Source organism: Aricia agestis, chromosome 5 (genome assembly GCF_905147365.1).
Source record: "Aricia agestis chromosome 5, ilAriAges1.1, whole genome shotgun sequence".
NCBI classification, from domain to species: domain Eukaryota; kingdom Metazoa; phylum Arthropoda; class Insecta; order Lepidoptera; family Lycaenidae; genus Aricia; species Aricia agestis.
The window spans coordinates 4,881,530-4,937,449 of NC_056410.1; the positions used below are offsets into that span (position 1 = coordinate 4,881,530).

Genomic DNA, 55,920 nt, shown 5'->3' on the forward strand with positions numbered 1-55,920 from the left:
CTATGCCAGAGAAATAACACGTGTAACTCATCTATAACTGTTGTGAGATGCGTTTCTAGTCCTTATAATCTCTGTTGCTCCTGTTACCTCACTCGCTCGATTAAACACACCATAAGAGCGAAGCCAAACGAGCGTAATTTGTGAGTTGTGAGTCGCAGAATTTAATTTCGGTTCGGCAGAATTCTGCTGCATTCAGTTTCATACGAAAGTCCTGTTTGATTCACACGAGCGTAATTTTGTGAGTCATGATTTGTATGAAAAGATATTTATGAGGCAGAAATTCTGCGACTCACAAATTACGCTCGTTTGGCTTCACCCTAAGTGTTGCTTCAAGTCGGTATTGTGTGTGGCCGTGGTACTGATGCCGTTGAGCCAGTTGATTAGTTCCGCAGCATGGCTCTCCCTTATTTGACGAAATTATGCTTCAGAGCAATGGATATACCATTCATCATCATCTATAATAATATCATCATCATCATATTTTACTTTAGTTAAGCCAAAACCTTGGCGAGTAGGTAGAGTTCGTCAAAAATAAAGACTATAATATATGCTATGATCGCATTATGCTATGGAGTCATGATTTTTTTACGAACTCTACTTGTATATTAGGACATTTGCTGGTATAGTAAATAATATAAACTCCTTATTTGCACCACGGCTGTAGTAGCTACGAGTACTAGTTAGAGGTGGACATTGTGGGGCAACCTTAAAAATACCAAAAACGAAAATATTTTTTATTACAAAATTGGTTATTCACAGTTTGAGATAAAAACAATTGTAGCAAGCAAAAATTTGTAATAGGTTGGGGAAAATGTCTTTTCGCATTATAGTATGTATGAACTTGTCATAACCAATTTCATATTATGTAAGGATCTAATATAATAATAAAAAATTCTGATATTTATCTATACATCTATACTCTATATACATATACATAGGTACATATACCTACATATAAATAAAATTGGAGTGTCTGTTTAAAATATTGAAAGAACCGTTTTTAACTAGATGCATATGAATGTATATAGGGTATATACACCAAAACAACATTTTTTACAATTTTTGTCTGTATGTCTGTCTGTCTGTTTGTTCCGGCTAATCTCTTAAATGGCTGGAGCGATTTTGACGGGACTTGTTTTGGCACATAGCTGATGTAGTAAGGCATAACTTAGGCTACTTTTTAACCGACTTCCGAAAAGGAGGGGGATATATTTCACTTTTTTTATATTGGTTCGCGGACAACTCCGTCGTTTGTACACCGATTTCCAAATTTTTTTTGTTGTTGTATGAGATGTAGCCCGAATTTGGTAGCATAATCACAAAAGTGGTGATCTGATGATGCAATCCATGAGAAATCGACAGGACTTATAATTTATATGGAAACATATAGTGATTTTACGTTTTTCCATGACAAAATATAACTGCAATTTGTATGACTGGTAGCGACTTCAAATTATCAAGATTGAGAACAGAAATACTAAGTACCTACAGAAAATGAATTATTAATACTTTTTAGTTCATTTAAGAAAATTACTATTGTCTTTACCTTGAAAGCCGGTTTCAATTTTTGTTTAAAAATAATAATTTTACTCTTATTCGTTATCCTTAAGATTTTCTATACAGTATTGGCGTTACTATTTGGGTAAGGAAAAGGAAAATTACTCTCTTTTTATTTTCTTTTTTTATCACATTTTGCCGACGCGGACGAAGTCGTGGGCAACAGCTAGTAGTGAATAAGACATTCAGAATCATAAGTTATAACAATACATCAGGTCGTCGTTTTTTATGCCACGTCAGGACGTAGCCAAAGAAAATCCACCCCTCTACCTCCCACTCTCTTATCTTCATTACGCACCTTTCTTTCTCAGCACGCTGCACGTACGTTCTGGCTTTCCCCGAAAAGCGGGACTGAGCCTGTCCCGCGCGGGACATATTTTAATTTTGATGAAAAAATCGGGACGTTTGGTAACGTGTCACCGTTTCTCGTATTTATCTTAAGTTTTCGAAGTTTTCCTTTCCAATCGTCCGGTTGAGAGGGATCTATTATTATTTTCAAGAATAATTCTTAAAATCCGCAGTCCAATACAAATAATCAAAATCCATACTCAATCTTATAAATGTGAAACTGTGTCTGTAAGTCTGTCTGTTTCCTCTACACGCCCAAAACTGCTGAACCGATTTTGCTGAAATTTGATATGGAGATACTTTGAGTTCCGGGAAAGGACAGAGGATACTTTTTACGCCGAAAAAATTACGTTTACTGCATATTCGTCTTTACCAATGATCATAATCGTTTGTACAGTGCATAGGCCTACTATTTCTAAGTAAATGTAAAATAAAAATGCTTAGCAATTTAGCTCAAAAAGGGTTATTACAGGCTATTCATCATGGCTCAACGTAAAGAGAAGATTTTTAAGTGTTAAAGAAAACAGAAATGTAAATAATATGGATTAAACTAAACTCTATCATTTCACCATCCAATTCAGTCAAGAGCATATCTTTAAAACTTTTACTCCGATGTAACGTATCATTACTTAATAGTTAAAAAAACAACCGAACTACACTTTTAACATGCGCATACAATTAATTGTTATTCTTCGCATATGAAACAATGAAAGGTCGAGCCAAAGATCAGGGCACACGTAGCCACTTTATATACCTACATAAATAGAGCGAGCGTGAGTGTTTGCGAACACTTTTATTTACTTATTATACATTTTATTTACTTAATAATTCAATTTAAATGTATTGCGCTCGAAAAAAATGGTTGTTAAGCAACAAATTTGCTTGCGTTTGAAATTAAAAACGTTGCGTCATTTGTGAGACGTCTCCGATCGACTTTGAGATCGTAGATTCGATTCCCGTGTTGGACCGAAACAAATATTGCTGAGGACATGAGCGTACCCAGGATTTTAGCTAGGGAGGGGGGGGGGGGGACAGCATACCTGTTTCGAGAAGATGGTCTGTCTGGTATTGAAACAACCTGCCCCTACCTGGATACGTACGCCCATGGCTGTGGACAATGCAGGCTGTTCGTCTGATTGACAAGATGATGCATGCGTCGGATGGAGATGTATGTGTCAAGTCGGTTTATTTGTCCCATTTTATGAAATTACAGGAAATAAAATAAATATCTTGTAAAAGTCTCACTTTTATTAAGTTTTAACGTTGTTAGTGGCGGCCGAAAAGGAAGATCTTCCGACCGAGCGAGATAGCACGCTCGGTCAGGCCGAAGCCCACTGACGTCATTTCAGACGTTGTATATATCTTGCCGTTCTCCGAAACTTCGATAGCGCGATGCAGGAATGTTAGGCGAATTGTGGGTACCGCCACAAAGTTATTTTACTTCTATACTAAAAAAACTGCCAACATGCCTGTTTAGTAACAGTAAATTTAAAACAGATAGAGATACATTTATTTTCCATTGCTAGACGTATATCATCAGTGACTTTTAGCAGCGCTGTAACGGTACTGTGCAGGACGGAAATCGGATTGGAAGGGAGATAATAAATTATTTAAGGTGAGGAATTGGGAAATCTGCTTATGAACAACGTGTTCAAGAACCTTGGATAGATAGGGTAATATGGAAATTGGCCGAAATTGCGATAAGGAAGTAGGATTAGAGGTTTTAGGGAGTGGAATAACATTGGCACGTTTCCATGCCGAGGGAAAAGAACTCGTTGTCAATGAGCGATTAATAACATGTGTGATAATTGGCAAGAGTTCTGAAAGGATAAGGGATATCATGCGGGGACTCAAGTTATCGCTTCCCTCTGCAGTAGAAGACAGAAGTGATAGCTTTGACATGATTTAAAACTTCGTCCTCAGTGACGGTCTTGAACAGCTGAAGAGGAGAAATTATATTACTTAATACTTATGTATTTCAGGTCAGTGCTCAATAATTATGTAAGTAGATAAGGTAGACTTTTTAAAATTTATTTACATTTTACTTATGTCAAATGTAGATTTAAGCATTACTGTGTCCACTAATTGCGCTAGTCTGTTATTGCAAAACTTTCGTCAAAAGATCATGCATTATCTTTAATTAAAATGTACGGTGTAACAAAACAAAGTGATTTGAAGAATTGAAGAATACTAATTTAGGGTCTGTATGAGTCTCCCTAAATAGTTTACTGTGAAAGTTGCAGCTATTTTTTTACTTTTGTATGGGAAAATCCATGACGCTGGGGTGTTAGCCCATATAAATCACAAAAAAATAGCTCTTTCAATGCAGCTACTTTCACAGTAAACTCTATGTAGGGGACACATACACACCCTAAAGAATTATTACTTTTGGGACGAAGTTCCTCATCGCGCGTTGCGAAAGGGGGCTTGACGGAAAAAGTTGTAACGACACTTTTTAACCGAGACTTTTTGCCACAGTACATGTACATGTGGTATCTATCTTGATCTATGTCTGTGCTTTTTGCTATAGTTGTAAGCCGTGTGGCGTCCGCGTGTTTCTCTCTCTCTCTCTCTCTCTCATAGAATTAGAAAGTAAGCCAGTTATGATTTTTTTAATAACTTCGTTCCATCCGGGTGTCCCTTGACACCTCTCAAGTTTTTTTTACAGCCTGTGCACAACTGCACAATAACTGGGATAACAAAGTGGGAATTAGAGCCAGTCAACATTTATTGACGCACGCCGGCCACACCCGGGCGTCATCGCAGCGTTATTACGAAGCAGTCTTAACGTCAACACCCCCTCCCGCTTCGTCTCGGGAGCTTCTGTCCGTCATGTGTATATGTAACGTCATGTGTATATTATGCATAAACCTATAATGCTAGTATATATTAAGTCTATGATATTATGTAATATTCACCTTTGTCTGCACATTGAAAACGTTATAATATGACAGACAAGAATAGTGACCTTGTTAATTCCGACTTTTTTATTAATTACGGAATACAATTTACTTGATGGAATATTTATTGCAATTTATAGTGGTACTGGTACTGTCTCTCCAAGATGGATCAATACCCAACGTTATTAAGGTCCACCGAATCGGAATTGGAGCAGTACGCAGCAGACGGATTTGTTGCTTTGTATTGATTTCTATGGTACTGCGTGAACGTCGACGACGAGTGACGACGCTCCATCCGCACCGTACGATTCCGATCTGGTAGACGAGCAGCTTTAGAGAGGGCTTAAGAAATTTGAGAATTTTTAAAGAAAATACACAAAGAAATTCCACTTATTTTATTTGAAATGGCCACTGCTGTAAAAATATAAACAAAAATGTTGTATCTATTAACAATTTCCCTTAAACTAAGTGTCGCCGCACACGGGCCACACGCGACAGTCACAAACGCCGTTTTAAGCTAGTCTATTGGTCGTAAAGTGAATCGTTGTAGCGTCAAAAAGTGTATGAAAACTACAGGAAATATAATAGTAGCGGCGTTTTGTGGTTGTGGCCAGTGGCCCGTGTGCGGGAGCCCTAAATAGACTTTTCCCGAAAATTTCAAAATTATTGAATAAACAATAACTAGCTATTAGGTATTTAAACTGTTAAAATAATAAAAATAAATATAAGTAGCAACTTTGTAAGGAAAAAGTAATAATATACAGTATAAGTGCACCATTACATATTTTCGAGTATTGAGATTACTGATAATAATAGAAAGGGGTGTTAAAATAAACTTTAGTAGTAGTGCTTAATTAAACATCTTAGTCAAGAATTTTAATTTAGAAAAAACATAATATATTTTGACACACTATTATAGTGTATGGCAACACTAAACGACTAACCAAAAATAACATCGTATCAATAAAAGATAAATTAAAAATATAAATAAGTAACAGAATGTCCTCAGGTCGAATTAGTGTACGTTTTGAAATTTTCAAGAAAATATCTACTTCACTAGTGGTATTTTTACTCTATGGACATATCGACGCCCCCACCGAATAATCAGACAATGTGCTATTGTGGGGTTTTTGCTGATAAGCGATTTTTGGCATCTAGAAGTACAAGATGTGAATTTTTTTCAGAATTTTTCTGTGGATATTTACAAAGATATAAAAAATTATGTGTTTATTCCATAACAATACTTAAAATTGTATTTTACACCAAAAACTGGGCAATAGGCTATTGCGAAAAAATATGTCAAAACGAATTGACGATAAACGACTATTGCATGACTATTCGGGTAAATAAATTGCTGCCTACTGCACACTTCCACTCCTGCGCATCTCACTTTCACACTCCTTCCACTCAGGTAGGCGCTGATCTCCCGCCTCAGGTTCCCCAGACACCTAACTTCAGCTAACCGAACCTTTACAGCTGGCCACCAAGCATTGTCGAAGGCCCCCTCTGTGTCCAGCGATACAACAGAAATTTTCTCCTTCTCTATCTTCTCTCTGATGTGGTTCAATAGCCAATGGTTCAATAGAGAGTGGTAGGTTGGGTTTTATTGTGGACAACTTGTAGAATCTGAGTCGGACGACCATCATATCGCGGTGATCATCTCAGTCCACTCACCTCCAGCCTCCAGTCTCAGACCAGCATCAGATCAGTCATCGCAGAGGACAGGACCCAAGAGTCAGGAATTGTCAGACTTTCTTCATTAAAAAAAATAAGAATGTCTGACTGTCCCTGGCTAGCTTTTTTGGATGTCTTAAGTCGTCATAGACGTAAGAACGACCAGCGGTCGTTTTGGAAGACATCAAGTGGTAAAGTCCTTCCTAATATTCGTTAAATTATGTACATTGCTCATATTTTTATTTTATACTTTACGGCTATTTTAGGAATCCGTCTTCTTAAATTTTCAGGATATATAATCATAATATTATGTTTTGATTTTTGTAATCCACATGCGGGTTTTCTTACAAACAAGGATGTATGGGCAATACTTGCTACAAAATAAACTAGTCGTGACTGAAAAGCAGCAAAATCTGTTACAAATTAACGAGAACGTGTTTAGATATCTTCTTCTTTCGCAAAGACTCCTAAGAAGTGCTTAAAACTGTCACGACAGCACTTATTACAGGTTCACGCCTGCAAGCAGCTGTCAGATAGTCAAACATTATTCGTGGAAGTTGTCCTGCAGGTCTTAATGGGACCCAATTCAGTATTTAATTAGGAATGCGATTGCTAGCTACTATAAGATGTGCTGTTATAGTGTGTTGTGTGAATATTGTATTGTATTGTAACTTGACAAGTTTTTAACATAGTTTTGATCCTGATTAAATTGAACTGTATTACGATCACGGAATATATAACACTAAAGGAAGGGGCATAGCAAGTAAGTTTCATTGAAACTGCTGTCGCCAAACTCACACAGTAACATTTTACGCACACAAAAGAAATAACCAATCACAAAGAGATTTCTTTTTTAAATACAATGTCGTAAAAACAACCCTAACCTTTTTGAAATAAAGAAGAATTTAAATTTAGCAATACCGGCTCTGACTACCGAGTTCAGTTATTCAACGCTAGATGGCGCTTGACAGCTAAATATGATAAGACTTGAAGTTGTACGCAATTTTACACCTTACGTCAAGTAACGTAAGCATTAAATCCGTACTCACGAATTTCCTTTTGCGTGCGAGTCAAGTTATGTCCAGCTGGACATAACTATGGCACGCGGGCCACGCCCATATGCCCTTTCCTGTAGTGTTATATATTCCGTGATTACGATGTAGGCAGAAATCGACGATTAAAGCACCGTCATATAAGAAAGGCCTATGATGCTCTCGGTAGACTGTCTAAAAGCAATTTCCTGCCATTATCATTCATATTTTTATTAAAACATAATATGATATTGATTATTGTGACACCAACTTTGGTACTCCGGTGGCGATGAGGGTTATGATTAACATTTTAATTAACTGTAGTGATTATAAGTACTATTAAAATGATAGAGCCAGTCTCCAGAGTGTATTTTTTGAACTAACAGCTATTTCAATTGCAAGAATGTCATTTATGTCTTCAGATAATGAATGTATTAAAACAAAAATACATATTATTTTTAATTTACCTATAGTGGAAAATCATTGGAAAAAACGACAATGACTATAATTATAAAGTGTACAACATTTTTTAATCATCGAATAGTAAAGTAATAGGTGTTTACCAATATTCTTATCCCAAACAATTTCCCCGAATAATATTGCAATGAGATATTATATGTGCATTTTATTGAAGTCGAAACGCAATTACCCGAACAATCATGCAATAGACAATAATGATCAGAGCTTGACCTACTCCAGAACGATAAGTGGCGTTTTGCTTTATTGAAAAAAAACCTTCGGTGGTAATTAAATATTGTTAAGATAGCAAAAAAATTAGCTTTCATTTGAGATATAAAAAGTCTTTGATGCTTTTTTTTTTTGTCGGAGTTATTAACAAATTCAGTTTTTCGGCTCTCCTGAACATTTTCATTTTTACGATTGTCCGATTATTCGGTGGGGGCGTCGATATGTAGAAATTATTTCTTAGAACCCGCCTAAAAGTTGCCACAGAGTAAATCACACATGATTTTTCTTAATTCACAGCTTTGGTCTATAAAGAATGTACAATATTATGTACAATTTTTTTTCAATATATAAATACATACATCCAATCACAATTTCGAAAAAAATAAGAAAACAAAAATAGGTTTCTAAAATATAAAATCTATATAAAATAATGACTTTCTCCTGTAAATATAATCTTATTGTATATAAAGAAAATATAAGTTGCACATTATGACAAAATAAACGAGTTTATAGGTCAGCGTTATTCATAACATAAATATAGAAACTGTCAGATAGAAGTGATAAAATTAACAATATTATGTCATAGATATAGGTATTACTTTGCTCTTTCGTCACAAAACAAAGAAATAAAATAAGAGACCACACCAGACAATGTCAGAAGGAAACAGTACTTCAATTGCGATAAATATAATGCTTATTAAATTAATTTATATTAATCTTAACACATCAAATAGCTTTTGTCAAAAAATATAAGTGTAGACAGCCCAAAACTTTAAGATTGCTCGACAAAAAGGAAGGAGAATGCACAGTGTACGATTTTCATATCTCTTCAGAAGAGTTAGCGATTTCGTGAAAAGTTCATTACTGCGGTAGCTATTGCGCCGATTATCCCCTCCATAATCGCCGAGCGATCTTAAACTCGTACGCGGCCTATATGTTATTATTGAAACATTTAAAGTGAAGTACACAGCACTCACTTCTTCTAAATAACCAAACCCGTCAAAAATGTTTCAAAATCGCTCTCCGAAAATTCTATACCATCCCACTATTCTAATAAATCTTATCGTAACAATATTATTATTATACGTCCTAAATCTATGGTAAATATTTTACATTTAAAAAAATAAACGCTAGCGTATTCCTACAGCCTGTGCGTAAATTTTCCCAATATTGTACTCGAGACACCACAGTGCACCCAAAAAAAATGTAAGCAAAAATAATGTCAAGATTATATTTTGTACAAACCGAATGTAAATAACTATCGATTGAATATGGAATGACCAAATCGCCATGCTATGGGAAAGTAAAATTATAATCTGTCGGTGTTAAATAATTTCTTATAAATTGCACTTCTTCTAAAACAGGTACACAACCATCTCATTTTCTCTTAAAACTAAACTACAATTACATTTTTAAGAGATATTAAACTTTCGCATGAAAAATCAAATCATAGTAGACAACAAAATAAAAATTTCTACATCGCATGTAGATCGTAAACACGTAAATAATAATATACAGTACACCTGCAAAACTAATTAGCAATATACTCTTGCAATCCCAAAAAATACCACATCGTGGGTACATCTATAAAATATATTAGTATCTTCCATAAACTAAGTACGCCTTTAAACGGTCGTAGATATCGAACACCCTAAATATTATTTACATTCAATTTGTATTATATCGAAAATCTATTGAATAGATAAACTTTGGCAAGATTGTTTTAAACAGAAGCTGTTGTGACGAAATCAAACTTACACTAATTTATATGTTATTGCCACATAAATTCGATAATATCACTCCTCCGCTTCCATCGTTAAATATAGCAACGTATAAAGATTATGTGCGAGTTAGTCGTTAGACATGTTTAGCACGGCTAGAACTTAGAAGATTGTCATTCCAAGTGTGACGTATACGCTGTATATACGTACACACAAGTACTTACATAATATACTATACATGCGTACGTGCGTATACGTCGTATACATTGCAGCGTATACGTATACAGTATGCAAGAACGCCCACAAATCGCGTACGTATAAGGCTTCTTACAGACGAACGGCACTTGTAGACGGCACGCGTCGACGGCAGCCGACGACGCGTGCTGTCGACAATTGCCGTTCGTCTGTACGAAGCCTAAGCTACAACCTATACCTACACTGTAAGTTGTAACATTCGAAGATATACGAATTTCTTGTCGTACTAAACAGTTAAACACAATCTAAAATCATCACACATTCTCACCCTATGGACCCTTGAATTTACGTTGCGGTTGCAAAATAAATGATCTCCGAATTTAAGTTAACGAAATACACAAAATATGAATATGGCAATACAATATAATAATATAAGAAAATTGATTTATCAAATCTGAGTCACTATAGATAATATGGTAACTATATTTTATGTAAGCACTTAAGTTCAAAATATATACATTTGTTATAAAATAAAAAATAACACCCTTATGATCTTATTCCCACGGTAATATAATATTGTTGGCTGCAACTTGAAACCCACTATTTATTAATTCAAGATTCTTAATAATAGAATGGGATGCATACTCTCATACTTTATTATTATTTCAAAAATGAAATACTTATTGTAAAAATTTTTAGATATACATATTCTGATAGTATTATTAAATTGCCAAAAATATCCATGCGCTTATTCTGAAATATCATTATGTTAAGTATATTTACATTAATTATAACTTTAAGTTTGGCTATTATTTTTGTTACCCTATTTTATATTGAAAACAAGATGTATAATTAATTATTAATATAGCTGTTACAGGTTAACCAGCTGAGGTTTATTTAACAAAATGGAGGTCAAAATCAAATTTATCAAAAACCTGAAAAATATAGCAAAAAAATAGGGCATAAAATTTGTGCTAGCATTAACCAGCATCTGATAGTTTTATAAAACTGTACTATTGGTCAAACATCTTGAAGTAAATATTTAGCGCATATTAACAAAAATAATGTATAGTACAAAAATTCATTACAATATAGAGATTGTCGAGATGCCGAGCCAAAACTCAACATACCTATACTTTGGAATGTCACTCAGTTACTGGAGAATTCTGGATAGGTCCTGAAACAAATGATACTTATGTCATGGGGGTGTGAAAAATACATATTATATAACTTGATTTTGTACAATAAATTAAAGTATAATTTCCGAAGAAAGCTGCTAAGAACCCTAATAAATTCACCATTTTCTGTTATTATACAGGATGTAATTAAACCTTCATGCCAAATTTTCATATATTGATCCTTGTTAAAAATAAAAATACACGTATTTTTCTTTTATAATCACTCAGTACTAAAATGTTGAGAAATAGCTTCCGAAAGTTAACCCAAAAAATACTACAATAAATGGACACGACGCGTCGCCCGCGTCACCCCCGCTAATTCCCCGCGCCGCAAGTGACCGTTCTGCAACGATTTTAAATGGGATAAAATATGTCAATAAAAAAATATAACACCCATTTTTTTTTTTGTTAAATGGACTTTATTAATGATACCTAAGCCCTGGAAAAAAATTGGCAGGAAGGTTTAATTGCACCCTGTATATTATATCATTTAGGTAAGGTTTAACTGTATACCAAAAATCTTAATTTCATTTATTACTTGAAAGTCAATTGCGTTAAAACCGGATATTTTTCTAGGCTAAAATCTACCTCATATTCCTTCCTAAAATACAAACTACCTCCTACAGTAGTATTCGTTATTTCTTCAAGCTCAAAACACTAAAACATTTTGTTGGTTTAATGTTTTAGGTTCAAATAAATGACGTTTACAGACAGATAAATGGATACACATTTGCATTTATAATATTAGTGTGGAGTACTAATACTTGATCTTACCTCATATCTATGTATAATAGGGGGCGTATTGTACCTTGGGTTCTCGCTGTAGAAAAATGGCCGCTTCATAGTGTTTTGCCCTGAAAAAAAATATTATTTCATCATTTAGAAAACTTGTTACGTAAAAGGAATATCCAATAACAATCTGTCTTTGTTTTACCATTACAAAAATGCGCAAGTAAAAGAGACAAGCAAGATGGGTATGGATATGAAATAAGGGGGCAAACAAGCAAACGGGTCACCTGATGGAAAACAACTTCCGTCGCCCATGGACACCCGCAGCATCAGAAGAGCTGCAGGTGCGTTGCCGGTCTTTTGGCCGGGAGGGTAGGGATGGGAAGGGAAGGGTAGGGAAGGGAAGGGAAGGGTAGGGATGGGAAGGGAAGGGAATAGGGAGGGTAGGGAAGGGAATAGGGTAGGGGTTTGGGTCTCCGGTAAAATCACTCACTCGGCGAAACACAGTGCAAGCGCTGTTTCACGCCGGTTTTCTGTGAGAACGTGGTATTTCTCCGGTCGAGCCGGCCCATTCGTGCCGAAGCATGGCTCTCCCACGTTATATGGAATAATAAATAATAGAAAGTGCAGGGACTATACTGCCACCTAGGCAGGCATTTTGTATTAGAAAACATGCAAGAACAAGAGGCAGCACACATCGTGTAAAAAAAACTTAGAGGTGTCAAGGGGCACCCGGATGGAACGAAGTTATAAAAAAAAAAGGAAAAAAAAAAGAGAAACACAGGGAGAGAGAAACACGCGCTACCGCACGGCTTACAAATATCTAGCATTTTTGCTCTAGTTGTAATATACCGACACTTTTGTGTCATGTCGTTACAACTTTTTCCGTCTAGCCCCCTTTCGCAACGCGCGATAAGGAACTTCGTTCCAATAGAATACAGTTTCAGATTGACGACACCAGTTTACAGCGCCTTAGTTGCACACGTTCCCTATAATATTTTGCACACAAGGATACGAAATATTATGTACTCACATAGTTGCGTATGCGCAGCGAGGGCGTTTTGCTTAGCTATCAGTAGCTCGGGGCCGGGCCGAGACACTTGCGAGTAGCAGCCTGAGACTGAAACATCACCAATTTGTATAAATACGTAATTCTGTCGAGTTATATCAAACCTAGCTAGGCCGGTCACTACCAACATCGAATAGACATAATCCAACCATATTATGAAAAAATAATGTTAATTACCATCCATATTGTGTTCACTCGTATTGTAATACGGACTTTCTTGTGGCGTGGGTACAGTGTCGCATGCTGAAAAAATATAAAAATAAAATTATCAATAACTAAAAGCTTTTTTGTGCTCTCATAATAATTAATGTTCAAGACATAAAAATTATTAGCAATGCCTAGTTTTTGAGGTACCTTTATTGAAGTTTATTCAGTAGCGTGTCTTATTGGCTGACTACAAAGTACTCAACTAAAATCTTTATTAAAAACAAACCTCATAATTTCGTATCTAAAATTATAAACATCTGGCAAAACATACCACTGTTAGCTTCTGGCTCCTGTTTGACTTGATGCTCCACCTGCTGCATTCTCTGCGACGCGTCGAATACAGGGTTAGAGTCTGTAACTTAAAATATAATATATTTAAGGTGTGCATGAAACAATGCAAAGTTTAACTAATGCCTTTTTTCTTTATTAAATACTAATTAAATATTCTCCAGTGTTTGCCAATCTTTTTCCGCCTCAAACCCCTAGGAAGTTAAGTACAGTTTTCACAGACCCCCTTAATAAAAAAAACAGCAAAAAAATCGGATTATGCATGGTCCATTGGTCCATAGATGGCATAGCGGATATGTATGGGGGATACATATATGTACTCGCGGAGGGGTCCACGGACCACAGGTTGGGAAACGCTGATCTATTCAATAGTGCCATTGATTGGTAAGCTCTTTGAAGTTAGAATGATATGATAGTTGTTTATAAGGTTGCACCAAAATTTGGTTTATCGCAAGCTATACATCTTCCAGAAATAATAAATTACTAGCTATTTGACCAAGCTTTGCTCGGTATTCGATAAAACACGAATTAAATGACATTTTCTAAAAATGACTCCTAGCTAATGGCGAATGTTACCTAATTTTGATTATTAGCAGTCCACATTATCTGTCAAAAATAAAGAATATTAGTGAAAGAATTACTTGGATACGTTAATTAGTTTCCGATTTATAAGGCTTTAAGCCTCGTTTCCACTAAGCAACAATTCACGCGCAAAATGCTGGACAACAAGTTGCCCAACATGTTGAAAGTCAGCGCGGGACTTTTGATGAACAACGTTGTCTGTCTACGCATCTACTTTACGTCAGTCGTCGCCAACATGTCGCCAGAGGAACTTGTGTTGATTTTAGTGGCAGTGGTTATAATTTTTTTTTATAGTATCTGTGAGCAGTATCCCATAGACGTTCATAGTTTTGGTACAGTTCGCTTAATTTGAGCACTTGTTCGTTAGACCACACTACGGACATTGTTGCGCGCGTCTCCACTTGACGACAATTGATGCAATTCTCTTTAAACAAACAACAAGCCGCGCGTCATGTTGCGCGTCAGCTGGAACATCGCGCGCTGTTGTGCAGCGTTGCCGTACATGTTGAGCGTCACGTGTCGCGCGCTAAATGTTGCCTAGTGGAGACGCGGCTTAAGCAAAACAAGTTGTAACTATACGACGCGGGCGCCCGGTAACGGTGTGACGTCATAGCACAATTCCGCCGCGCGGGCCCCATACAATAAACGTGATTTTTTGCTCTATCTCAATAACGGCAACAGGTAGGCACTTGAAATTTTCACCAAGGCCTTAATTATATGTGTACTTTAATAATTAATAATAATATTATAATAAAATAAAAAATAAAGGGTGGCTCCCATACAAAAATCACAATTTTTGGCCTATTTGGCAGCTCTTCTGATGCTGCGAGTGTCCGTGGGCGACGGAAGTTGCTTTCCATCAGGTGACCCGTTTGCTCGTTTGCCCCCTTATTTCATTAAAAAAAATAACGGTATGTGTATTCATGAGCGAGTCCGATTAGTAAAAAAATACAAATAAATAATCGGCCAAGTGCGAGTCGGACTGGCGCACGAAGAGTTCCGTACCGCGTAAAAAATTAAGGGGGCCTCCCATACAAAAATCACTGTAGCGGCAAACGAGCAAACGGGTCACCTGCTGGAAAGCAACTTCCGTCGCCCACGGACACTCGCAGCATCAGAAGAGCTGCAGGTGCGTTGATGGCCTTTTAAGAGGGAACAGGGTAATATGGGAGGGTAAGGATGGGATGGGAAGGGAATAGGGGAGGGTAGGGAAGGGAACAGGGTAGGGGATTGGGCCTCCAGTAAACTCACTCACTCGGCGAAACACAGCGCAAGCGCTGTTTCACGCCGGTTTTCTGTGAGAACGTGGTATTTCTCCGGTCGAGCCGGCCCATTCGTGCCGAAGTATAGCGCTCCCACGTCTAAAATAGACGACGTCTAAAATAGAGAATATAGTTTATAGAGCAAAATAGGCCAAAAATTGTGATTTTTGTATTGGAGGCCCCCTTAATTTTTTATTTTATTATAAATTATTAAAGTACACATTTAATTAAGACCTTGGTGAAAATTTCAAGTGCCTACCTGTTGCCGTTGTTGAGATAAAGCAAAAAATGACGTCACAAGCGGTCGCGGGACTGTTAGCGGGAATCGATATTTTTCGAAACTTTGAATCCCTATAAAATCAAAACTACTAGGTATTTTTGACTGCAACAAAAACTAGTGTATTTGTATACATACAGGCTTTACTGTGACAAAATTAAGCTAGAAAAGTTAACAGGCAGCCAGAAATACTTTCGCATTTATAGTATCAGTATAGATATTAAAGGTCGCACATTTATCAGCACCGTACGCGCCGTATTTTAAAATTCGTTGTATGCGATGGGTGTTTTGTATATCAATGATGCGATGATATGATATCACATTCACCCGCACCATACGAGCCGCATTTCGTGTACTAAAGTCTAAATGCGGCGTGTACGGAGCTGGCAAATGCGCGACCAGCTTAAAAGATACTTACCATGCTGACTTTTGTGTTCATACAAAAACTTATCTTCTTCATTGTTGAACTCAATCTCCTGCTTTATGTGATTCTCGTTGAAGAAATTCTGGTTGTCACTGAGCCTGTGGTGCTGTTGGAGCAGCTGAATGTTCTGTTGCTGATTACGAAGTGTATCGACACTGTTAGGATACGGATTCTCGTACACATACTCCTGTCTGGACTCAAACGTCTTCTCGCTGTAATTCGTATACACTTCCGGCATCTTTTCAAAGTTCATACTCTTCTGATAATCCATTTTATCGAACGTGTTATGCGATTTACGTTCTAATGCATACTTCTCGGCCTCTTTATTGTACTCGTCATTCGTTTGTGGTATATAATCACTGTCCTTTTTATAATCTTTTGGTAGATCATACCTCTTCTCCTGAAATCCTTGTGTCTTATATTGATAGTCTAAATCTGACGAATAAGACTTTTCAGTTTCGTAACTCGTATTCATTTGACTGTCCTCCTCGTCCTTAATGGGATCGGTCTGCATAATGGCATCTTGTTTTTTGGGTTTAACCGGTTGTGGAGATAATTGATCATGGGTTTGCGGAGAAACATTATTAGCTAATGCATTTATTGCTTGGAGACGATATGAAAACTGAAAGAAAAATTTGTACAGACTTGTATTAGAATATTTAAGTATGACTTTCGCCTTAAGAAATTGTTTTAGGAAAAATGTTGTAACCATAAATTCTACAAAATGTACAAATTACGCAATACTCACCGATATATTTTCTTGTGGTTCTGTGGAATGCAGTGACCCATGGGAATTCAAAGACACTGACTTTTGAACACCAGGTGACCATCTTTCTACACTGTCACTGTAAAGAAATAGTTCATTACGCACCTAGGGCAAGAAAATAAGAAATGTTTCAGATCCTACGAATAATAAAAACTAACACGAAACAAGAGTAACTATGTCAAAAAATTCAATTCACAAGTCTACAAAATATGACCTGAATACATGCATACTTTATATTATGCATGTATTCGGTACATAATTTTGCGTAAATATAGAAATTACAATTAGTGTCAACAGCTTCATTTCGTGTGTTTCGTTGCCATTGCCATATTTTAGTGTGCGAAAAGGAACCAAATTCAAAATGGTTGGAGTATGGGAGTTATGTTTCCTTAGTTTTTATTATTCGTAGCTCAGAATTCAGATCACATTTAATTGTTGGCCGAAGCGAAGCCGAGCTAAGCGCAGAGGGACAAACCAAAAAGGACAAAAGGGAACCTTGTCCTACAAAAAAAAACAGTCCACAGGACCATCAATTCAAATTATGAAATCCTTTCTATCTCTGTTAGCTACCACTTTCGAGGTTTTTTGCAAATAAAAATGTTGTTCGGCGTATCAAAATGAAGATAATCACAAAAAATTAGCTTGATAGTTAAAAAAATTGTTCTAGGGCTCCCATACTATATGGTTATAGGCCATGAATGAAGTTTTTCTTTGTTTATTTATTAACCCATTGATCATGGAAAAATGAGACACAATATAATTTCTATTGACGACCTCTGTGACTCAATTGGTTAAGTGTGTGGCAGCTCAAGCCGGGGGTCGCGGGATCGAATGCCGCCGACGGAACAAAAAGTTTTCAATGTTCCCGGGTCTGGATGTGTATTAAATATGTGTATGATATAATAAAAATCTTAAATATATGTATAGTATAAAAGTATTAAATATATTTCCGTTGTCTCGTATCTGTAACACAAGTCCTTCAGGTACTTAGCACGGGGCCAGACTTACGTGTGAAGCGTCCATAGATATTATTATTATTATTATGTCACGGTCACCGGTGACCGTATGGGGCTTGATAAATTAACCATATTCTTGGCTGTGCTTGGCTTACCGGATATATGTTAAAACTTTATTCTGTATAAATTAATAATTTGAATACTATGAACAACAAAAACGAAGTAAACGTAACTCCCATACTATTACCGTTTTAAATTTTGGTTCCTTTCGAACTGTCATGTAACGTCAGTCTGATACTGCTCAAGGCCACCTAAATATTGCAAATGTATTGAAATCTGTACCTTAGGTACACAAAAATGTGTATTTTTGACAAGTATTTGTAGAAGATGTTTTTTGACGGAGTTACTTTTCCTTACTTTTATATATTTAGTGTGAATAGAAATAATTATTTAATGGGTATAACTTACCTTGCGGCCTCCTTTTTAATTTCCTTGTATTTATTTATTATTCTACTTTTCCTAATTACCATAACAGTACCATCAGGGTTCAGTTTGGGGAGATTTTGTGAGGGTACAGCATCTTTTGATAATGTTTTCCATTGTCCTGAAATTAAAAAAAAGGTTTAAAAGGTCTAAAATAAAATTATAAAATATAGTTCTTCTAAATCCTTTTTCATGCTTTATATGATTATAATATATTATAATTTTATAGTTGTGCCATATCATACAAAGATTAAATGAACCTTTAAATTATGACACCCTGGTGTCATAATTTAAAGGGTGTAATAATAAAAATTAAGAAATGGTAATAGCGATAAGCTGCTGTCTAAATTTGCTTATTCAATCAAATAAAATTATACTCTTTATTAATGGTAATACTTTTGTAAAACATTTGTTTCTACTTTAATATAGTTATTGCCATTATATGGGTGATTCTATGATAAGTGGTAAAAACTACTATGAAATAAATGCGGCTGAATTAAAATTATTTACTTTATTTTTATTACAAATAACTTATTTTTTCAGAATTGTGTATGTTGTTTATATCAATTAAACTTAGGTAAACTTTAAACTTAGGTAAACTTTAAGTTTATGTAAACTTTCAGATTTATTGTAAAAACTTGCTAAGGACAAGCCAGCACAGAGACTTTTATAAAAGTTTGAGGTAAAATTGTGATAAGCAAGTAAACCTAATGAATGGTAATTGACTGCCCATATAGTCTAGCACATAAAATATATATTTTGCTTTTAATTTACACAAAAAGTATATTTTTTGCAATGGAGGCCGTTTTAACCTCTATTTGTAGAACCACCCTTATGTTACTCTTTACAGTATAAACTATATTATCTTAAATATAAAATTCTCGTGTCACAATGTTAGTTACCATACTCCTCCAAAACGGCTTTACTGAGTTTTACCAACTTTCATATGCATATTCAGTAGGTCTGAGAATCAGCTACTGGCAAATTTTTTATATTGATAAGTGCATTTGTTGAATAAATTATAGTAAATTATTACAACTTGAGACTGAGGGCGACCATTGTTTGTGTGACGGAATAGCGATGGACGTTGCACGTTATTGAAGTGACTAAATAAGTATGGCATTTATTTAGTCACTTCAATAAAATAATATGAGTGAAACCAAAGGTGAAATACTTTATAGTTATGGCAAAACAATGTTTGCCGGGACAGCTATACTCCACTCGGGCTAGCTTGTTGCTAGCGGTTGTTGACTCCCTGTCAACAAATTGTCATATTCCATATAAAACCACAATAAACAATATCTGACACTTCATTGTCAATCACGGTTTATATGGAAAATGACAAGTTTTTGACTCTCAGCATCAGAAGAGCTGCAAGTGCGTTGCCAGCCTTTTAAGAGGGAATAGGGTAATAGGGGAGGGTAGGGAAGGGAAGGGAATAGTTGAGGGTAGGGAAGGGAATAGGGTAGGGGTTAGGGGATTGGGCCTCCGGTAAACTCACTCACTCGGCGAAACACAGCGCAAGCGCTGTTTCACGCCGGTTTTCTGTGAGAATGTGGTATTTATCCGGTCGAGCCGGCCCATTCGTGCCGAAGCACGGCTCTCCCACGTCAAAAGATATATAAAAACTAAAGAAAGGTAACTCCCATACTTCATCCGTTTAGAATTTGGTTCCTTTTCGCAAACTAAAATATAACAATAGCTACGAAACACTACACTCAAATTTACGAAATAAAGCCATTGACATTAATTATTGTCACTTCTATATTTACACAAAATTGTGTACCGAATACATGCATAAAGTATGCATGTATTCTGGTGACATTTTATAGACTTGTGGATAAATTTTTTGACACAGTTACTCTTCCTTAGTTTTTATTATTCGTAGATGTAAGATGATGAGTTTTCAGTTCTTTTGGTTTGTATTTATGTTATGAAATTTGAGGAAGCATAGACAAAGCAAATGATACATTTTGAGAAATTTTAATGTCAAATTACCAATCTTGCAATTCATTTAATGTTAAAGGGCAATAAATATATTTTAATTATACTAAATCCGGTTCCAAAATGCTACTCGCGAATAAATGGATTTCCATTTTTATTAAAATGATACAAATGAGAAATGACTCATCATTACACATTGAAACCTGAGATAAACATAAAATAATGTAAGCAGACACGGAAAAACCCAAATACCTTTATTCTTACCCATTGTTGTGACGTTGTAGTCGGCTTGAGTAAAGTGAAGACTGCAAACTTTTGAGTATTTTGTTATGGGTTTTCCACGTTTTAAAATTGTGTTCCATTTGTCAGCCATAACCTCGTCACGAGGAAACCGATGGAATTTAACATTTTTTGTTTTACCGGCAAGCGAAGTACACTGAGGGACTGTACAATAATAACCCATGTTCGTTTCGTCTCATCCAATGTTTATATTTTCAACTCACAGTTATTTTGCCACACATTTATAACTTGACGAAGAAGTAGTACAATAAAGAATTTTCCAAGAGTTTATATTTTATCTTATTTGCAGTTTTTGTTAAAACACGTTCATAAAAACTAAAATCATCACACTTCAGCCTTGAAAATATTTGACATGTATCGCCTTTTTTTCCCTTCCCCTCTGCCGAATTTTTTTTAAAGTCTACTGTCTATGACTTGTTACTATGGACCAACCATAGACATTTTTTTTTTTTTGTTAATTCGTCCCGGTCGGGACAGGCAAAGGGAGCGTTGCCCATACAGCCATTTCTATGTTTTCTCTATTTAATGAATGATAGTGAAGGCCGAAGCCAATTCTTTGATATAAATAATATGAATAATAAGTTTTTTCATCAGGCCGAAGCCATTTCTCATGTTTTGATAGTATTGTTTTGTTTAATTAATACTGTCCCTTCTTCAATTTGACATATTGTCGTCATTGGTTTGTCTTGACGTGGTCTTGACTCTTGACAGATGCCTAAAAAGGCTAAAAAGTCTGCTAATAAACAGTTCAAAGTTATGTACATTAAAATATAATATTTTATTACTAAAACTAAGAAAAACGAGATGAAAAGCAAATATAAAAGAGAATTATTTACAACCACAAAGTACTTATATATAATTAGGAAATTTACAACACATAACCGTTACAGAGAACTATCTCTGTGTTACTATATACAATCTCAAGGTATATAGGTAATGACTGGTGAGTACCTATTTAATTATATATCACCAATGGTAGAAAGGACGTACTCATATATTGGCTTATAACAATCGGGTGTTTTCAGAAGCTGCTGAAGGGAGTGCGGGATGGCTTCAGCAGATTTAAAGATATCCATCAAGTGATTAATAAAAATAAATCTTTGAAGAGTAAAACTGTTACAAGTAAAGAAAATGTGATCCAAGGTTTGTTCAGAATGATTACAGTAATTACAAACGGGTGAAGACAATATATTCAATCTATGAAGATGAGCATTAAATCGACAGTGACCAAGTCTAAGACGGCAAATAGTAGAATAAAATTTCCTGTCATGAAATGAAACACCTTTAGTAAACCATGGGACTGACAACTCCTGTTTAATCTTAGAATACCATTTTCCTTTGGTTTCCATGGTCTGTTTCCAAAAATTTGTAAATTCGATTTTAAAGGTTTCTTTTATTTTGACTAAAACGTCAGATTCTGGAAGACATATGTTTTTAATACAATGCTCCTGAGAACAAGTAGTTATAGCTCTTGCTAAAAAATCGGCTTGTTCATTTCCCTTAACACCAATATGTGACGGTGACCAGACTAAAACTATATTTTTTTTGTTTAATGTTGTTAATTTTGTATATATTTTTCTCTAATATCATGGATAATATAGTTAGTTGTAGCACAAAATTTGGGGTTATTTAAGTTTTGAAGAACGCTAAGACTATCGGACACTATAATCCATTTATCATAAACTTGAGTTTCAATATACTCTAATGCAGACAGAACTGCTAAACACTCAGCAGTAAAAATACTTGTTAAATTTGGAAGCCTAATACCATATCCTTTCTTATCCTGTTTAATATATATGGCTGCTGATACCGCCTCAGAAGTCTTTGAACCATCAGTATAGACTTGTTGATAACCAACTAGGTTACTTAGTAAAAGGTAGACATCTTCTTTGCACTTCAAAGAATTATCAATTACAATTTTTAGTGGAAAATATTTAGAGCTAAATGTGCTCATATAGCAAGGCCATAAGTCACTTTCATATAAGTTATAGTCTTGCTTTATTTTTACAATTTCAGGTAGGTAATGTAATAAAATAGAGGAAGAAGAACCACTCTGCAATTTTACAAGAAGAGGATGATTTTTAATGGATGAAATTCTCAACAAAAACCTGTATATTAAATATTTAAAGCGAATTTTCAAAGGAGGGATGTTACATTCAACCTGCATTGATATTATGGGTGTGGAATAATATATACTGTAGCAGTATATTATGTCTATGGGACCAACTATGGACATGCATCAGTGACATGCTGCATGCATGGATTGCATGGACTGCGGCCACACTATATTGTATGCGTCTATCGTCACGAAGCTTCATGCTATGACTTATGCCGCGGCTGCACATGCGTAGTGCTTCGTGCTTAAAACGATACCGATCGACGATCTGTGTGTACCTATCGTCCAATGGTATCGTGAATCGACTCACTGCCTAGCATACGCCAACGAGATATCTCACTCTACATGTTTTCTCGATGTTTGATGGTTTGTCTCTTCATCTCTATTGACCCTAACATGACAAACATTTTTTCTCGCGTAGATCTATCATCGAAATAACTAGAGATGTGCCGACTAGTCGGTAAAGCTGACTATCCGGCCACTTTTGTAGTCGGCGACTAGTCGGTGAATAGTCGGCAAAAAGCGCCGACTAATCGGCTTTTAACTCTTTTGCTATTATTGAAATTATATTAAAGAAAACCTTGATTATTATTTATAATGTGTTCAGACAGTCAATCAGTGTTACACATTTTAAAATTAAATGAAGTGTTTCTGAAATTACTTGTTAGCAAAGAAATTATTTTTGTAAATATAATTCTCGATTTCATAATATTGAGTATGTAATTATTAAATCAAGAATTCATATACATGAAATATTTAATCAATACCATCAACTGTACTTATCATAGCTAAACAGAAAAAAAAGTAACGTACCTACGCGAAGTAAACATACTTGAAACGATTCGACACGTTTGCAGGCGGCATGTGCGACTCGAAACAGCAGTAAAAAAGCGTTACGGAAACTTCCGAAACCATGATCGGCTTAGCCGACTAGTTGGCCGATTAGTCGGTTTCTTTGCAGCCGACTAATCGGCTAGTCGGCTAGTCGGCCAAAGTCATGATCGGCACATCTCTAGAAATAACACATTTTTATAGAGTTTTGTCGAGATAATGTCGAGATTTTGACATTATGAGACGAGTAGTTTTTAAATTATCTCGAGAGTGAGATACCTCGTTGGCGTATGCTAGGCAGGCTGATCAGTCATTGCACGAAGCTTCGTACGATAGACGCCATATATAAGTAGATCAGTATTATTTCATCCTCAGATCTCATTTAATAACTTGCTTTTTAGTACTTTTACATACCAGTTATTGGACAGGCTAAGAAAACTTATAAATGAGATAAAATATACAAAACATACGTAATAGATTGTAATTTATACAATAACACGTATATAGTAGGTAACACATATACAATATGCATCATAAAAACATTACTTTAGCATGTTCTTATTTTTTTCCTTTCATTTGGAAAACGACGGCGCACGTGATGACCATGAAGACAAAAAGATCTGATAAAATAGGTAGGTACTTAATTTTTATTGTAACGTGAAACTTTTATTTTTACCAAATCAAAGTATAAAGTGTCGCACTGGCCACTACTGAAAAATTCTAATGACTGTAAAAGGGCCCATTCACGGTAGGCCGCCTTGCAGTCCGCCGTCTTATGCTGGATTTACACGGGCGACTAAAGCCGCACGTAAATCGTGCGGCCGCAAGGCGAAAATCGACCGTCTAAATGGCAATTCGACTACGCCGCATGCGGCTAAACCCGCAAGCCCCAAAGTCGTGCGGCCAACGGCTGCATGCGGCTGGTGCCTAAAATCGACCGTACAAACGCTCAGTCGCAACTCGCAACTCGCAAGCGATCGCTGGCTGCAAATACATAGTGTGCACAATGTGCAAATGGGATGGCGATTCGGCTTGGACAGGCATTCGACTGGTGACTTACCGCGCGACTAAAATCTGCCCGTTAGTCACCCATGTAAATCGAGCATTACATAGGATAGTGAATGGTGCAGTTGCAGGCCTGAATGGCGGCCGGCCTGCGAGTCCCGCGACACCTTTCACAAATCACAATCCTTTATCCTGCATAAGCCGGCGGACGGCACGGCGGCGGCGGACTGCAATGCAGGATTAAAAGGCCGTATACACGATCGGTTCCAACCACCAACAGAGGTCACCTTGGTATTGTTGGAACAAAAATCAACCGTGTAGACGCTTGTTTTTGGTTGACCAACCAAATAACCTTCAATAGCCTTTGTAGTGAGCGCATCCCTCACGACCAATGTAAAATAGAGAACATTGAGTTGAAACGCAACCGTGTAGACGCTTGTTGGCGCTCAGTCGCACATTGATCGTCGGATGCGTTGCATGTGGTGTGTAGCACCAGTAGCCAAAACTCTTAACGTTGCTATTAAACGTTCTTCCACAGTCAAAGAATTTTCGTCCATTCTAAAATAATTGAGAAAATCATCAGAGTCCAATATTTTTTAAATTATTAAGTGGCTCTACGTTTTTTTTTCTCTTAAACACTGTTTCATCTACAACCGTCTTTTTTACGTTTTTTTTTCATCACTTGTAGGCTCTATAATACAAGCCAGCGCTATTGCGGTCTTTTGAAGTTTACATAGTGGTCCCATTGTTCACTTTTCCACAGCCTAGCCAAGGCCCAAGACAGACGAGTTGATTTACGTGTAGATAGAAATTCAACTTTGTTGACCCAACCAAGGTGACCTCTGTTGGTGGTTGGAACCGATCGTGTATACGGCCTTTAAGGAGCGAAAAAATGTTTAATATCTATGGTAGCCCCTTTGCCTGTCCCGACCGGGACGAATTAAAAAAATATATATATCTATGGTAGCGTCTTTTCAAGATGGCCGTTTGACATTACCTAAATGTCAATAAATAACAACAAATAGACAAACAATACAAAACAATAATTTTAAGTAATTTTCAGGCTTGTTTTATACAGTTATTTAGTAAAATATCACATCCATACTTTGTTTATTTTAATTTGTAATCAAGGTTTTCATTTTTTAAAGATAAACAGCTAATATTTAGGATGCCATATTACTGCACGGTACCACAGTGCACTTCTATGTCGGGAAAAATAAAAAACGTATCATTCCACCAATTTCCACGCGATAAAGAACTAGCAAACTTATGGAACACGATATTGAAAAGAGGCAAACCGTATACTAAATATTCGAAAGTTTGTAGTTTGCATTTTAAACCAGAAGATTTTAAAGGTAAGCTCTAGAATATTCAGTGATTAAGTAGGTTTTAGTGTATGGTACTGCTGACTACTGCTAAGTAAATTAAGGCTGAAAATGTATTTCCTTATTATATTTCAATATGCACTTGAGATAATAAGTATACTGCTTTAGCATTAACTACATAACAACAGTAGGATAGTAGTATTAGAATTTCACATTTAAATTATATTTTTATACCTTGAACATTAAATACAGTATTTAAATAGTGATTGTAACTACTTCAGGTGTGTGGAAGACTTTGAAGAGAGATGCAATACCATCAAAGAACCTACCTACAGTGACCCCTAGACAGAGCTTTAATATAGAAGAAAATGGTGAAATGGTTGATACAAAGGTAAGTTAAAATACTAACTTGCTGGACTAATATTTGCACAAGTTTTAAACCTAGATTTTGTTATTCCTCCTTCCTATGTTGATTGGATAATTTGATAAATTTGCATGAATCTGCATGTAATAATACTTGCAGATTTACAAAAATAATAATAATCAGTTATGATAAATGACAACTTATTTCATAAAATCTGTAGCACCTCCATTGTGGGTATAGCAATTACAATAGATTTTCAACAGTGTTAATTTTCTCACTGGTTTAATGTCCAGTTTCTGATTTTTAAACTTTTATGCTATGTTGTAACTGTATTTTTTTAATGTTATGTTGTTCTTAGTATCTTTCCATTTGCAGATGCAGCAACAGTTGGCAGCAGCTATTTACTCCCAGAGTATGTTGGCCATGCAAGCCGCTGCTTTAATGATGAATGCATCTAAATGTGGTAAGTTAACTGCAGGCAAGCATTATAAAATTATGTAGTTTAGTTACTTAGCATCTCACTTTGTATGTTAATGGTCTAAGATTCAGTGAGGGATAGTTTTTTTATTCTTTTAAGCATTATATTTTTTCAGACTTTTTCTCACTTTTTCTCACTTTAATGTATGTTTTAAATTCCTTATTCCTTATTTTAATGTAATTATAATGTTTTACATGAGTAGTATATTGTAAAGATTTAACACGTCATTATGTTTGCAACTGCAGATGAATCATCTTCTAGTGCTGAGGATGCAAAGTCTTCCAATAGTTTTACATCTGACAGCCCACATCTTCTTCCAAATCCACTGCAAATAACTGAAGAAAATATTGAATTCATCAAAAACTTGCTAAGCAATGGGCACGGCATAATTGAAAATATGAGACAGTCCAGACAATTGAGAACATTCACTTGCAGTAGATGCCTCAAACATTATAAAGACTATGATGTGTATTTATTGCATAAGAGAACCCACAAGGATGAGAGTGATACGGAAAAGGAAAATGTTATTGCTAACCAGGAGGTACTGAGAGCTAACCCTATTCTGGCTAACTTGCTCACTTCTACTGAAGACAACAATACAGATAGTGAGGAAGAAAATTCTTTAGTTGCAAACATGAAAATTTATTTGAACAACCTTGCAGCAGCGATGGTTAAAGAGTCTCATGTTTTTAATGTAAAAACAGAAGAGACAATGAAGAAAGAATGTGATGATGCAGCTGGAGAGGATTGTGAAAGAACAAACATAGATCAATGATCTTCTAGATAAACTCACCTTATAGAGTCAGTTTTGGAATATTGAGCCGAGTGTAGCAAAACAAAAGATCTCAAATTGGTTAAGACGAGTGTAGTAAACTTTTAATTATACTAACCACTCTTAATTTTAAGAATATCTCCTTTATTTTTTATAATTAAACTTTAAGACTTCATAAGACTGAATTTCATCGCATCTATTATTTTCGTTGAACTGATCAAGCATTTAAACATCATATTATTATTTAATCAATTTTACGTATTTGAATCACCAGATCATAAAAAGGCAGTTTACAATTTTTATCTTCATAATATTGTATTAATTTTAGGTACTATAATAATGTAAAGAAACTTCTTTTATGTACATATTCTATGTATTCATATCTCATAAATAATTTTAAATTAACCTTCTTGTTATTGATGTGTCTGTATTCATAAAACTTTGTATATAATATAATCTTGAAGAAGTTTGTATTGTTAACAATTTGATTTGCACCATTTTACAACAACCTAATTCTTGGTTAATCATGAAGATATTATTTTTTATAATCTTTGCATCATAACTGCATGTAATTTTTGTAACATTTTTAGTACAGTTCTTGTAATCCACGGGCGCGCATAGCCATTTATTTGTAGTTGTAATTGTAAACATACATTTTCATTAGTGTGCGTACCTGATGGAGCGGTCAGTAGCGAGTGAGCCATGTATGCGTGTATAGATATGTGTGTATACTCACACACACAACTAAGGCATTGCGTGCTCGTAGATTGCAAGAACTATAGTAGAATAACGCAGGGGTAAATGCTTCTGCTCGAATAGGCTGACTAAACAGTCTCAATCTATACTATATTTCAATTCATCTTAATATTTTGTGAATAGTGACCTGTTCAAAACTTTGTTTACATTCAAATCAAAATTTATTGAAACAGAGTGAACAATGTGCGTTGGTGGTAATTTTTTAAAATCAGTAAAATTGTTATTTGCTCTGATTTCTAACATAAACACAATGATCCTTTTCTAGCGGTAAATATTTAAAAGACTTATTTTAATAATAGGTAATCTATAAATCTAATAAATTATATTGGTTGTTTTATGATAATATTTTCCAGAATGTAAAATGAAGATGTTTTATAATTTATGGCATGGTGTGATGATGTATTTAGGGTTGCCATCACCCAAATTGCCTTCGCCGGTCAGGCACGACAAAATTCCCGGACATTTGGCCGAAATGTGGTTATTTCCCCGGACACCTCATAAACAGTATTTACGATAACGTCTTGCCAATTTTTGGTTTTCCAACAAGAATTTGTAAAAATCTGACTAACTCAAGCCCGTGCAAGAAACCGTGTGTAGGTATGCTTAGCAAGTTTTTATCTTTCGTTGATTGCTGCATGACTTAAAAGTTAAATTTCCCTCATCAAAAGTGTTTGGATTTCACCCGGACGCTTTTCAAAAAACCCGGCTGGACGCACCCCGGACGCCTTTCAAACTAGGACAAATCCAGGGAAATCCGGACGGATGGCAACCCTAGATGTATTGTATAATTAGATCTCAAAAGGATTGGTCCAAAATTCATTAAGAAATCACAGAAATGAAGACACAGAGATAAATCAAGATAGAACGGCGTCGCGCGTGCGTTGCTTAGGAATCGATCGCGTCAATTTTTGCTTTGCATTTAGTTAGAACAAATAACTTACCCGTGGAAAGAAATACCTCCTTTTGACCGATTCACTTTCGTACTTCTGTTTTTACAATTAGACACTGCACAATGAGGCATTTTTGAACAACCGCTCCGGTGTAATCAAGTCGAGACATGCGCGCTGACTAAATGAATGTTCAACAAATCTTGCTCACTTGTGCAAGATTGAAACACGCGTACTCCACCCGCTTAGCCGTTCTATCTAATATCTTGATTTATTTCTGTGATTGAAGATATGAAAAAAAATATACATAAACAGAATTTATTTTCTGTACTCGGCGTTTTTTATGCTGTCCTTTTGATGTCGTGATACACAATATTATAAACGATAATTTGCTTCCTGTAGATTGTGAGTGAATTTCGGACCATCGCCTTTCGTATTTATAGATGTTGTCATGTTATGTAGCAAAAGTAACATTTGTGTGATTAGATCCCCTGCTATGTTGTTAAAGATTAAAACTAAGAATAAAGTTATTAAGTATATAGCTCCCAAATTGGGGCAGATCAAAAATACTTATTACTTATAAATTTATTATTATGTAGCTAATCCAATGTACAGTAGCTATGAACTGAGTATGTATTAGTAGTTAGGATTATGTTGATAGTATAATAAATAACTGAGGCTTCAAATTGAAAACTATATTGAAAATAGTAATTATGTCTAAACTTCATTTACTGACTATACTTACTTATTATTTTTATCTGTAAAATATTTTATAAAAAAATTGTTTCCCACCGTTTGTGAATAAATAAACATGTGCCTTAGTCCTAGATTAATATCAATAAAACTATTGTATGCTAAAATGCTTACTATTTCATTATACACATATTATTAAATAATTAATATTCGAACTTATAAAGCAACGGTCTAGACCAGTGGTCCCCAACCTTTTTTTCATGCGAGCCACAAACATGTTTTGATTTTAGTGTCGCGGACCGCAACAAAAATTTTTTAGGGTTAAAAAGTAACATTCCTCAAAATTAACAATTTAAAAGTGGAAAGAATTTATCGACTATCACATAGACTACGTTATTTCCGCGCCGCGGGTTGGGGAATTGGGGATAGCGGGCCTAGACTCTAGAATTTCTTTTTTGGATATCTTTATAATCTCTATTAGGCACTAGCACTACTAAATACCTACTAGCACAGACTAATGTCCAACAAAATTGTGTCAAGGTACTAGGATTTCCAAGGTATAATATTTACTAGCTGTTGCCCGCGACTTCGTCCGCGTGGACTTCAGTTTATAGCGCGCGATGTCATGTCTCATGTGTCAATAAAATTAGTGTCAAAAGCTTTTATAAAAAAACCCTGGTACATCAAAACAGCTGTGCAGTGTGTACATAAAGGCCCGTCCGCACGTTTGCCAAACCTCAACAAATCGTCACAAACGGTCACAAAAACAAACGTGTGGATAGGGTGTTTGGCTTGGTTTGTTTAGGTTTGCAAAGATTTGTCAATCCGACCCAGTGTCGGTTTTTCGACACAAATCAAAGGGAATTTGCCGCAAGCGTTTGCCACTCGTCCACACGCATAGCTGGGCATTAACTCGTTAATCCGTTAATCGTTAATTAACGAAGTTAACATTTTGATTTAACGGATTAACTTTTAAGTTAACTTTCAAAAATATTAACGGATTCGTTAACTTCCGTTAATATGCAGAAGTGCGTTAATCCAGACCTGTTAGTATGAAACGACAAGTGCCGGGCGGGCGGGCAGCGCGGCGCCGCGGCACGGCAGCAGCGAAACAAAAACAATACTAGATACATTTTCAGGCGCATGCGAGTGAGAAGAGATTTGTTTCGTTTTATCATTTTATTACTCTGCGCCGCGCCGCGCCGGTGCTTATAGAGAGAGTGATTTGTTTATTGTTATTCTATAAATCATTTGCATGTTGATAAAGAAGAGTGCAGTATAATTTAGTTAGGTAGAATACAATAATTATAGAAGTATTTTATTTTGTCCCTTAATACATGTTAACTTCCAAAACCTTAAACCAACAGGTTTTGTATGTACACTAACCGAATGATATAAGTTACAACAAGGCCATATTACACATATTAACGATTAACGTTAACTTGCGTTAATTCGTCCGAAATGTAACGCTTTAACGTTTAACGAAGCTAACATTTTTTTTAACGGAGTAACGATTAACGAAGTTAACTATTTGGTTAACGGTGCCCAGCTATGTCCACACGTTTGTGCGCGTTCAATCTTGTCGATGCTCTGTAAGCGAACAGACGTGCTATACGTACTATGGTTATAACTGATTATTTTTGTGCTTACTTCAAAATTTCTTGCCAGAAAATAATGAATCATAAAAGTGGGGCCAGATAATAAAATGCTAAAAATTAATATCTGGTCATTGGGCCCACTGGGCCTAAAAACCTTGGGACGAAACACCAGAGTACTCATCCGATCGACGTCATCGGACACATAATGTCAGATGTCTGCCGGAACGCACTCTGTTCATATATTTTGTGTCTGACGTTCGGTCCGGATGAGCTGTCAGATGCCGTCTATCGGATGGCAGAAATTTTTAATTGCGTTCCGGCGGGCGTCTGACATTATGTGTCAGATGACGTCGATCGAATGGCAGTTCAAATGTTTCTGACGGATCGCGCTCTCTCTTACATTTTGTACTGAGCCGAGTGAGCTCGAACTCGCCGGAAGGAAATTTCGGATAGTGTGTGGTGTGGCGGTCCGGCCGACGTTCAAATGTTTCGTATCAGAAATTTCGGACGATGTGCGGGCTTAATGTTACGTCACTGCATAGATAAAGTACTGAGTTATTTAATAACGTAAAAAAGTAATAACAAACGAAACAAAAATCGAAACTCGAATGTAAGATGATACCACCTCTTATTAGAAAGAAGTCTGGGCAAGCGTTACCGCGATGTAGGAGACGCACGGCGCCATCTATATTTCCTTGTGAAATGAGCTGATTATATGTGGTCGAACTTTTTTAAGCCAAAAAAGTTCGATTTTTTTATATGTCAACGAGACGATTTTTACTGATAGGGCCCCAATAACCCCATCAATTATTTGTCACGGGCCCCGGATGTTATAGTTATATACGCCACTACATACAAATCACAGTTTGTCTAATGAATCGCCATACAAAAAAAAAATCCTTTCCGTCAGCTGGTGTCAGTGTCATTTTGAAAGTTCTGACTTCCGAAGTGCCAAATGGTTGTCAATTGTCAAAATTGATAAAAGTTACAAAAAATCGAGTTTGCAGGACCTACACGTTTGGTACACGTATAAAAGAAAACAACATTATTTCTGGTTTTTATTAACTGAATCATGTTTTGTTTTTGATACTTTGTTACAGTAAATTTACTTAAAATTTCAAGTGATATCTAATAACACTTTTAAATCGCCGAATAAGTACATAAAAATGGATGGAACTGTGGTGCTTATATTGTTGGCTTTGGTGATGTTAATAGGATCTTATGTGGCTGGGAGCATTCCTCTTAACGTTAGCATGTCTGAGGTAAGGTTACGACGAACAAATCTTTTAAATTCATTCAACCTTACAGTGTGAAAGTCAACAGCTGTTACTAAATCCTGTTACTGTTTCGAAATCTGTCATGTTCTCTTTTTAATGCAACCTAAGTAGATAGAAATAAATAGTACGGTACCGTACTTTACTTCTGATAATATAATTATTTGTAAACAAACAACAAGGCTGGCAAGGCACCTGCAACTCTTCTGATGTTTAGAGTGTTTAGGGCGACGGTAGTTGCTTTCCATAAAGTGACCCGATTGCTTGTTTGCCCCCTAACTTTATTTATATATTAATCTTTCGATCACGGATTCTTGGAAATTCTATTGTGTTCTATTGTTGTCGCGATCACTGGTGCTCTTAAGGGACTTGAAAGGAAAATGATAGAGTGTAATTTAACTTATAATAAAAATATTATTGTTGACTTGACATTTCAGGACAAACTCCTCAAAGTGACTGTATTTGGCGCAGGTCTGCTGGTTGGGACAGCCTTGGCGGTAATCATACCGGAAGGAGTGAGAGCCCTCTTCTCCGAGAGACCCAACCTCCCCACAAAGGAGTATACACCTGAACCAGTGGACAAGGATGATTTGCACTCAGTTATTGGCATTACACTCGTTTTGGGTAAGTTACTAAAGGTGGGGAATAGTTTTGCTTGTGTGTACAACTGTATATTCCATTTTCCTCTATCCTTTATGCCAACATCATAAAGATCGCGTCTTATAAACTCTAATCCAGAATGGATAATATAAAAACAATTTTTTTTTGTCTTTTTTTTGTCTCATTTGAATGCAATTAGTGATGCATTCTTAAATCTTACAGCATCTTGTTAAAAATAATTCTTGAGTCTATACTCCATGAATTTCTTGTACACTTCCTTAAATACAGAATTGAATCCTTTGTATGGAACAGTAATATTATAATTTGAATTTTTTAAATGTTTTGTCATTCAAGTATTTCATATTGTTGTAACTTACAATAAGGTTTAATTATTATTTTCAGGATTTGTGTTCATGTTACTTGTGGATCAGATGTCCTCAAGGTTCAATGATTCAAGTAATCCAACAGAAAGAAATGTAACAGCTACCGTGGGACTAGTGGTGCATGCTGCAGGTTAGTTGTAAATAGTGTAGATTTGTGTACTAGCTGTTGCCCGCGACTTTGTCCGTGTGGACTTCATTTTATAGTGCGCGATGTCAACAAAATTGGTGTCAAAAGCTTGTATAAAAAAACCCTGGTGCGCCTTAAATCAAAACAGCTGTGCAGTGTGCACATAATATTTCATTTTTTTAAAATTAAACTTTATATTTTATGCCAAATTTTAAAGCTTATTTAGTCCCCAATTACACAACTTTACCCATAAATTATTTATCATTGATAGGTTTAAGGCTACGTCACTGCATAGATAGAGTACTGCGTGACTGTATTGAGTTATTTAATAATGTAAAAAAGAAATAACAATCAAAAAAAATCGAAACTCAAATGTAAGATAATACCACCTCTTATAGAAAGACGTTTGAGAAGGGTTAGCGCGATGTAGGAGACGCACGGCGCCATCTATTATGAATTTTTGGAACTAACTTAATTTGAACAAATTTACGCATTTTCACCCCCTTACAACGCTTTTTTCCAATAAATAAGTAGCCTATGTCCTTTCTTCTGAGAAAGGACATAGGCTACTTTAAACTATCTGTATACATAATTTCATAACAATCGGTTCGGTAGTTTTGGCGTGAAAACGAGACAGACAGACAGAGATAGTTTCGCATTTATAATATTAGTATAGATTTTTAGTTCTTGTCTGATACTATGAAATATGTACAGACAAACATATAACCTCCTTTTTATTTTTATTTCCTAGTAACAAAATGTGTTCCTATAATGCCTCTGTATACTGTGGGAATATTTTTGTATTATTGGGGATTTAATTTAAACAAGGGATATTATTAAGTTGCATAGCCATTTTTAATTTTTAATTTCTTACAAGCTCAAGTGAATTCATTATTTTAATACTATGGTCTACCGTCTATGTAGCTATTGTTTAAAATGCGCATTCAATAAAAACTTTTATTCAAACATTATCAGTTCATGCTTATTCAAAATTATGCAATCATACATTTTATCAAATTGAAAGTTTTGAAAACAATAGATTTTATTATCAGCATATTAAATGCTGATAATAAAATCTATTAACATAAATGATTTTGATTAATATGATGTGTAAATTTTGTGATCACACAAATTTCAGACTAAGCACCATACAAATATTTGGGTCACTCGGAAACAAATATTTGCCATGCTAGCAAAATAATGTTTGTGAAACAATTTAATGAGAAATCTCCATGATAGAATGATCACATTTAGGGCCTGTTTCACCACTTTCTGATAAAGTGCCGAATAGGCTATTCACAACTTTTTTGACAGATTCTCCATACTTCATCTGTCAAGTTAAGGGGCGGATAGCCTATTCGGCACTTATCAGGAAGTGGTGAAACAGGTCCTTAGTAGTCTAAACTTGTGTCGTGTATTTATGAAGTAATTGCTACTGTTGCCTTTTAATATACTCATAGGGTATCTTAGTAAAACGCAAATATCAATTTTAAAGTTTATCATCCCTACTTTTTCATCACATAGGTACTTTTTCGTAAGACTAAGTGCCTCGCAAAACTTGCCGCCTGGGACCTCGCCATGAGTAAGGCTGCCACTGTACCAGCACCAATAATGCTTTTAGGCTAAAAGTATTACTCATCAAATTACGCGACATTTACTGGTATTTGTAATGTTTCATCCTTAAAATATATTCCTGTCTTACCTAACCTATGTAATTTATTGTATTAGATATCCGATCTCGTAAAAATCGATATCGTAATGTGAAAACGCTTTGAAAGCGTTTTAAATTGTGTTGTTGCAGCCGACGGTATCGCTCTCGGAGCCGCGGCGACGACGTCGCACGCGGACGTCGAACTCATTGTCTTCCTAGCCATAATGTTACATAAGGCGCCGGCTGCCTTTGGCCTGGTAACCTTCTTAATGCACGCGGGACTCGAAAGGTATATATTACACACGAAAAATTAAAACTTCATAAAAGTAAGGATATAAGCATAATGATATTAGTCTCACAATAGATCAGTCTGAAATTTTGGCAGGCTTTGCAAATAATACTTAGGTATTATGAGAATTTTGCAACACAGTATGCGAACTCGTGCCTTGGTAGTTTTTTTAAATTTAATGAACGAGGAATCAAGCAGACTGATACCTGATGGTAAGCGTGTAGCCGAGGTACATAATATATTCGACTGGAGGGGTGGCATGTTTAATTTTTTCCACCTTACCTTAATCTTTATCTTTGAAAGTTCCATAGTATTTCAACTATAGAATGGCGAAGATTTTTTGCCAAATTATTCTGCTAGCTGACGCGATTACTAGTATGATCGTGTGACATATCATCAGTGCGACATAATAACATTTAGATTGATCATACAAATAGCGCCCTCTGGTCTTAAAATCTTCCTCATTGTATTTCTACTAGTTTAATTTAATTAATTTTTTTTTTTTTGCTTTCAGGAACAGGATACGAAAGCACCTGTTGATTTTCTCGTGCGCGGCGCCGCTACTGGCCGTGCTCACATACTTCGGTATTGGCAACGAGAGCAAGCAGACTTTGAGTGATTATAATGCTACAGGTATTTTATAATATGTATTTCTTAAACCAGTCATAAACATCTGAAGAAACTTCCTTATCGCGCGTCGCGAAAGGGGGCTAGACGGAAAAAATAAGACCAAAAAGTTGTAACGACACTTTCTGCCACAGATATAGATCAAGATAGATACCGCATGTGTATGTGTTACGCTTTAAGAACGAAAATGCTCAGTGAGCGAAAAAATAGCTCACTGTGACCACAACGCGTAATTGTGAGCTATTTTTTCGCTCACTGGCAACTCCGTTGCGCCAAAATTTGTTTGTCGCGGCGGGGCCGAGGATAAAAAGTATCCTAATATTATGTCCTTTCTCGGGTCTCAAAGTATCCGCATACCAAATTACATCAAAATCATATTAGTATGGAAGTATGGATTTGGAAATCACTTAAAAGTTAAAACGATTATTTGAAATATTTAATTTAAAATTATTTCTTATGGAATACGAAGTTTTTTGACTGCCTTGAAAACTTTTCAAAGACTTGCGTTGGTATTGTTACCAAGCGGCGATATGGTATTAGAATAAATGTTCAGAACGCGTTATGGTTTTTTGTGATTGCCAAAACGCGTCATGACCGTTTTCATTAGAGCCACAACGCGAATTTTGTTTTCACTGTGACCACTTCGTTCCATCCGGGTGTCCCTTGACACCTGTCAAGTTTTTTTTTTCATAAACTTCTTATAAGTTTCATAATGTTATTTTGTTTTGCAGGTATTGCCATGTTATTCTCAGCGGGGACATTTTTGTATGTCGCAACAGTTCATGTGTTGCCAGAACTCACCCATCCTCACTCGAGCACGCACACCCTGCTACCCCAAGATGGAGTGCCAAAGAAGGGTTTTGGCGGACTCCAAATCTCTGAAGTCATAATATTGACCGTAGGTGCTATGCTTCCGGTCCTCCTGACGATGGGACATGAGCACTAAGACTGAGTTACCATTGAGAAATTTTTAGTGGCTGTGTTTTAAGTTTAGTATTTGTTCTGTATTTGAATGTGTTGTAAATGACTGCTGTTTGCGACACAGATATTTTTTTTACTGGCAACAATTTCGCAAATTCAAGTTGTGATAAGACATAAGCACAGCATTACAATACTATAATACCACAGGAATTAAGAAACATAAAATTGATTTAATGTATTATAAATAAACTGTAAGTAAATATACTTTTATAATATATCCTCCTAAAAACATACTTAATATCTTATTTACTGGCTGTCTTTATCTGTGAAGTGACAGTATCAATTGCATCAGACAAAGGTAGCATATTTTGTGAATAAAGTATCCACTGTGTAATGTTATTAGTGTATGTGTAAGTAAGTGTTAACTCTGTTAAGATTGTATGTGTATATTGGACTGTAAATTTTATTTTTACAATTAAATGTATTTAACATTTCACACAAGCTCAACACTCAGCTCAGCTCAGTTTTTTATATGAAAACTCATTCCTTTTAACTTATCTGTATACCTAAAATGTAATAAAAATATCTACAGGCATTCCACAATTAAAATGATTGCAACAAATGTTAATAATGTTTTGTTCTATTTTATTATATTGGGTTTCTTGTTATTCTGATCTATTAAGAAGTGTTAGCATAGTAGCTAAAAATACCCTAATAAAAATGTAACATTTTGTATGCTGCAGTCTGGATTATAATTAAAAAAAAAATTGTGCAATATACCGATTACCGAAAGTCGTAATAAGTTTACATTTAATATTCAGCCAACTAACTTAAGAAAAATATGGTAACCAGCAAATTGCAAAAATGAAAAAAATTGTATCAATACACTAGCTTTTTCTGTACATAAATTTACTTTAATTAATATCAATCATTAATGTGAAAAATTATTCGTGTATGTTTGTTTTTTTAGATGTTTATTATTTTATTTTGTAGGTAAGAAGTACCTATGTATTTTTAGAACAATTTTAAATAAATGAACAACAGCTGGTTAAAGTTGTTTAATTATTTGTTTAGTTTTATTGCTAGTTTTTATCGTTTTATTATTAGAAGTCTACTTTATCATCCTCTATGGTCTAGACCAGTCTTTCCCAAAGTGGGCGTGTACGTGGAACCCAGAAAAAAATGGGGGCTTATTGTAGAGGCTTAGCGGGTGATTAGTGATTTTAACGATTATAGCAAATCATGTTAATACAAATAACCGCGTTTTGCCCAAGAGGGCCTCCCGACGACGCATGCCAGCTAGATATGCTGCGAGTGTGAGTGTGGTGCCAGGGTAATGCGCTGTAAACGCGGCACCTCCCCTTTCGCCTCCCGCGACCCTTTTTGAAAACGGACGGCACGCGCCGCCCGCCATTTTGTTTTCAGTGGATTTCGAGCCGTGAGACTGCGCGTACGTACCTTTCAGTCTCCCGCGCAATACACACGACGTTCGCACCGCAAGCAACATCGTCTTTCCGTTGTGTTATTCTTTATCGTAGTAACTATATACTGTAAAGTGTAAATACTGTAACAAACTGGACCACTGATCCACAACTTTGCTTAGTTAATAAAGTCCTAGAAACCACACCCTGAGTTCTCATTTTCTGCCTACCGGCAGTGGCGCATCCCTTTTGGTAGTTCCCAGTACTAAATCTGGCACCCACGCCTATACGGCCGCCATCTTTTGAGCGGGAGTCGCGGTTTCTAGCTCTTCGTCGCTGTAGATGTCTTGCGGTTGTTCCGCGTTCACTTTACTTCTTGTACGCGTCATTACTATTATTACGCGGATAATTCGTACGTAATGTGTATCGCGTACGCACAAATGTAGGTAGGTACGGAGTCGCGTCGCGGAATTCGACACACGGGGTTCACAAAAATCACACTCACAAGTTACAACACGAATTTTTATTTTATTTATTTTTATTTAAGTATTTATTTATTTATTTAGAAAACTTACAGCTCTATTTAACAGGATAACTTTCTATTCTAAAAAACTGCAAGCCAATAATAAGTTTCCACTAACACAATATCTAAAGTACTTATGAAATATACTATAAATAGTAATTAACCTTTAAGAAATATACTTAACTACTATTACGTGCTATTATGATTAAATACTACTTTTCTAAGACTAATCTTCTTAAAACCAGCCACCAATGGCATGTATCATTGATAGCTAGTTTTAGAAAACTTATGCTAATTGGAAATAATTAGTGTTAAAGTTGAATTATTGTAAGATAATACTTTAAAATAGTTTCAGATAAATCAAAACAATACCTATATACCTAAATATGTTTTTTAATTAAGTTGCGACTTTCACCATGCAAGTCTAAGCTAAATAACAAATTAAAATAATACTTACTACATTAAGTATACTAAAAGTTTATAATCAAATTTAATTTTACTTAATAGTTTTAACACTATTAAACCGTATATCTTTAAACGAGCAATTATTGTATACATACACATACATTCACATACCTACACACATATATATATATATATATATATATATTTAATATATATATTTCTTGTGTGCGTGTGTATGTGACTGAACTCCTCCTAAACGACTGGACCAATTTTGATGAAATTTTTTGTGTGTGTTCGTGGAGATTCGAGAATGGTTTAGATTTACAGTTTGGTCTACTGGAAAATGTTTTTTCAATTAATTTCTTATTTATAAGGAGTTGTTGATTTTGGAATGTTTTACATTAGATCCGGCGGACGGCGCTATCATCGCATTCAATATTATTCTATTTCAATTTTAGTTTGTCCTGACAGATGGTGCTACGATTAATTTGAAAAAAATTTTGTTATTCAATTCATGTGCTGATTCAAATATTAAATAAATAACACATAGGCTACAATTTTAACCGACTTTCAAAATGGGGGAGGTGTTATGTTCGTTTTCTTATATTCAACGATTACTCCGCCGTTTGTTAACCGATTTTCAAAATTTTTCTTTTGGTATATAGGGTATCATCCCAATTTGGTATTATATTCAGAAAAGTGGTGATCTGATGAAGGATCCATAAGTAATCGAGGGAACTCCTCAAAACTTATAGGGAAACATATGGTGACTTCGGTTTCGTGAGAAGTATTCTAAGCATATGCTAATAACAAGTAAGATTTTGCACCGAGATATACCTGGTATACCGTGGTTCGGAAGGTGCTGAGAGAATTCCTGATTCTTTATAGATACAAGTTTGGGAGTTTCGGCGTTGTTTTAAGAACAGAAAGCATATGCTACTATGCAAATTACATTCTTCATCATCATCATCATCATCATCACTACCATATTATACCATTTCATAGTCTTTTAGATCGAGACTCGAGTTTGTCAAGCGATAATTAAAAAAAATCTATATCTACCTAATATTATAAACCTGAAGAGTATGTTTGCTTGAACGCGTCAATCTCAGAAACTACAGGTCCGATTTAAAAACTTATCTCAGTGTTAGATAGATCATTTATCGAGTAAGACTCATCATTTATCGAGAAGGTTATAAAAGAAGGTTTAAAATGTGGGAAAAACGGGGGAAATATTTTTTATGGGAAAATGTACCTACGGATTCTATAAAATTTCTAATTTACGCGGGCGAAGCCGCGCGGGACATCTAGTATATATATATATGTGTAGGAACAGGAGAGGCCAGACATCAGGGCATTCTTGATCCTCGGACATTTTGATCACGGGAACAGACAAGTTTCTTGGTGGCTATCCTTTGGTAGCTCTCGAACAGAATGTCTGAATCTTTTCAGTTCTCGAAAATGTTAACACCAAAGCCCGCCAAGAAGCATGTCCAAACTGTATATATTATGTCTATGGTCCAAACCTTTTCGGCTTGCGTTCCACCAACCATCACAAACTTAACATTGTGTACCAACTTAACGAAATTTAACTTTACACAATCTTTCAAATCTGATTGGCTAAAGTGAAGAAGTTTGCCAACACATCAACGTAAAGATCATAATCAAATTCGCAACTTGACAATATGGCTAACGTAGTAAAAGAAAGTCAAATTAGTAACTGTGTACAAGCTCGCCAATCATGATCAAGCTAATCAGAAAGTTAGCGTTGTCTACCAACATAACTTAATGGCGGCTCTCGACATAGGCGAACGCGTTGGCCAACGCGTCTGCGGACGCGTTGGCCCAATGTGTAGAACGGGCGTTCGCGCGTTGGCCAACGTCTAAATACCTACGGCCAACGCGCGAACGCCCGTTCTACACATTGGGGCCAACGCGTCTGCAGACGCGTTGGCCAACGCGTTCGCCTATGTCGAGAGCCGCCATAACAAATAATAAATCAAATCAATAACCGTATTCAAGTTATAACATAGTCTGCCAACATTACATAACAAATTAATAAATCAAATCAGTAACCGTATTCAAGTTAAAATCAAAATGTGAAAGGATGTTAACATCAAAACACCTACTGTGTGTAAGTTTCGCCAACATGGCAAAACTAATGCAAGAAAGTTTACATATTATGGCGCTTATTGACATAAAGCGCCCTCTCTTAGCAAGGATTGCAGTAAACGATTTAGTGAATAATTGTAAGTGTGCAAACTCCTGCCAGCAGATGGCACTACACGTCTCGATCCGACATATATATATATACACTTACATACATACATACACACACATATACATACATATTTATATTATATATCGTAGGGGGTTTCAGGGGCGATAAATCGATCTAGCTAGGGATCATTTTTTAAAAAAATGTCATTTTATTCGTGTTTTATCGAATAGGTAGTTTGATATTAAGTATCAAAAAAAGATTTTGATATAGCCTGTCTAACATTACAAGGTTTTGCGGAGTAAATGTCAAATGTGGGGTTTTTTTGAACAAACTCATTTATTCGACCACATGCCCTAAAAATATACGAATTACGCCGATAATATGTGTTGAAAGTTGGTAAGTAGAGTGGAACAAAATTTCTGAAATATTTTGTAGGGATGTTAAAATGTAGTTTGGTTTGGCAGTCGATGTTACCATTAATTATTTTTATTAAATAACACAAGTCTGTAATATTTCTGTGAATTGTAATATAAGTCGGAAAATAGTAACCACTTTTGTATTGAAGGAATCGTAAAAACCGCTTTTGAATGGATTCGATTCTATTAATATAAATGTCATATTTGGGATTCCAAACCTCAGACGCATATTCTAGTATACTCCGGACATAGGCACAATATAAGATCTTGAGTACTTTTAGAGCAGAGAAGTTTTTACTCACTCTAATGATAAACCCGAGAGCCTTTGACGCCTTATTAACTATGAAATCAATATGTTTATCATATAATAATTTTGAATCTACCATGACTCCCAGGTCTCTCATATTTAACGTTCTCTTAAGCACAGTACCCCTGATGTTGTAGGAGAAATTAAGTAATTTAATATTTCGTGTGAAAGTCATGGCATAACATTTCGAGATGTTAAGATCTAGCTTATTAGCTAGACAGTATTCATTAAATCGATCGAGATCTTCTTGAAGTAGTTGACAATCAGTTAATGAACGAATATTTTTGAAGATTTTTTTGTCATCCGCATATAATAAGAAATTTGAGTTCTTAAAACATAGGGCTATATCATTGAGGAAGATCGCAAACAAGAGAGGGCCTAGGAGTGAGCCTTGGGGGACACCTGAGGGAACTATAGCCCAATAAGATATAAAGCCGTTTATAGCGACAGCTTGCGAACGATTAGCGATATATGATGAAAACCACCGAAGTAAATTGCCATGAATTCCTGCATCATATAATTTTTTAAGTAAGATAGAGTGATCTATACGGTCAAAAGCTTTACTAAAATCAGTGTAAATCATGTCGACTTGTTCACCTATATCCATAAATGAAGAAGTATAGTCATTTGCTGTTAGAAGATTAGAAACAGTAGAGCGCCCTTTCAAAAATCCGTGTTGTTCGGGAATGAACCATCTGCGTAACGATGAGTACAGTTGTCGGTGGACGATTCCTTCAAAGATCTTAGAGAAGACACTCAGTTTTGAGATGGGTCTATAGTTCTTAACTGAGGCTTTATCTCCGCCTTTATGTACTGGCGTAATAAAGGCGGTCTTCCAAATATGGGGCACATATCCTTCTTCTAATGATCTACTGTAAAGGATGCAGAGTGGATCAACTAAACTCTTTGCACATTTTAGTATAAGTACTGGATGCAAATTGTCAGGACCTGCTCCTTTATTCGGGTTGACAGACTTGAGTGCCTTATGCACTTCTTCAGCATCAATGTTAATATTGCCTATATTAACGTTATTTATATTGATCGTATCATAACTGACACTTGGACTAGTAGTAGGATGAAGAAAGTTTGATTGAAAATAAGTGTTAAATAAGTTACAGACTTCAACACCATTGGTTGCAGAAATATCGTCAAAGTTCATTGTAGAAGGGTAAACATTAATCGATTTCTTATTAGCTTTAATAAAAGTCCAAAAAGATTTTGGATTATAGATTATATTTTTCTCCGTGGTGGTCAAATAAGATTCATAGCGTTGGTGTTCTAAGACTTTAAATCTTTTCCTAAGTATAGAAAAAGTAGAATAATCACTGATGTTGCCATACTTTTTATATTTTCGATGGTACTTATTCTTAGAGTATACATTAGCAAGCTATAGAGCGCGCGCATCGCTCGTTCCCCGTTGTGCCGATCGTAAGCAGAAGTTCTATAGATACTTGTCAAACGTATAACGCAAGTCTAGTGATGTTCCATGCGCCATCGTAAGACGCTTATAGGAAAATATGTTCACACTCGTGCTTACAGTTCATACCTTGTTAGAAGCACTCTATAGCTTGCTATAATGTTTACTCTATATACTTATTCTTTTCCTTTAATAATTTTTTTAATGATGAATCATACCAGGGAGGAAATGTACTAGTGGATATGGGGAAATGTAAAAAAAGTATGGGGAAATATTCGAGCCTATGGGGAATGTGCGTATTTTGAAGATCACTTATGATGTCATAAAATTTTTTAACTGCCTCTTCTAATGTATTATTTTTTAAATAGTCATTCCAGTTAATTGAATCTAGCACAGTACACATCTCTTCATAATTTCCTGAGTTATAAAAATATTTAATCCTTTTATTAGTACCTAACATTGGTTGTTCCGACAAAGGTATATCTATACATATTGATCTGTGATGAGGTAGATCCTCTGGAACCAATAGATCATCACAAGCTGTAACTTGAACTTAAAAGTTAGAGAATACTAGATCTAAAAGCTTGTCATTATAGTTTCTAACTTGATTTTGCTGTGATAACTCGCATTGGGCGAGAGTATCAATGAAGGTGGTCTGTGCGCAATTGAGAGTGACCACTGAGTCCACCAAATATTCACCTTGTGAGCTCCAGTTCAATAAAGGGAGATTAAAGTCTCCTGTAACAAGAAATCGATCATCCGGATGCTCAATAATAATATTAAATAATTTATTTGAGAAATTTTCAAGTCAACATTAGCGCTATTACCGTCATTTTGTCTGCAAAGATAGATTGTACAAATGTGCAACTTGGAAGTGATCCTACCACTACTTGTTCTGTGTTTGATGGACACCCATATATCTTCTGCAGAAGAACGCCAGTCCGTACGCTCTCTAGCGTCTAGGTCCCGGCGGACCGCAATCAGGACACCACCACCCATAGATTGACTCGTCTGATTGTAGTCCCTATCGCGGCGCCAGACTACATACCTATCGTCAAACAACTCCTGGTCGTTGATTCCTTCTAACAGCCACGTCTCAGAAATCAATATAATATCGTAATTATTATTGTACACATTTCGCTTGAATTCATTAGTTTTCGTTCGGAGCCCCCTTGCGTTTTGATAAAAAATGCTATATGTTGAGTTCATTCTTAAATTGGTTTACGAGTAATAATGTCCATAATGGAAGGAGTAATAATATGAGTAAATTAATAGTTAAGTGACTTATAGGATTTTTAATTGCTCGATAATGAACTGAAAACATCTTGAAAAATGTGATAATATTAAAAAACAATTCATACTCAATCATAATAATTAAGACCACAAAATTATGTTTCCAACTTTTCTCTTTATAAAATAATCTAGAATATTTTACTATTTTTATCATCCAGTAACTTACGCGAGCTTGTAGTAAAATGCATAATTTATTTTTGTTATGGTGTAGTATTGTTGTAACAAATAGAAAATAATATAGAATTGTTTGATCACTTTTAGTTTTACCACTAATCCACACTGTTGGGACGCCAGATATAGGCGTGGGTGCCAGATTTAGTACTGGGAACTACCAAAAGGGATGCGCCACTGCCGGTAGGCAGAAAATGAGAACTCAGGGTGTGGTTTCAGGACTTTACTAACTAAGCAAAGTTGTGGATCAGTGGTCCAGTTTGTTACAGTATTTACACTTTACAGTAGGTACGATTTATTTCATCTGGATGCATTTTAAATTGAAAAAGAGGGCGCGCTAAAACATAAATTGTTGTCAAAATGGACAGCAGACAGAAGAAGTTTGGGAGCCGCCGTTTGCTGTAAAAGTAGCAGCGCTGAAAGAGTAAAAAATAGTTTTTCATCTTTGTATGAGATAATTCTTGACGTGGCCCGGGGGCGTCAATAAATAATGTTACGGTACACGGCATACGGACATGTGGTGCCATCTAGCGGCAAACCAGCGAAACTGATCAGGGGACACACTACACATAAATCCCCTACTCGAAACTAGATAGCGCTAGGTGGTACATGCTCGAGCCTCCTAGAAAGTTCCACTTGTTTACTTGTTTACGTGAATCGGGAATTTTCTGGAATTCGTCTCGCCATATAAAAAGTCGCAGGTAGACGGCCCGGCGATTCAGTTCGATCTGAGCGATCTTCGAGGCGACAACAAGTGATCAATAGTAAGTGAACCAGTGAAACCTGCGACTTGGCTACGACCTAGGACAGTGATAGTGCTTAGTGATTGGACCTAGTGATTAGTGTTTGGACTTAGTGCTAAGTGTTGTGGCCTAGTGTTTAGTGCAGTGTTAATAAAGTCTTCAAGAGAGTCACCAGGTCTTTCTCTCCAAATCGTCGAACCCTAGCACGTAACAATTAACTACTTTACTGACTTGATTAATTATTGACGATTTCATATTGTATGATTAAACTTTAAAACCATGATTTCGAAAAACGATTGCGAAATTTTTCCCGCTTTTTGCTATTCGAATTTTGTATCGCCAGTCCTCACCTTTAAAAAACACGCAATCTAAAAAAGGGGAAACCCCAAAACTCACAAATTACAAAGCAGACTTTTGTACTAGTCCCAGTGTACTAGCCAGTGCGATCTGACGTTACGATAGCCAATCAAATCACACTAGCCGATTAAAAGACTGTATTTCACAACATGGTTAGAGTTTCAGAACACACCCAAAGTGTCTGTCAACTGTCAAGTATTCTGTATTTTTTTTACATTTAGTTCGTGCGTTTAATTTTAATTTTCGGTATATTGTTGTGATAAATTTGAATTAATTAATGCATTATTAAATATAAAACAGGGTACTTTATCGTTTATTTTTATAATAGCAACAACCGTAAGTAATTACTAAACAATAAACATTGTATTGCCTTTAACTGCAGTGTGTTAAATGGAACTACAAGACGTTCCAAATGCACTACCTACACTTGTATTTTTAATGGTTTTTGGGTTTTTACGTTACAGGTTCACAAATTAATGTCATAATTAAAGGATTAAGTAGATAAAAAAATGTCTGAAGCAAAACCGATCATAATACAAAAGAATAAACTTAAAACTTTAAAATGTATGAATGGTGATATCATTCAAGAAGATGTTATTTACAGAGCTACACCAAACGATTTCCTTAACGGGAAATACCCGAACTTAGTAATAAGTAATAAATTAAATAAACTCAACAATTCCAGTCAAACACAAGCAACTTTTTCCAGTAATAATTCCTCTGTTGAGTTAACTTCTGACGCAGTAACACAAGTAATAGGACAAAAAAACTATGACTTAGTTTTAGCAGCTTTATGCTCTGTAATAAATCAAGATTTAAAAATAAAGGCTATCCTGTCCTTGTTAAGCACAAAGAAAATATCTAGCAATATTGTTGTCAATAGTAAGCCCAAATCAGGAAAATATAATGTCTCTACTCAGACAGAGCAGTCCAGTATGACCCTACTGATGAAGGAGAAACTACGGAGAAACCGTAAAAGCCGTGTGGCTAAGCCCTATGTTGTCACGGATCAGCTCAATAAAGTTATTATTCACCCAAATCATATAAAGAGTGAAGTAAATATCAAAAAGAATGAAGTAAAACAAGAAAATGGTGAAGAATATTGGCCAAATTTAAAACTAATGGATGAAGAATTGAGCAATGCATCTTGGGGAAGCACAAGCAACTTGTCAATACTCAGCGACAACATACCAAATAAAGTACTCGATCCACAATTTATGTTGAATAACATAGACAAACACACAGAATATATTTTATCTGATTATGATACCAGTACAAAATGTATAGGTGAATCTAATGCTCTGTTAGATGGACAGCAATCAAATATAGCTGATTCTAGAAATCCAGCAGTCAAGCACAGTATTAGTGATTCACTGCAAGTAGTGTCTTCTGAGGGAAAACTCAAGCTCGTAGTTCAACAAGCATTAACAGATTTCAAACTTTGCATACAGCGAAATGAGGATGATAATTTGTAAGTTAATCCAGTTGGTCCCCTACTTCATTCATAGTCAAAACTGTTAGATGATAATATTTTAACTGCTTCTCTTTGTTTAATCTGTCAATTGTGCTGGAATATTAGACCCCAAGATATTATATTATTGTAGTTTATGAGTCATGGATACTCTAGAGCAGAGGTTCCCAATCTTATTTTGTCTATTGCCCACTTTGAGAGCATAATATTTATAAATGCTCTCAAAGTGGGCTCTCAATATTGTTATGTTTTAGCACCCCCTTTGTATCAATTTAAAAGCATCCAGATGAAATAAATCACCCCCCAAGCTTCTACACAACACCCACATTTTTTTCTGGGTCCTACGCTTTAAGACCTTCATTGCCCACTTTGGGAAAGACTGCTCTAGTGATATGTACTGTAGTGTTAGCACAGATATGACTCATGTCTTATGTTTTTTAAGCCTTTCATTAATGCAGCACAAGCAATTAAACAGAAAAACTATAATAAGTTTTTTTCACAAGCATAGAAGAGATATCAATAATTATTATTATTAGACTTAAATCAACTCACTCTATATCAACAGACCAATACATCAAGCAGTTCTCGAGGACAATCCATCCATGTTAAAGAGATTTTGCATTATGTCAAGCGTAAGAGGAGAATCCCTTGATGAGTTATCAGGGAACAATTTCGTAAGTTCTTTAATGCTATCAAAAGCTATATATTTGATATTCAATTTTCGCGCGCTTGATGGAAATATGGCCCCCTATTTACATTAGACTTTTTGACTCCAACAAAAATAAAAATTAAACACAGGCAAACATAAGTCTACTTTTCCACAAAACTTGGCTGAAAAGAAAACAAGCAGATGTATGTAAAAGTATACACTATTTTATGTAAGGGTCAATTTATACTAGCGTAGAGTCGAAGTGCATTGAAGCAAATTACTAAAACTGAACATGAGGCTACTTGACGTATATTCAATTTCATTGAACAAATGCATATTTCTAGTAGAACTTGGCCTAGGAAACCGTATTTCACCCTTATCATCAAATAAAAGCTTATGATTGATAAATAAAATCGATTTGAAAATATGATTTTATGAAAATATGATTTGTAATGACAAAAACGCTTTTGCGGTACTTCCGATTTGGATGTGAGTTGTGACGTCATCAGACTCGTAATTTAGTATCTTTTTTTATCGCGCTCGTTATATGTAAGTTTATTTGTACATAATAATAAGAATAAGCCTAGAAAGATTTGTAAAATATTTTTTGTTGAATAATTAAAATAAAACATCAGTTTTATATATAATCTCCATTTATTGTAGACAGGAAATGAAATGGCCATAACTTTTCTCCAAAAGTTTTCAACATTACAAATGATTTCTAATTTCTTATTTAATTCTTTTATAATTTTTGGGCACTTTTAGACTCGTACATTTAGCAAATTAAGACTGGGTTGTACCAGAGGCGTGGGTAAAGTTAAAGTTAAATTTATGGTTATAGTTAAGGTAAATTTAACTTTAACTTAACCCTTAACTTTGCCCGGAGAAATTGATAGATGACAGCTGATCCAACAAGGTTAAAAATGCGCGTGGGCGGGAGCGCTGCTGGTAAAGTAGAACTGTCAAAAATGGCGGTTTTTGTATGATGACAGCGTTAGTTCCTTTTTTCGCCACATGCATTTAAAACCTTGTCGAGCTCTATGGTTATAGTTAAATATGGCGCCGTAATGGCGTCCATTTTTAACTTTACCCAAAGATTTGACATTTTGCACTGTATACAAAGTTAAAGTTACAGTTAAAATGTTACATCCAGTCTAAAAAATATCAATAAAGAGAGTTTAAAATACAAAACGTATGACGTCACACTTTGGCGGACAGTGTTGTGGACAGTGTTTTCGGCGCCATTTAAAAGGCATATTTTTCAATCAAGTTTTTTATGGGTTTCTACTGTTTAAAATATTAAAATATTGGTTTTTTTGTGAAAATAAACGATTAAGAAGCGATTAGCACGAAGAAAAAAAATAGGTCAAGTAGCCTATTCAACCTTAACTCCAAAGCGTTAACGTACACATTACATCTGAGAATTTAAAAAGGGGCGCTCGCGTCGCATTCCCACGAATTCGCGCAAATGCGCCCGACCAACACTGATTGGTCTCGCAGAATTAATGTGTGCGTTACGCTCTGGAGTTAAGGTTGAATTTTATATGTTCAGATTTTGGGAATTCTCTAGAGACTGCTCTAGTATAAATTGCAGGTATATATCTGAATGATAGTCGACGGAAACATTTGTCTCAAGTCTCAACCGTGCGCGCAGGGTCTAATATAAATGCTTATCAACTTTTGTTTCCCTTTCAGACTGCCTTACAAATGTCAATATTTCGTAATTCTGTGCAATGCATGGCAGTGCTGCTTCAATATGGCGCTGATGTCTTTGTGACGGACGATGACGGTCGTACCTGCTTTCACTTGGCTGCGGAAAATGATACTGATCATCTCAAACTACTTGTGGAGCACTGTAAAAAAAATCCGAGGTGGGTAATTATAATTTAAAATATGCAAGTACATTAGAAAACGTACTTGCATATTTTAAATTATAATTAGTATATGGAATTTATTGCGGTATTTATCTCATTTTTAGGATTAGGACTAATATTGTGTAAGCAAAGAACATTCATATAATTGTGTTGCGATTGGTTTGTATGTTTGCGTACGTGCACGCTACACATGCGGCACATTGCTACTTAGGTAAGGGCCTGATCACACCTACCAGGTCAGGCGAGACAGTGCCCTCGTCCGAGAACTTGGTGTGCTCGGCCAATTTGATTGACCCAAGCACGGTTTCGCTACATTACTCGTTAGGTTGTAATCAAGGATAACCGTGCACACACCTCGGGTAACAAATGACGAACAATATACGCAATCCAGCCTTAGTTATTCACTGGGTAAAATTATTTAATATACATGTATCTCTTATTTTCAGCATGGTTATGGAGCAGAATGAAGAATTGTGGAATTCCTTTACTGTTAGAAATAGTAACGAAAATATAAGCAAGTTTCTACTACGTTCCATCTGTACTACATGCGATTTACAAGGTAAGTTAATAGAATTTAAATATAATATTAGTACTAGCTGTTGCCCGCGACTCCGTCCGCGTGGACTTGAGTTGCCGGGATAAAATGTAGCCTACATTACTTCAAAATTTCCGCGGTACGCATTATTTTATTATTTTCATACCTCGATCGTGGGAATCTCAGACACAATAGATATTTAATTTTTATGCGGCACCCGGGTGCCGCTTGGGAGTTGATGAGTTAATAAACAAAATTGACGTCAAATTTCAAAGCTTCGTAAAAGCTTTGACCTGACCAACCGCCGAAGGTCATGTCACTGCTCACGAGCCAATAAGAAACTAACTTGAGAGGTTAGCGCGAGGTAGGAGACGTTCAACGCCATCTATTATTAATGTTTGGAACTAAATTAAATCGAACAAACTTACGCATAAACACCCCCTTATTTTCCAGTTAAAAAGTAGCCTATGTCTTTTCTCAGGGTCTAGAGTCTAGACTATCTGTATACAAAATTTCATTGCAATCTACTCAGTAGTTTTGGCGTGAAAGCGAGACAGACAGACAGAGATACTTTCAAATTTATAATATTAGTATGGAAGTATGGATTGTTTTAGAGTATTAGCTTAGAAAATAGTATAGGTCGCGTACAACTTAAGATCATTGGGCAAAAATGGATTTTTAGGGTTTCCCGATTTTATTTTACCGAGATTTTACCAATATGCGCTATAGCACACTATAGCCGGGTTGGGTCGCATCGCATTGACGGATTTTAACGCTCACTGTGGCAGAGCGTGCGTGCCGGGGCGGGTCGGCGCGCAACGCATTGACGGATTTTGAGTTCAGTCATCAGTGTGCTGCCTAGGATCCTGTATCTTGCAACTATGGATAGCTCCGATGAAGTGCTTTCGTTTATTTCGTAGATCTGTACTACGTTCACCCTGTTGACGCCTGCGCTCTGCTCGACCGCCAGTGTTGCTAGACGGCCATCACGGTTTCTCTCCAAGTGTTCCCCGAAATCCCCCCACAAGTCATAAAATATTTTTTTTATTTACTATTAACGGGAAATTAACAAATGGATACGATGAATGTTCACTACTTCTGCAATAGCGGCCATATTTACAGAATCAGAATCTTCGCGAGCTTCAGATTGATCATTTTTATGGTTCCGGTCGTAACCAAAGAGCAAAAAAACGGGACTCTACTACTTACTAAGATTTCGCTGGCTGTTCCCAGATTTTTTCTTCCAACAATCCCCCAATTGTCCCCATCACCTAAAAAAAACCCAAAGGGGAGACTCCCCTCAATCTGGAATCACTGCTGACGGCGTGGCGGGGGCCGAGGCTTGCCGGGCCGCATCGCATCGCATCCGCCGCATCGCATCGCATCCGCCGCATCGCATCGCATCCGCCGCTTGCTATAGCACACTGTTGCTAGGGCGCAGCGGGTCTTGTCGAGCCGTGTCGCATTGACGGAAATCCGCCGAGTAAAAATCCGCGCCGATGCGCCCCGGCACAGTGAGCGATCCGCTTCCATACAAATTGTATGGAGGCGGATTTTTGCGATGCGCCCCGGCACGCTGAGCCCCGGCACAGCCCGTCTCAGTGTGCTCAATCCTTTATAAGATAATTATTTTCAGGCTACACTCCATTGATGCTGGCCAGTAAATCAGGTGTCGCGAAGAACGTGAAGCTCCTGATAGATATAGCCCCAGACACGATCAACATGGTGATGCCCAACTGCGGCAACACGGCGCTCTACCTTGCAGTAGCTGCGGCCTGCGTGGACGCCGATGGTAAGTTTATTTTATTTATTTCGAAAACTAACACAGTAAGCCAATAGGTTTTCACTATTAGACAAATATGACATAACACCCAACTCACAATATACACCCAACTTAGGCCGGTATAAATAGTCAGTACTCAAGATGCATCTCGGTCTCAAGACACGGTTCAGGCTCTGTGATTTGTTGGCTGTCCAAATTTAGACCAATCACAGAGCCGAACCGCGTCTTGAGACCGGGACGCATCTTAAGTACTGACTATTTATACTAGCCATAATATCCTTATTGTTATTAAGTTAAAACTTAGGGTGGGTTGTACCAACTTACTATAACTATAAGTTCTGTAAATTTAACTATAACTACAATGCAAAATGTCAAATCTTTGGTTAATGTCAATAATGAACGCCATATTTAACAATAACCTTGAGCTCGACAAGGCTTTAAATTAACGTGTCGAAAAAAGGATAAGAAGTTCCTTTTTTCGATGTCATCATACAAAATTCATATCAAAATACATATACAAAATACATACATCTAATGCATCGTACAAAAACGCCATTTGTGACAGTTCTACTTTACCAGCAGCGCCTCTGCTCACGTTCATTTAAAGCCTTGTCGGACCAGCTGTCATCTGTCAAATTCTGTGGTCAAACATAAGGTTAAAGTAATTAGCCTTAACTATAACCATAACTGTAACCATAAACATGCCTCTGGTGTAACCCACCCTTAAACATATTTTATATTTCTCTTCTTTCTTCCCTTTTCTCTATTTACGCTTCATCTTTTCTTAAACATAAAAATCAAGCATTACTCTACTGTTGTTTTCGTGGGGTCCGTTAGCTTATGTCCTTTGAGAGGGTCCAAAGAATTTAGCCTGCCCCGCCTCCCTACAGCCGCAAAGCTAGAAAAACTTTCAATAGCATACAAGATAGCCAAGTAGGGCAAAGCCCGTTTAAGTTACTCGTTGATTTATTATAATAATATTATACCTCTCGTTCTACGTACGAATGAAAGAGAAGATATAATATTTACACGAGTTTTTACTCTGACGAGCTTTGGTGAAATCTAGCAAAGCTCGTGGCTCGGGTGTTTGAAATTCTATTTGCCACCAGTTGCCCACCCTTGTATATAGAGCCCAATAGCCGGCATGCGGTGTATTGCCATATTTAGACAGTCGATTCTAAATGTGGCAATACGCCGCATGCCGAACGAATTGCGGCGTAAATCGTGCCCCAACTATAGTCACCCGTGTACACCCCGCATAAGGGTCAAACACCCTTCTTAGTACAATTCGTCACTCCATTCCTTTTCAGATCGCCAAGACAAATCTGACGTGTCGGCAAATTACCTGCAGACAGTGGAGACTTTGATAGTGAACGGGGGTGATCCCTATTTACAGAACAGCTCGGGCAGTAACGTCAACGACCTGCTCTCGGACTCCCACACCGGAAACCAGAAGCCGGGCTACCTGATCAAGCTTTCGCTGCTCATCGCCAACAAACTCACCTCAGTCAAATACTTTAAGGGAAGCACCATGAGAAACTTCGAAAAATATATGCTCGTGAAAAACTCGCAGGGAGACATTTCGATAGCAGATATAAACGAGTCGCACAAAAATAAAATTGTAACCAGCGAAATACAAAGTAGTACGAGCGATACTATACCATCGAAACACGTTACCAGTGATGATAATACCATACCAGAAACACCAATTGTGGAGTCACGAGCTGCTAAAACGCCGGTCGTCATCCTTCAAGATATACCAATCGTTAGTGTCGCTCAAGTGGCTAATGTGACTAGGAACGATTGCGTCCCTAATAAAACTAAACCATCGGTTCGTCCATTAATTTTGAAGAAAAATAAAATACCAAAAGCAAGTCCCGATGTAGCACTACCTGTAATAAAATATATCATAATACCTAAAGTTAAAGGAGTCGCAAAACCTAAAGTGAAACGTATTACAAAACCTAGAGTGAAAAATACTTCAAAAGCTAAAGTAAAAGCTGGTGCAAAACCTGCAATAAAAGATGTTGCAATACCTGAAGTGAAAGATAAAACAACATCTGAAGTAAAAGAAACTGCAACACCTAAATTAAATACAACAAATTCACCACTGAAGTTTGTTAAAATTTTACCCAAGGTGGATCCTAGTACCGATCACGAAACGACCGGAACAAAAAGATTAAACATCGACGTAGAACCGACAGCTTGTAAAAAAATAAAGAGAAATTCTGTAAATATTAACAGCTGACACCCACTGGTGGTATCATTGTTGAGGCCAAAAGAAAAAACTTTGTGTAGCAACCATAAAGTTAATATACCTACCGGAATAAAGATACAATCCCGAACTGTCAAACGAAACCAAAATTGAATTACATCTGTGTGTACAAATCTGTTTGCGTGCGCGTGAAAATGATGTTCCTACATACATTTTTCTTAGAGCTCAAATTGTCAGCGTGCCGATAAGCGCAGACTGGATGTCAAAATAGATGAAAAAAAGGGTTCTGCAACTTCATATCACGCATCTCTTTATACCACGCAGTGTTCTGATAGTGACGTCTCGCTTGCTCAGCTCTTTGTTTCTCTATTCCCCTAGGTATTTATTAACTTTATGGTAGCAACTAGGCTAAAAACCTAAATAGCTGTTGGTGAAACCGCACTCGTCCGACACGACCATAAAGTTAAAACCTAGCGGAATAGAGAAACAAAGGCCTGAGAAAGCGAGAAGTCACTATCAGTAACACTGCGTGGTAAAAAGAGACGTGTGATACATGACAGCAGAACTCTTTTTTTGACGTCCAGTCGGCACTTATCGGCACGTTGACAATTTAATCTCATAGAATTTATGTTCAATCATGCTTGTGTAAGTGTAAACGTACACATATTTTTACACACATATGTAAACCAATTTCGGTTTCGTTTGACAGCGCGAGATTGTTGCTCTATTCCGCTAGGTATAATAACTTTATGGACACCACACAGCGCGACACTTCACTTTCATGGAACTGACATTTTGCAAACGTGAATCGGACGTTTTACAAATGTCAGTTCTATGAAAGTGA

The 55,920-nt window shown here is 36.1% G+C and overlaps 4 protein-coding genes across 8 annotated transcripts; 3 read left to right on the forward strand and 1 right to left on the reverse strand.

The window, feature by feature from the left end:
• Positions 1-8,021: 8,021 nt before the first annotated feature.
• Positions 8,022-27,768, forward strand: LOC121727209. Of its 2 annotated transcripts, XM_042114914.1 has the most exons (6): positions 8,022-8,027; positions 21,201-21,204; positions 25,687-25,885; positions 26,137-26,246; positions 26,595-26,682; positions 26,943-27,768. In XM_042114914.1, exons 3-6 carry the CDS (start codon positions 25,699-25,701, stop codon positions 27,470-27,472), a joined length of 915 nt encoding a protein of 304 aa, XP_041970848.1. In that variant the 5' UTR covers positions 8,022-8,027; positions 21,201-21,204; positions 25,687-25,698; the 3' UTR covers positions 27,473-27,768. The 2 variants fall into 2 exon arrangements, with proteins under 2 accessions (XP_041970848.1, XP_041970847.1); XM_042114913.1 differs by lacking the exons at positions 8,022-8,027; positions 21,201-21,204 and having other exon boundaries at positions 25,564-25,885; positions 26,943-27,767.
• Positions 10,933-20,950, reverse strand: LOC121727208. 4 transcript variants are annotated; one of them, XM_042114910.1, is made up of 9 exons: positions 20,531-20,950; positions 18,320-18,455; positions 16,878-16,974; positions 16,124-16,751; positions 13,568-13,648; positions 13,267-13,332; positions 13,054-13,140; positions 12,066-12,145; positions 10,933-11,290 (listed from the first exon to the last, which is right to left on the reverse strand). In XM_042114910.1, exons 1-9 carry the CDS (start codon positions 20,739-20,741, stop codon positions 11,267-11,269), a joined length of 1,410 nt encoding a protein of 469 aa, XP_041970844.1. In that variant the 5' UTR covers positions 20,742-20,950; the 3' UTR covers positions 10,933-11,266. The 4 variants fall into 4 exon arrangements, with proteins under 4 accessions (XP_041970844.1, XP_041970846.1, XP_041970843.1 ...); XM_042114912.1 differs by having other exon boundaries at positions 12,100-12,145; positions 13,568-13,654; XM_042114909.1 differs by having other exon boundaries at positions 13,568-13,654.
• Positions 27,769-32,394: 4,626 nt separating the features above from the next.
• Positions 32,395-38,013, forward strand: LOC121727210 (zinc transporter ZIP9). Its single transcript, XM_042114915.1, has 6 exons — positions 32,395-32,665; positions 33,115-33,301; positions 33,680-33,790; positions 35,589-35,727; positions 36,242-36,360; positions 37,086-38,013. The coding sequence occupies exons 1-6, from the start codon at positions 32,570-32,572 to the stop codon at positions 37,298-37,300; spliced, it is 867 nt and encodes a 288-aa protein (XP_041970849.1). The 5' UTR covers positions 32,395-32,569; the 3' UTR covers positions 37,301-38,013.
• A 9,012-nt stretch (positions 38,014-47,025) lies between these two features.
• Positions 47,026-55,171, forward strand: LOC121727205. The gene is made up of 6 exons (XM_042114904.1): positions 47,026-48,020; positions 48,586-48,694; positions 50,365-50,540; positions 50,990-51,102; positions 52,715-52,870; positions 54,172-55,171. The coding sequence occupies exons 1-6, from the start codon at positions 47,059-47,061 to the stop codon at positions 55,107-55,109; spliced, it is 2,454 nt and encodes an 817-aa protein (XP_041970838.1). The 5' UTR covers positions 47,026-47,058; the 3' UTR covers positions 55,110-55,171.
• The last annotated feature ends 749 nt before the right edge of the window (positions 55,172-55,920 follow it).

Bases quoted from the DNA above. Each gene is read 5' to 3' on its own strand.
- LOC121727208 (XM_042114909.1), bottom strand. From the start codon at position 20,741: ATGGGTTATTATTGTACAGTCCCTCAGTGTACTTCGCTTGCCGGTAAA. The intron at 13,141-13,266 runs GTAATTAACATT...GTGATGTTTCAG, and splicing joins GAGTGAACACAATATGGATG to TCTCAGGCTGCTACTCGCAA. The intron at 12,146-13,053 runs GTGAGTACATAA...ATTTTTTTTCAG, and splicing joins CGCTGCGCATACGCAACTAT to GGCAAAACACTATGAAGCGG.
- LOC121727210 (XM_042114915.1), top strand. From the start codon at position 32,570: ATGGATGGAACTGTGGTGCTTATATTGTTGGCTTTGGTGATGTTAATA. The intron at 33,302-33,679 runs GTAAGTTACTAA...TATTATTTTCAG, and splicing joins TGGCATTACACTCGTTTTGG to GATTTGTGTTCATGTTACTT. The intron at 33,791-35,588 runs GTTAGTTGTAAA...GTGTTGTTGCAG, and splicing joins ACTAGTGGTGCATGCTGCAG to CCGACGGTATCGCTCTCGGA.
- LOC121727205 (XM_042114904.1), top strand. From the start codon at position 47,059: ATGTCTGAAGCAAAACCGATCATAATACAAAAGAATAAACTTAAAACT. The intron at 48,021-48,585 runs GTAAGTTAATCC...CTATATCAACAG, and splicing joins CGAAATGAGGATGATAATTT to ACCAATACATCAAGCAGTTC. The intron at 51,103-52,714 runs GTAAGTTAATAG...AATTATTTTCAG, and splicing joins TACTACATGCGATTTACAAG to GCTACACTCCATTGATGCTG.
- LOC121727209 (XM_042114914.1), top strand. From the start codon at position 25,699: ATGCCATATTACTGCACGGTACCACAGTGCACTTCTATGTCGGGAAAA. The intron at 25,886-26,136 runs GTAAGCTCTAGA...TAACTACTTCAG, and splicing joins TAAACCAGAAGATTTTAAAG to GTGTGTGGAAGACTTTGAAG. The intron at 26,247-26,594 runs GTAAGTTAAAAT...TTCCATTTGCAG, and splicing joins GTGAAATGGTTGATACAAAG to ATGCAGCAACAGTTGGCAGC.